The following is a 71,706-nucleotide window of genomic DNA, read 5'->3' as shown; positions in this document are numbered from 1 at the left end:
TAGTGAAAATGGTCATACTTTCAAAACTGCTATATAGATTTGATGCAATCCCAATTGAAATCCCAGCAGCATACTTCATGGACCTTGAGAAAACAATCCAAAAATTCATTTGGAACAAGAGACCCAGAATAGCAAAAGCAATTCTAGGTAACAGACATGGCAGGGGGTATCACAATCCCCAACTTGAAACTACACTACAAAGCTACTGTGATAAAAACAGCATGGTGGGCCAGGGATTTAGCTCAATGGTTCCACCATCTGCCTCGTAAGCGCAAGGACCAGAGTTCGATCCCCAGTAAAAAAAAAACAAAAAAAACAGCATGGTACTGGCAAAGAAACAGACCTGAGGACCATTAAAACAGATTAGAAGATGCAGAAACAACTCAGCCACCTCATCTTCTACAAAGAAGCCAAACACCCTCACTGGAGGAAAGATACCCTCTGTAATAAATGGTGCTGGAAAAATTGGGTTTCAACTTGCCAAAGACTACAACTAGACCTATATCTCTCACCATGCATTAAATTAAAATCTAAATGGATTAAAGATCTAAATATAAAAACACAAACACTAAACCGGCTGGAAGAGAGTTTAGGAAGAACTCTTAAAGACATTGATGTAGGAAAAGATTTTTATGAACAAAACCTCAGTAGCCCGTGAACTAGCACAAAGCATCGACAAGTGGGATCTCTTATTAAAAAGCTTCTGCACAGCACAAGAAACCACCAACAGTGTGAAGAGACAACCCCCAATGTGGGAAAAAATTTTCACCAGCTGTCCCTTAGACAAAGGTCTACTATCTAGAATCTATAAAGAACTTAAAAAAAAAAATCAGACCTCCCAAATTTAAAGACCCAATCCAAAATTGGGCATCTGAAATGAATAGACATTTCTCAGACAAAGAAGTAGAAATAGCAAATAAACATATGAAAAAATGTTCAACATCACTGGTCATTCAAGAGATCCAAATGAAAACAACACTGAGAATCCACCTCATCCCAGAAAGAATGGCTGCTATCATGAAATCAACCAATAACAAATGCTGGAGGGGCTGTGGGGAAAGAGGAACACTGCTCCACTGCTGGTGGGAGTGTACACTGGTGCAACCACTGGGAAAAAATCTTCACCTACTTTTCCTCAGACAAAGGTCTACTATCTCGAATCTATAAAGAACTTAAAAAGATCAGACCTCCCAAACTTAAAGACCCAATCTGAAAATGGGCATTTGAAATGAACAGACATTTCTCAGACAAAGAAGTAGAAATAGCAAATAAAAACATGAAAAAATGTTCAACATCAATGGTCATTCGAGAGATGCAAATGAAAACAATGCTGAGATTCCACCTCACCCCAGAAAGAATGGCTGTTATCAAGAAATCAACCAATAACAGGGAAGACACCGAATCACCCCACTGCAGACAGGCAGCCACCTGGTTCCACACTACAAAGACGCAGAGGACACCAGACCACCAGACCACAGTACTGAGTCCTGCCACTCCCGGCCCAAAGGTAGGGGCTTCTGAGCTGCCATCCCACTGCTCCTGGTCCAGAGGAAGGGGCTTCCCAGTCACCATCCCTCCCGCTGCTCCCAGCCCAGAGGAAAGGGCTTTTGGGCCACCTTCTGTCCCGCTGCTCCTGGTGCAGAGGAAGGGGCTTTCCGACCACCATCCCTCCCGCTGCTCCCAGCCCACAGGAAAGAGCTTTTGGGTCACCATCCCTACCGCTGCTCCCAGCCCCTGTCTCACCTCACCCAGCTCAGAGGAGGTAATCCGTGCAGGCACTAACAGCCCTCCGCCCCAGTCAAAATGAGAAAACATGTAAATAAGTCTCAAAACTAGACTTCCAGATCACCTACAGCAACCCCAAAGGGAAATGAGATGGAACACTCTGATACTCAACCACCTGGACCCACTCAACTGGCAACAAAAGGGGATCTGGAAAAAATGAAATCAGAAATGACTTCTCAGATAACAGGAGAAATTGTGCTCCTAGTGCAAGACATGATTAATAAATCTAGAGAGGAGCTCAGGAACATGATGGAATCCCAACATAGGAAACAAATGGAATCCATAAAACAGATGCAAATAGATTTCCAGGACATGAAAAACTCCACTGAAAGTCTACACGGCAGAATGAGCCAATGTGAGGACAGAATTTCAGATATAGAAGATAAGATTGCAATTAGTGACCAGGAAAAGAAAAATTGCTTCAAAATTATAAGGGAATATGAGAAATCAATCCAGCAGCTGCTAGATGATGCAAAGAAGAATAACATAAGACTGATTGGGCTCAATGAAGAAACAGGAGAGAGTGGAGATGACATAAAAAATCTCTTCACAGAAATAATGGCAGAAAACTTTCCAAGCAGGGGAAAAGAGCTTGACATACAGATAAGTGAGGCATATAGGACTCCAAATAGCCTTGATCAAAAAAAATCTACACATAGGCATATAATTGTTAAGATTTCAGAAACACAACAGAAGAACAAAGTTCTCCAAGCAGTCAGAGAAAAGAAACAAATCACATACAAAGGAAAGCCCATCAGAATCACAGCAGACTTCTCAACACAAACCATCAAGGCAAGAAGAGCTTGGAGTGACATATTCCAGGCCCTAAAAGAAAACAGCATCCAACCCAGAATGATGTACCTTGCCAAACTATCTTTCAAAATTGATGAAGAAATCAAAGAATAACAAATGCTGGTGGGGCTGTAGGGAAAGAGGAACACTGCTCCACTGCTGGAGGGAATGTACACTGGTGCAAGCACTGTGGAAATCAGTAAGGAGATACCTCATAGAACTAGGACTGGAAGTCCCATTTGACCCAGCTCTTCCCCTGCTGGGTATTCCCCAAAGAATTAAAAGAATCATACCACAGTGATATATGTGCATCCATGTTTATAGCAGCACAGTTTGTAATAACTAAAACTTGGAAGCAGCCCAAATGCCCATCAACTGGAGACTGGATAAAGAAAATGTGGGGTTTTTTTTTTATAAAACAGACTACTACTCAGCCATAAAAAATGACTAAGTAGAGACATTTATAGCTAAATGGATGCATATTGAGGCGATACTCTTCAGTGAAATAAATAGGACACACATGTAAATACCGAATAGTTTCTCTAGTGTGAGAAACTGAAAGTGTAAGTAAGGACTAAAAGGTATAATAGATAATGTGAAATAGGAAGAAAAGGGGCAAAGGGGGAGGGGAAGTGGGAGGGGTAGGAGAAAGGAAAGAAGGGAATGGAATTAATATGAGAAAATGAAAAAATGGAAACAAAGTCTTTGTAAATGGGGAGGGATGGAGGGGATGAAGGGAGGGCCGGCCAAGGGGGAAAAAGTAAGAACCAAGACAGACTATGTAAAGGTGCAAATTTCCAATGATGAATGTCATTATATTGTATACCTAAAATGTACCAATAAAATTAATTTTTAAAAAAAAGTGACCCACCAAACCATTGGATCATGTCTCTTGGGCCTTGTGTTAGGTTTGAGTCACTATGACAAGATACCTAAGAAAATCAACTTAAAGTAGGAAAGGTTTATTTGGGCTCAGGGTTTCAGTACATGGCCAGCTGGCTCCATTGCTTTTAGGCTTGAGATAAAGTGGAACCATCAAGACAGAAGGGGATGGCAGAGGAAAGATGCTCCCCACATGCAGTCAGGGAACTAGAGAGCAAGGGAAAGAGCGAGAGGGGAAGGACCTGTTCCCAGGCATAATCTCCAATGTCACACTGCCAAAATCCACTCCCTTCACCTATGACCCCTCCCAGAAATGCCATCAAATTATGATTTCACTGGTGGATTACCTCACTGATGAAGTTATGGCCTTGACAAGCCAATCACTTTCTTTCTTTGCTTTTTGTTTTTGTTTTTGAGCCAATCAGTGACCAAGCCTTCAACACTCTGAGCCCTTTGCGGGGATACTGGAGACCAACCATAACAGGCCTTTACAGAGACGAGACTGGACATGGTGTTACATGTCTATAATTCTATTCTTTTTTCTTTTTTTGTACCAGGGATCGAACTCAGGACCTTGCGCTTGCGAGGCAGGTGGCGGAACCACTGAGCTAAATCCCTGGTGAATGTCTATAATTCTAGGACTTAGGAGGCTGAGGCAGGAGTATCACTGCAAGTTCAAAGCCAGCCTGAACCATATAGCAAGACCCTGTCTCAAACTCCTCCAAAAAAATTTAAAATGAGATATAGAGAAACTCAAATTGCTGGGCATGGTGGTACATGCCTGTAATCCCAGCACTCAAAGGCTGAGGCAGGAGGATCGCCAGGAGTTCAAGGCCAGCCTGAGCTACATAGTGAGTTCAAGGACAGCCTGAACAAGGTAGTGAGACCCTGTCTCAAAAAACCAAGACAACAACAACAACAAAACCAAAATCAATACATAAAAATCAATAACATTCCTATACACTAATAATGAACTCACTGAGAAAGAAATTAGAAAAACAGTACCATTCACAGTAGCATCAAGAAAAATTAAATGCTTAGGAATTAACCCAACCAAGGAGCGAAAGACTTGTACCACAAAAATTACATCACTCGGAAAAAGGAGATTGACGAGGACATCAGAAAATGGAAAGATATACCATGTTCTAGGATAGGCAGAACCAATATAGTCAAAATAGCTATATAGTGCTACCTCAGTTCACAAACTTAATTTGTTCTACAATTTTGGAAAAGATGGCCACAGTCATGTTTGCCACCTGATACAGAGTTTGCAAACAAAGACAAAATTTTGTCAAACACTTCTGTTTGCAAACAAAAGCATTCATGAGGCTGGGGACTTAGCTCAGTGGTGCTGCTGCCTGCCTCGCAAGTACAAGGTCCTGAGTTTGATCTCCTGTTACCAAAAAACAAAAAGGGGCCAGGGACTTAGGTCAGTGGTTCCGCTGCCTGCCTTGTAAGCGCAAGGTTCCAAGTTCGATCCCCAGTACAAAAAAAAAAAAAATTAAAGCAATCCCAATCAAAATACCAACAGCATTCCACACAGATCTAGAGAAAACTATGCAAATATTTATATGGAATCAGAAGCAACCCAGAATAGCAAAAGCAATTCTGGGTAACAATTCAAAAGCAGAAGCATCACAATCCCAGACTTCAAGTCATATTACAAAGCTACAGTGATAAAAACAGCATGGTACTAGCACTAAAACAGACATGTGGGTCAATGGAACAGAACGGAGGATGCAGAAACAACCCCAGGCACATTCAGCTATCTTTGACAAAGGGGCCAAAAACATACACTGGTCAAAGACAGCCTCTTTAATAAGTGGGGTGGGAAAACCAGATATCACATGCAGAAGATTAAGTCTTCACACATATTATCTTACCATGTGCTAGACTAAAATCAAAATGGGAGCAAAGCTCTAAATGTTAAAACAGGCAAGGGATGGGGCCAGGGATTTAGCTTAGTGGTTCCACCACCTGCCTCGCAAGCGCAAGGTCCCAAGTCTGATCCTTGGTCCAAAAAAAAAAAAAACCAGGCCAGGGATGTAGCACAGGCTTAGGCTAGAACTTTGTGAACAGAATTTCAATGGCACAAAAAATAATACCAAGAATCAACAAATGGGAGCATATCAAATTAAAAAGGAAACAAGGTGAAGAGACAACCTACAGAGTAAGAAAAAAAAGTTTGCCACCTATTCCTTGGACAGAGAACTAACATCTAGAATAGATAGATAGATAGATAGATAGATAGATAGATAGATAGATAAAGAATTCCAAAAATTAGACACCTCAAAATAAAAGACCCAATCAAAAAATGGGCAACTGAAATGAATAGACACTTCTCAGAAGTTCAGATGGCCAATAAGTACATGAAAAAAAATTCAACATCTCTGGCCATTAGAGAAATGCAAATTAAAACAACAATGAGATACCATCTTAACCCAGAAAAAAGGGCTATTATCAAGATATTAAATACAGTAATAACAAATGCTGGGGAGGCTGCAGGGAATAAAGAACCCTTCTATACTGTTGGTGGGAATGTAAACTAGTTCAACTACTATGGAGATTTCTGAAAAAAACTAAAACTAGAAATTTCATTTGACTCAGCTATTCCCCTTCTAGGTATCTTCTCCAAAGAGTTAAAGCCATCATACTACACTGATACATGCATACTCATGTTTATAGCAGCACAACTCATAATAGCTAAATCATGGAAACAGCCTATATGTCCATCAACAGATGAATGGATAAAGAATATGTGGATTTATACACAATGGAGTACAATTCTGCCATAAAGAATAAACTTGAGGGCTGGGGATTTACTCAGTGGCTCTGCATGCAAGGTCCCAAGTTCGATCCCTGGTACCAAAAGAATAAACTTGAGGCATTTTTAGGTAAATGAATGCATCTTGAGAACATAATGTTAAGTGAAATACATCCGACACAGTTTAAATATTGCATGGTTTTTCTTATATGAGAAACCCAAAATATACATAAAGAGCAAAATAAAAGATAATATCAAGTAGGGAGATCTTTTTCCAATGGAAAAGGAAGTAAGGGAGGGAGGGGGTTATTGTAGTCAGGGTTTGCAAGGGAAATAGATTTAATACAGGTCACATAATTTAATAGGGTTATTTTGTAATATTCACCCAAAAAGTCAAATGCAGAGGAGTGCAAGAGATCTAACTGCACACTAGACATCCAAAGAATCCAGCCAAGGGCCTGAATCCCACAGCAATGTCCCGCCCAAGTCCAGCTGAAGGCCTAGAGCCCAAGGAAATGTCCTCCATGAGTCCAGCTAGTGGCCTAGAGCCCACAGCAATGTCTCATGCTTGTCCATATCAAGGATCTGCACTGGGAAGGCCCAAAGGCCAGTGGTGGAAGCCAGAAAGCCTTTGCCGGCAGGGTGAAGGATTTGTACCACCAGGCTGAATGCTCTGTAAGACAGCCAGGAAGTGACGCTCACGGTAAAGATCAGAGCTTCCCTGATAAGAACAGCAGCCATTCCCAGCAACAGCAAGGACCCAAGATCCTTTGACAAGGAAAACAGCAAAGTTTGCATCAGGAAAACCAACTAAAGCAAGCTTCTTGTAGAAAATCAACAGCCAACAATCTCTCCCTCCAGTTCTCTTTTTATGCAATTGGCAACAATGCTCAGGTGGGTCTTCCATACCCAGAACCATGCTGATTCAGTTCAGCTGGGCATTCCAAGTTGCCTATTAGTTAATCCACAGGGGAAAGGGAGAAGGGATGAAAAAAGAGAAATTAAAGAAAAAATGAAAAATAGAGCTTTTGCAAATGGGAAGAGGAAGAACAGTTGGAGCAAGCAGGAAGGGTTGGGAGCAGAAAAGGATGAAAAATGAATTAAGATGTATTATGTATAAGTACAAACTCCCCTAGAATAAATCTAATCATTATGTATTGCAAAAATGTACAAAAAAACCCAAATGTCAACCTAGACTTCCGTATCCTACAAAATTAGCCTTTAAAATTGACAGGGGTAAAGTTTTTCCACGACAAAGAAATTCTAAAGAAATACATGACCACTCAACTAGCATTGCAGAAAATAATCACCATAATCCTAGACAGAGACAAGGAAGCCAATAGCACCAAAGAACCCAAAGGAAAGTATTATGGTTTATTTCTAGATATCCCCCCCGAAACCTCATGTACTCATAGGTAGAGATTTTGGGAGGTGACTGGATCACAGGCGCACGATAATCATTAGTGGAACAGTCCTCCACTGTGCCAATAGCTGACTTCCTGATAGGAGGTGGGATCTGGTTGGAACAGGTAGGTCACTGGGGGCATGGCCTGGAAGGGCTTATCTCTTCCTTGAACCTCCCTTTGCTCTCTCTGCTTTCCTGCTGCTATTTTGTGAGCAGCTTCTCTGCTGTGCTGTCCTGCATTGGAGCCAGTGAATTATGGACTGAAACCTCTACAAACTGTGAGCAAAAATAAACGTTACCTGCTTTAAATTGTAGGTATTAGGTGTTTCCTTAAGGCATTGAGGGATGTGACTAAGACAGGCTTTGTACCAGAGAAGTGGGGTTGTGGCCACCTGACCATATGGTTTAAAAAGCCTTTGGGGGCTGGGGATGTAGCTCAGTGGTTTCACCACCTCCTGCACAAGCGCGAGGATACCAAAAAAAAAAAAAAAAAAAAAAGCCTTTGGAACTGGTTTGGGGGAAGAATTTGGAAAGGTTTGGAGATGCAACCTAAAGAAGTAGCCCTACAATGCTGTAAGCCAAGCTTGACAGGAGATTCTGATCAGAGCTCAAAAGGATAGAATGCTGACAGAAATGTAGACAGTAAAGACGAGCCTCAGGAGGTTTCTGTTGGGAACAAAGGCTCTACTGGCAGTTAAACTCCAGGCCACGTGTGTCATGCTCCAGCAGACTATTTGTCTACATTTTGCTCATGTCCTGAGACATACTGAGATTAAGGGTGGCAGCCTAATTAACCTGGTAGAGGAAATCTCAAGGCAGCTCAACATTCGGGCTGTGGTATGGGTACTGTTGGGGGGTATTTAACCAGCTTCATACTGCAAATCAAGAACAAACAGGGCCAGGGATTTAGCTCAGTGGTTCTGCCACCTGCCTTGCAAGTGCAAGGACCCGAGTTTGGTCCCTGGTACCAAAAACAAAAAAAAGAGCAAACAGCACAACTGAATAATTTTAAGTTTGAGTTTGGCCAGAAAAGAGGCTCTGGTAAAGATGGCACCTGCAAAGACTGAGCAGAGGAGAGACTGGAAGCTAAAAAGATTAGCATTAAAAAGAAGGCAAACCAGGGCCGGGGATTTAGCTTAGTGGTACTGTGCCTGCCTTGCAAGTGCAAGGTCCTGAGTTCGATCCCTGGTACCAAAAAAAAAAGAAGGCAAAACAGGTATTGTTGCACATGACTATAATCCCAACATTCGGGAAAAATCAAACATTGAAAAAAAGAAGCCAAGCACTTTACAACAGGACAATAGGAAAAATGGCTTAAGGACATGTGAGGAAAGAACAAAACTCTGAAAAAATGAAAGACTTTTCTTTGAGGGGAGAGCCCCAGGGCAATCTGTTGGAGAAGGGCTACCTAATAAAATTGATTCTCCAGATTCACTTCACCTGCTCATCCCTGTAGACACTTGGAGGTGGCCTCTGTCACCACCGGCAAGATGCAAAAGGGTCCCTCTATCTGGCAACAGACCTTGGTATCATCCACATTGTGCTGGTTTTAGGCACATGCAGAATGCAAAGAATTGTGGACTCAGGAAAACTTCCCCCCAGATCTCAGAGGGCAGCCTCTGGGCCAGGCCCCAGAGCGAGCAGTGTGTGAAGCTGTGAGTGTAAAGCTGAAAGTGCAGTGGAGACTTCGGGAAGTTGAAAGAGCCAGGGATGTGGATCATTTGAGGAAAACCACAAAGAGTGAACAAAACTAGCCCAAGAAAGAAACCATGAGGTCTACAACCAATGGCAACGCCGTAGGGGCAGGGCCACTCAAGCCACTTGGAGTTTACATCTCATCACAGTTTGCCCCAGGTGTTGGACTTGAAACTACAGGATTGAACGTTTGTCCTGCTGGGTTTCAGTCTTGCTTTGGTCCCATTCCTTCCTATTCCCCTATTCCTCCCTTTTGTAATGGGAATGGTTATTCTGTCCCATTGTATGTCAGCAGTATTTAACTTGCTTTTGATTTTTATAGGGGCTCAACAGGTAAGAGTTTGCTTTGAGTCTCAGAGGAGACTTTTGATTTGAATTTTTCAGCAATGCTGAAACTGTTAGGACTTTGGCAACTCTTAGAGATGGACTAAACTGATTTGCATAAAGGGATGTGCATGAGTCTTGGGGGCCAAGGGTGGAATGGTATGGTTTATATCTAGATATCTCCCTGCCCAAGCCTCATGTGCTCACTGGCAGGGATTTGAGATGATTGGATCATGGGGATGTGATAATCAACGGTGGAATAGTCCACTAATAGCTGACTTCCTGCTTATAGCTGACTTCCTCTTAGGAGGTGGGATCTGGTTGGAACTGGTAGGTCACTGGGGGCACAGCCTGGAAGGGTTTGTCTCTTCCTCATACTTCCCTCCACTATCTCTGCTTCCCCACCATTATTCTGTGAGCAGCTTCTCTGCTGTGTCCCTCTGCTATGTTGTCCTGCCTTAGAGCCAGTGGAGTATGGATTGAAACCTCTACAAACTATGATCCAAAATAAACCTTGCTTTCTTTAAATTGTGGGTGTCAGGTATTTTGTCGGGCATCAAGGAATATGACTGGGAGAGTTGTTAAAAGGAATCAGCACTGGGAAAATAATGCAATGACAGGACTTAGTAAATACCTTACTTACAATAATAACTATCAACATCAGTGGGGTTTTTTTTTTTTTTTTTTGGTACCAGGGATCGAACTCAGGACCTTGCACTTTCGTGGCAGGCGCCGTAACCACTGAGCTAAATCCCCAGCACTCAGTGGATTTAACTATGCAATCAAAAGATACAGACTGGCAGATTGGATCAAAAACAAAAATCCTGCTGAGCATGGTGGTGCACACCTGTAAACCCAGCACTCAGGAGGCTGAGGCAGGAGGATCCTCTCGAGTTTGAGGACAACCTGGGCTACATAGTGAGTTCCAGACCAGCCTGAACTACATAGCAAGACACTGTTTCCAGCAGGTGACACACCTTATACAAAAAAAAAAAAAAAAGCTCACAGACTAATGGTGAAAGGATAGAAAATGATACCCCATGAAACCAGAGTCTAAAAGCAATCAGGAATAACTTATTCTCAGACTTATCAGACTTCAAGCTAAAACTGATCAGCAGAGATAAAAATGGCCACTACATACAGAAAAGGGAACGATTCAACAGGAAGAGATAACAACTGTAAATATCTATGGATGGAATGCTGGTGGACCCAGCTTTATAAAACAAAACCAGCCGGGGATTTAGCTCAGTGGTTCCAGCGCCTGCCTCGCAAGCGCAAGGTCCAGAGTTCGATCCCCAGTACCAAAAAAAAAAAAAACAACAACAACAACAAAAACCACTGTACATAAAAGGATAGAAAGACACCAATACAATCATAGTGGGGGACTTCAACACTCTACTCTCAAGCTTACATCAACCAAATAAAAACTTAGCAAAGAAATATCAGAGTTAAACCATAATTGCACAAATGGACTTAAGAGACATCTACAGAGTGTTTCGTACAACAACAACAATAGAATACAAATTTTTCTCAGCAGCACACAGAATTTTTTTCCAAAACAAACCATATTTTAAAAGCATGCTTAAAGAAATAAAGAAATAACCCCTGGATACTATCAAATCATAGTGGAATGAAGCAAGAAATCATAGCAAAATAAACCACAGAAATTACACAAACACATGGATATTAAACACTACATCATCAAATAACCAATGGATCACAGAAAAACAAGGAAGAAATAAAAAAGTTCCTAGAATCAAATGACAATGGAAACACATTCCGCCAAAACCTATTGTACACAAGAAAAGCAGTTCTAAGACAGAAGGTTATAGCTGTGAATGCACTCATTTAAAGAACTGAGCAACCCCAAATGACCTAGTAATACATTTCAAGGACCCAGAAAAACAAGAGCAATCCAAATTAATAGAAAGAAAGATATCACAAAGGTCAGAGTGGATATTAATGAAATTGAGACTAAAAAACCATGAAGGATCAATGAACCAAAGAGCTACTTCTTAGAAAGAATAAACAAGATTAATAAACCCTTAGCCAAATATACCAAAAGAAAGAAAAAGCCTATATAATGTAATTAGCAATGAAAAAGGCAAAATCACAACTGACACTGCTAAAATCCAGAGGATTATAAGAAACCATTTTGAAAATGTGTATTTTAATAAATTGGAGAACTCAGAAGAAATGCAGAAATTCCTAGGCACAGGACCGGGGATTTAGCTCAGTGGCACTGCACCTGTCTTGCAAGTGCAAGGTCCTGAGTTCCATTCCCAGTACAGCAAAAAAAAAAAATCCTAGGCACATATGAATTACCAAAATTGAACCTAAAAGATATAAAAACTGACTAGACCAGTAACAGGCAATGAAATAAAGGCAGTAATAAAAGCTCTACCACCAGGGGCCGGGGATTTAGCTCAGTGGTTATGCCGCCTACCTTGCAAGCCAAAGGTTGAGTTCGAATCCCGGTACCAAAAAAAAAAACTCTACCACCAAAGAAAATCGATAGATTCACCACTGAATTCTACCAGAAAGAAAAGGAGTACTACCAAACTCATTCCTGGAAGCTAGCATAACCATAATACCAAAATCAGACAAAACTTAACAACAACAACAACAACAAAAATACAGGACAATCTCTTTAGTGAACACAGATGCAAAAGTCTTCAACAAGGCACAGGCAAACAATGTATCAAATCACTAAAAAAAACATATATCCCAACCAAGTTGGCTTCAGCCCAAAGACACAAGCATGGTTCAACATATGTAAATCAATAAACATCACATAAAGAAAAGACAAAAATCATGTGATCATCTCAATAGATGCAGAAAAAGCCTTTGACAAAATCCAACATCCATTCATGATTAAAAAAAAAAAAACCTGAAAAAATAGGTATAGAAGGATCTTATCTCAAATTGGTAAACCCACTGCCAACATCATACTAAATAGGGAAAAATCCCGAACAAAGGTGTCCACGCCCACCACTCCCATTCAATGTAGTACTTGAAACTTTAGCCAGAGCAATCAGGCAAGAGAAAGATATAAAAGGGATACAAAAGGGCCAGGGATTTAGCTCAGTGGTTCCGCCGCCTGCCTCACAAGTGCAAGGACCCAAATTCGATTCCCGATACCAAAAAAAAAAAAAAAAAAGGGATACACAGAGGAAATAAAGAAGTTAAACTATCCTTATTCACAGATGACATAATCCTTTACAAAGACCAAACAAAACCAAAACCAAAACCAAAAAGGGGCTTGGGATTTAGCTCAGTGGTTCCGCTGCCTGCCTCGAAAGCGCAAGGATCCGAGTTCGATCCCTGGTACCAAAAAAAAAAAAATCCACCAAAAGACTCCTAGAACCAATAAATTCAGCAGAGTAACAGGATATAAAATTACACACACACACACACACACACACACGGGAACCTATAGACTTCATCCATTCTATTCCCTGAGGAAATCATACACAGTAGAAAATGATAAAGGTCATGGGAAAGATACAATGCTACAGGGGTCAAGGGAGGGGAGAGAAAACTGATTGTGTATATCAGGAAGGTCTCCATAACCACTGGGGGATTTGACCTGGAACTTAGCACATAGTGCAACAATGCACTTGTCTTTTGCTTACATCAGAATTATTAACTTCCTTTCTAGTCACAGTCTGTTTGTCTCAAGTTCTACCACTCAACTTGAATTCTTATCCATTTGGCCTTGATTTCTCTTTCCAGTTCCCTTCATTTGCTTTGGTGCCCTGGCTCTGAAGGACATGGTTACCCATTTGCACTTGGTCTAATTCCTATCCAGCACTATCTTGACTAGGAAAAACCCAAATCTTAGTTTGTGGGATTACCTGGCTTCCCTGGAGATCTTTTGGGTATACAGAGATCAAAAGTCACAAACATAAATGACTTCAGATTTCAAAAACCTAACAAATGTGTGAAGTGCCTGGCTGTTACTTAACTCTGGAGACTGAACCCAAGGCCTTGAAGATGCTACTAAATTCCTTTTGTTTTTTTTTTTTTGGTACCGGGAATCGAACTCGGGTCCTTGGGCTTGCTCAGCAGGCGGCAAAACCACTGAGCTAAATCCCCTGCCCGTGCTGGTAAATTCTTAAAAACAGAAGCAAACATAAATACCTATATATGAGCTACTGTATTTGCTGCCCTTGTTAAAGTTTTCGAATCCTGGTTAGACAAAGGCCTCTGATGTATCCTGACAGGTTCAGGAAAACTCGTCTTTACTAACTGCATGGGGCCCAGGAGTTACAAGGCAACTTGCCCACCGCCCACTGCTGGGGTTCAGAAGCTCACGGACCTGTTTCATTAACTGTCGGGACATTCTGTGGATGGCAGAGTGCTGAAAGTGCCGCTGACAGAAACCTCACAAAGGAGGGGCTGACACGAGCTACAACCTGACTTCTTCCTCACGACGGCAAGTGGCAGTTCCTCTGAGCCTCAGGATTCTCTCTTTTCTGCAGGGCAACTCTTAGGCTTCCTGGCCTCACTGCCATGAAGGAGGAAAAGACATCCGGCTCCCACCTTCCTCTTGGACTCCATCGCCGACCGCACAACAAACCCGGCTGCTCAGAGAGCCGCTAAGCCGCTCGGGTTCACTCACTCACCCGCTTCCCTTCCTTTCCGATCCTGCCGGAGTCCTGCCTCCTCTCTAAACCGTGCCCAGCCATGGGCTGGGAGAGCTAGCCCTGCAGCGCCGGCGAACTGTCCGTGGCACCTGTTCGGTCCTTGGTCATGCCAGGTTTAGACGCGAAAGTAAACAGACGGGCAGTGCTAGACAGGGACCTCCTCCCTGGCAGCGGCGTGCGTTCGCGAAACGAATGAATGAGCGCTGATTCGCGACGCTGCCTTCGGGAGGAGAGCGCGCCCTCACGCAGCCCACCCCGCGCAGGTCCGCACCGCTCCAGCTCCGGGACCACGCCCCCTCTCACGACCCCTGCTCCCCCGAGTAGAGCCCAATGTAACCCACAACCCGGAAGGTGGGCGGAGAGAACCTAAGCAGATCCGGCCTTCCATAGGCCAAGAAGACCTAAGAGGCGGGCTCTTCTCCTACAAGCGGGCTGCGTACGGTGGAGCCTCTGCACTAAGGGCGGGGATTGGCCTTGCCGCGCAGGCGCCTTACGCGTGAAAGGGGCGGGGCAAAGGGCTTGGCCGGCGCCCGGTCCCGCCCCAAACGTTCGGGGCTTCGTGGGGAGGGTCCCGGTCGCCGCCTGGGATCACCTAGCTCGGGGCGTTGTATGGGGCTGTTGGGGCGGAGCGGGACGTGCGAAGATTCGAGGTACTGTCGGTAGGACGTGGTGGGCGCGCGTGTCGAGGTGTCCGGCGCTGGGCCCCTGGGGAGTCTTCGCGCGCGCGGCCCGGCCCTTTCCACCCCGCGCTCTCTCCTGGTTGTGTGCAAGGCCCGGGGCGTACGGGCCGGGGGGCGCACAAAGGCTTCATGGGGGCGGGGGCGCCTGGTGCCCGGCCTTCATCTTGTAGGCGGGACCGGGCCGCGGGCGGCGGGCTGGAGGAAACCCGGTGCTGCGGGTCCTGAGGCGCGCGTGTCGGCCCCGGCTGGCCGCTGTGGAGCGGGTTCCCACACTGCCTCCCCGGGGCGGGACTATTCTCCTCCTCCCGGTCGGGGCGAGCGCAGCCCAGGCTCATTCCCTCTGGGAGAATCCCACACCTAACGGTGTCATCCTGTCGCTGTGAGCACGGCGGAGGGGAAAACAACATGTCTCACTTTTTAATTTTTTTCGCCTTTGTAACTGACATCATTAGAATGGTTTTCAGCAGCCCAGGGGCGCATGCCCAAAACCTGTTTCCAGGCCCTTTAGAATTATTAGGCTAGGTTCAGTGTATTGTTTTGTTTTGTTTTGTTTTATTAAATTCTTTTATTGGTACATTGTAGGTATACAACACAATTATATTTCTCATTGGGAATTGTACCTTTACATAATGCATCTTGGTTCTTATTTTTTCCCCCTTCCTAGCCCTCCCTTCACCCCCTCCACCCTTCCCTATTTACAAAGACTTTATTTCCATTTTTTCCATTTCTCATCATTTTTCCTTTCCCTTCTTTCCTTTCCCCTGCCCCTCCCACTACCCCTACCCCTTTGGACCTTTTCTTCCTATTTTACATTTTCGATTATTCATTCTAATCATTGGTACATTTTAGGTATACAATATAATGACATTCATCATTGGAAATTTGCACCTTTACATAGTCTCTCTTGGTTCTTATTTTTCACCCTTGCCTAGCCCTCCCTTCAACCCCTCCATTCCTCCCTATTTACAAAGATTGTGTTCCTATTTTTCCATTTTCTCATATTAATCCCATTCCCTTCTATCCTTTCCTCTAGTGCATTGTTTGTAATAAGAACTAACGGAAACCTGCCGGTGCCAGGGTAGATCGGACCTCACTGGGAATTCCTGGCACGGGGGCACAGAGGATGGTAGCACTGTATATAGTGCACAGTGCCCCAGCAGTGCCCTGATCTAGGTGTGAAGGATGTTAAAGAGCGGGACTAGGCTGTTGGGTCAGTTTGCCTTGGGCAGGCTTAAAAGAAATACAAGTCATCATTTCTCACGTTGTTCCCTCAGTGCCTTTTCCCACTATCTTACGTACAGTAAATTCTGGACCACTGAGTACAGAAAAGAGCAGGGAACTTGGTTTCACCTCTTCTTAAAGGTTTTGAAAGCTCTCCTCCCACCCAACACGGGTAATCGGGTCCTCCTTTGGGATCCCTCCTGTGGCCTCTCATTACACATCACATAATATTGTGGTTTCCCCATCCCTAGCATAATCACAGTGATGAAAGCCAAAAAAAAAAAAAAAAAAAAAAAAACAAAGAACAGAAAGAACCCAAGCTTTTTAGTCAGAAGTTGACAAAACAGGGATGTTTACTCTTTTAACTGGGTCCAATAATTCTTACAGGTTAGGGAGGCAGTTGAGCTCAGACTAAGTCAAATGAGACTTCAGCTTGCCATGTTATTAACTCGTTTTTCTTGGGGGTTTTTTGTTGTTGTTGTTGTTATTGTTTTTGGTAGTGAGGATCGAGCTCAGGACCTTGCACTTTGAAGGCAGGTGGCAGCACCACTGAGCTAAATCCCCAGCCCTAACTCTTGGTAGGTTACTCTGTACCTCAGTTTCCTTACCTGTAAAATGGGCTTAGTAATGGTATCTACTCTGCAAGTTGTGAGGAGTAAATAAAATACTGATATAAAATGCTTATAAAGTTCCTGGCACAAAGAACATGCTGGGTAACTTAGTTTTTTAAACAGGTACTCGAACAAACTCACCAGTACTAATACCAGCACAGTACTTGACCCTTCAAGGTCTTGCTTTCAGAATTTTCTGATTCTTCATTTTTGGAAAATCCCTTAAGCTTTCCTGATTCTCTTCCCACAGCTAAGGTGTTCATAGATTATCTGTTTATGTTTCTAGAGTTAACACCTGCTAGAAATAAATTAGATGTCAAATAATGCCTTGGCCAGGTATTACAGTCAGTTGATATACTTTTAATGTGGTCTGTTACTCACAATGGTCATGTAACAGCAGAGAAGTGAAATACATAGATGGAGGCTGATGTGACGTGACTCAGAAAATCTTTAAAGAGAGGCAAGCTTGTGGAAGTGATCTTTGGCTTCTCTGTAAATCAATCTGTTCTCATGGAGAAATGGTCTCCTACCTTTAAAGTTGCTCACAGACATTATGAAAAGTCGTCTTCCTATTGGCTTTAGACTTATTTGGCAGACCTACAGGTGTCAGATACAACCCCTGGGGGATACTGCTTCACTTCCTGGTTTTCCTGTGCCACTCCTCACAGGAAACGGGCTGAAATGTGTATTTCCTTTCAGCTGTATCCTCCTTTGGGATGTTTCTCTTTTTAAAAAAAATTTTTTTTGTTGTTTTTGTTTTTGTTTTCTGTTTGTTTTCTCTTGTTTTTTGACCCAGGGTCTCACTATGTATGTCAGGCTGGCCTTGAACTCACCATGTTGCCCAGGCTGGCCTCAAACTTGTGATGATCTTCCTGCCTCAGCTTCCCAAGTGCAGAGGCTACAGGCATGCGCAGCCACTCCCAGCTTCTTTAAATTATTTGGCGTCTCCAAAACAAAGTCCTTTCTCCTCCACACTTGTAACTCAAGAAAAATTCAAGTATGTGATCTATTTTTAGTATAGTCACAGAGATCTTGAATCCTTTCTAGAGAGTACTGTTTTTTCTGGGGATTCCCTTTTAGCTGCGACATCTACAAATAACCGTTAAAAACCTGCCACATGCCAGGAATTTAGCTCAGTGGTTCCACCGCCTGCCTCACAAGTGCAAGGTCCCAAGTTCGATCCCTGGTACCAAAAAAAAACACCTGCCACAGATGTGAGCTTTTTCAAATGTGCTGTTGCAGAGACCTGAAGACAAGAACATGAATTTTCTTCTGTATGCCAGGCATAAGATATGTGCTCAGTGAATGGTCATAAAGCCATGGTAGTTGTTCCTTAATAGAATGCTGAAAGAGGGCCAGGGATTTAGCTCAGTGGTGCTGCTGCCTGCCTCACAAGCAAAAGGTCCCGAATTGGATACCCGGTACCAACAACAACAACAACAAAATTAGAATACTGAAACAATCCTGACTTACCAGCCTGGCATTTCTGAAGCATCAGCGTGCTTCACAAGTCATCTAGAGATACTGCTAAAATGTAGATTCTGATTCCAAGGCCCTGGGCAGGTCCTAAAAACTCTACATTGCCAACCAGCTTTGCAGTGACCTGGACGCTGCTGGTCCTGGATCACACATTTCACACACTTGTGAGTTGTAAAATGCTAACCTAAGTTTCTGTATTTCTTTTTGTTTGTTTGTGTAAAGAATTTTTTTTTTGAGAACTGTTTTCTAGTTGATCATTCCTTTGAATTAATTGAGGGTGAACCCATCACCCTTCCCCACAATTCCCAGTCCTCCATGCTGAACGGAGTGGGAGGAGGCCCCAGCAGCTGTGTATGGTAGGACTACCCCCATATCCAGGGAGATATGCCAGATACCAGGAAGGGTTGGATGTCCAGGCTTGAGGAGTTAGTGTTACCACATGCATGATGCTGGACATATTTTTCAATGTAGGGCAAGAGTAAGCCAAGCCTACATCACTCCTAATTTTATCTGGTGAGCATAGTGCCTTTGCCAGTCTTGGAAACTAATGAAGGATTTTTTTTTTTTCTTTTCGTGGTGCTGAGGATGGAATCCAGGGCCTCATGCATGCTAGGAAAGCACTCTGCTACTGAACTACCTCCCAGCCCTGCTAATAGAGGATGGTGAATTCCATTTGGTCTTTAGAAGATTCTGAAACTTACGTGTCCTGTCTCCTTGTCTGGACAAGGACAGGGCAGTAGTGATATGTACAGACCTTTTTCAGAGGAGAGAATGAAATTTGTTCATTTTCTGTGCTCTGATTCCAACTCCCTGGTACTTCCTTGTAGCAAAGAAGATCACCTGAGGCCTCTATTCATCATGGAACTGCTCGAATCCTGGAACACTGACAAAGGTGTGGCCTGAGAAGGCAGAGGGCCCACATTCATAGGTGGCTTAGAGCTAATGACTGGGACACAGTGCTGATCAGTGTAGCAACTAATGCATTTCGGTGTGAACAGTCTTTTGGCTGTTTTGACAGGGGCATGCTCTCATGGGAAGGGTCCCAGCAGAATCCCCACCCCTGCTGTCACAGGGGTAGAGGAATGGGCTAGCATCTGTAGCGGTTAGGACCAGAATTTGATGCAGTGGTACAACATGCGCCCCAACACCACCAAATGCTGACAGGATTGAGCCTAGGAACCCAAAATGTGCATTCATCATAGCACTGGGTTTCTTCAGCACAACTTAAGTTTTAAGTCTGTGCAAGTTACTACTTTAGGGACTTAAAAGTACTGTACCATTTCCACAAAAACTGCCAAATTTCAGATGTCTTTGACTGGTTGCTGAGGGGCCCCTGGCCAGTTAGCTTAGTGTAGGTTTGTGTTATTGTGAGTTACTTAGGAATATTTCCTGGACAGTTAATAGCCACGGTAGTTCTACACACTCTCCTCCCCAGGATACATTAATACCTTTTTTTTGGATAACAAGGTCCAGAAGAGACAAATAAAAAAATGCATTGTCAGAAGAGGGCCGGGGATTTAGCTCAGTGGTTTCACTGCCTGCTGCGCAAGCCCACGGACCAGAGTTCAATCCCCAGTACCAAAAAAAAAAAGAAAGTGTTTGCATACAGGAGGCTGAGGCAAGAAGATCACTGAGACTTTGAAGCCAGCCTGAGCTACATAGTGAGTTTAAGGTCAGCTTGAACTACATTGTGAGACCCTGTTTCAAACCTCTCCCCCTCAAAAGAAAAAAAAAAAGTGTTTGCGCCTCTCTTGCCCCAGTTACATCTTATTTCAGCATCCTGTCTCAAGACCCCAGCTGTGAGGATGTAAAGGAGCTCTGGCCATTGAGTTTTTAGAAATGGAGCAAGAGGTAGCAATAGGGAGTTGTAGGCTAGATTCCATTCACCTTAATTTCTCCAGCACATGGCTCACTTATTCCCATATTTGGGGGAACACAATTTGCCCATAAGTCTTCATGTGTGGTTTCTTGAAACGCAACAAGGTGAGGATGTGGCTTCATGAAAATCTATTTTGGTCACTCTTCTGTTTGTCCCTCCACTCGCTAGTCTTCTTCCTCATCTGCTTTGTGAGCTTTTCTCTTTTGTCGCTTGTTCCATGGTTGGTTCATAAAGGGCTTGGATTCTAAAGTCACATGGGCTGGACTCCTGACCTGGGGTTTCCCTGTGTGGGAACGGGATACCAGCGCATGCTGGTGGGAACGCAGACCAGTACCACCTAGAGGCCACTAGCAGCATGTGTCACAAAGCATGCATGCAGGTCCCGTTCACCTCAATGGTTCTGCTTCTAGCTCATGGTACTGTGGATGTGCCGGCATACATGCAAATGATGTGTTATCACAGCACTGTTTGTACTAGTGAAAGATAGGAAATAACCTGAACGCAAGTATGTATTGATAAAAGGACTGGTAAACTAGAATGCATCCATACATCACTGTACACTGAGAAGAAAGCAAATGCTTTCTGTGTGTTGCTAAGTAACGATTTCCAAGATACTTTGTTTAAAAAGAACAGGTAAGAGCCAGGTGTGGTGATGCATGCCTGTAATCCCAACATTTGGGAGGCTGTGGCAGGATTGCTGTCAGTTCAAGGCCACCCTGGGCTACATAATGACTTGAAGGCCAGTCTGAACTACATAGCAAGATCCTGTCTCAGAAAAGAGGATGGGGTGGGAGAGAAGATCTTAGAAGTGTCCTGTAGTACTTGTTACCATTGGGTGAAAAGGGGAGGGAGAAGGATGAAAATTAGTATTTGTGTTTGCATGTACATCTTGAGACTTAATTTGTACCCCGAAACAAACTTGCCTATATTTGTAGGGACATGTAGTATAACTTTTGTGTTTGATTTATATGAATGGTTGGCTGCTGTTTCTCCAGTTTGGCTCCTTTGTTCCTTCCTTGTAAAGTGACCTGTTCACAAGAATTCTGTCAGAGCCCCGGTGTCACTAATGACAGTGGTTGACAGTACATATGTCATGGCACTGTTGTAAATGCTCTGCATACCCTGGATCATTTTAGTGCAGGAATGGGAGCAAGAGCAGAGGCAGACGTAAACCTCTTAACATTATATTTTATATTTGAGCCATATATTGCCAGTCAAAAATTATTTTTCTGCCTAGCTCCTTCTCTATCTGGTGGTTGTGAGAATTGAATGAAAGTACATGGAAAGTGCATGCTCTTCTCTCTGGTCACCTCTGAAGTGGGCTGGAGTCTCATGTGTCCAGGCAGCACATAGGACTCTTTTCCAGCACATAGCAGTGTCGGGTCTTGGGGTATGTGCAGTGCCCACCCAGGATGCATTTCCTGGCACATAAGCCAGGCAGAGTGAGCCCCCTGTCAGGCTCCCCTGCTGCCACCAGCACCTCCTCTCTCATACTTCACCTCCATCTCTAAGGAAACAAGACTATTTCTGTCCCAGGGTTGAGCTTTGAGGTTGGCCCAAGTGCATTGCAGGTGGCTGCTGATATCCTAAGCTCACAGTTCCCTCACCTCCCCTTCTAAGCCCTCCTGGAGTTGGTCTTCCTCCTCTCGATTTTCAGTTCAGCCCCCTCCCATCATGCCCAGCAGGAGCCCTCTAGGGCCAGGGGTAGTCTCCCTCTGCTGTCCTGGAGCTCTTCTGTTTATAGATCCCACTCCAGTTCTTTCCCTTCTTGCCTGAGTGTTCACCTTCTGCTCCCTCCCCTGCCTGCCTCAGTCTGTTGTCCGTTCTCACCCTGTGGGGCCACTCCCACAGTTACCCACCTGGCTTCCCATATAGCTGCTGAGGTTGGCATAAACCATACTCGCCTGAGAGTAGTTAACCTCTCTTTGCTCACCCTGAACAAGAAGCCCCACCTGGGCCTGGGGATTTAGCTCAGTGGTTCTGCTGCCTGCCTCGAAAGTGCAAGGACCAGAGTTCAATCCCGGTACCAAAAAAAAAAAAAAACTCCACCTGGTCCCACTACCTCTGGTTCTATGCTCTTAGAGGTCCTGCACTTTCACCGGGCAGAGGCATGTATCATGGAAAGCACCCTTCCTGGGCCTAGTGGAAGCCCAACATGCCCTGACTTGCTATCCTCTTGGGTAGGAGGATGAGAGCCAGGCCCAAGCCACCTGCCAACAGACCTTGTGACAACAGAACCACTGCAGGATTGTGCAGAGGGAGGGCCCAGCTGGCCTCTCACCCAGTGAGAAAGTCAGGCTTCTTCTCCTGGACCAATGGGGAAAAGGTGACTAGACAGGATCTAAGCCTTTGCTCTGATTTGGACCAGTAAAGCCAAGCCCTGAGACCAGCGCTCCTGCCCTGCTTGCCATTTAACCTCACTGTCCTTGTCATCATCCACAGTAATCAGGTGAAGGCTGTTTCCTCATTACCATGAGTTTAGGGATCTGCAAGAGGGCCTGCCCCTCTAGCCTCCCATTGTGTCACATCAGGAACTGCACTAGGGAACACGAATTAGACAGGAACAGCCCAAGGAAGTCATGATCTTTATTCTTGAGATTTGCAGAACTGAAAAGCATCTCCTTTTTTTTTTTGGTACCAGGGATCGAACTTGGGACCTTGTGCTTGTGAGGCAGGCGGCAGAACCTCTGAGCTAAATCCCCAGCCCCTTAAAAAGCATCTCTTGACTAGGCAGTTAAGATCAGATTTGTGTCACTTGGCCACAAACTCCATTTGAAAAAAAACACCCACTAGTTTGCCACCACTGTCTCCTGTATAAACTACCCCTGTATCAGCCTCCCAGAAAGATGCCCTTTAGGATGAGATGGTCCTCTGTCTTCCATTCAGCAGTTTATAGTAATAAAAGTTCTTTCTGTACCACTGCCTTGCCACTGAACATGCAGCCGGCCAGCCAAGCCTTGTGCACAGTAATTGTGTACCTGTGATGACCCTCCTGGATGCCTGCTGTTGGGGATGGTACCAGCCACAATAAAAAAGAGGACAAAATTATATGCATCTTTTGCATCCCCTTTGGAAAGGTCCAGGGCAGAAGAAAAGCGTGACCTTCCCTGAGGAAGTATAGTCACCATTTGTTACCTGTTTTCCTTTGACCAGTGAGGGAAAAATGCCTTACCCATTAAAAACCAAGGTTTCCTGGATACTGATGTAGAGAATCTATATTTTTCTTTCCTTCTTCCCTCCCCCTGTTTTGTAGGGAGCTTGAAGGATTCAGGGGAGCCCTGACCCAGGCACGGCTCAATGGCCCTGGGTGAAGAAAAGGCAGAGCTGGAAGCACCTGTGGACACGAAGTCCCAGTCCTTCAGGAGGTGGAGCCTCAAGGAGCAAGAGAAGGGCCCTGAGCCAGAGCAGCCTCCATGCCAGGAAGCTGAAGGAGGGCCTGCCTCTCCTGTGTGCAGGACAGAGGGGCAACCTGCCCTTTCCTGCTGGGCTGGGGCTGACCCTAGCAACGCCTCTGGAATTTACCTGCCACAGGCCAGTGTGGCCAGGAGAGCAGTGGTAGCAAATGGGCCTAGGCCTGCCCTTGGTGTCCTGCTTCCTCCTGCCATCACAGGGACCGGAGACCTTTTGCATCCTGTGGGAAGCCAGGTGGGTATTAAAGCAAATGGGGCTGTGGGTTGAGCTAGTGTTGTCCTTTGGGAGTACACGCCAGCATTTCCTCCACCATCTTACATCTTTCCCCAGCTGCCATGCAGTCTGGGGAGTTGGGGACGCTGGTGTATGAAGATTTCTGTTTCATGGGTTCTTGTGGAGGGGTGGGCCTCAGGGCCAAGAGGATCCTCTGTCAGTGTCTCCTAGTCCTCACAGGTATGACTGGGCACCTTTTGAGGACCTCGATGGCATGGCCAAGAGCCTACTGCCTAGAAGACTAGAGCAGGGGGCTCTGGCAAGGGGAGCCCTGTCCTGTTTCAGACTTGGTGGTGTGAAGGCTTTAGGGGTACCCTGGGGATACTTGGGAAAGGATGGCTATGGGCTCCTGAGGGCTCTGAGACAAATCCTCTCGGGGCTTTGTTAGAGACTTGAAGTCCCTGTAGGGGGCAGCACTATCCTTGGCTAAGGAGAACTCTTGGGCCTCCCAAACTGCAAAGTAGCTTGCCCTGTGGTAGTCGCATCCCCCTAAATTGTGAGACTGTGGGCTAGTCACTGAATCTTTCAAGCTCTCGTAATTGGAGGGTGACCCAAATGATTTGTGCCTCCTGGTCCAGACATCCAGTTATGTTCTGCTTACCAAAGCCTTTCCTGGGAACAGCTTTGGTCTTCTCTGTGTCCTTGTTGCCTTGGCTGCTGTGTGCTTCCCTCGTGGAGCCTCATTCAGTTAGGAGACTCAGCATGACTGCGAGAAACTAAGGATGGGCCCCACCTGGCTTTGAACAAGGGGTGCTGGGAGGTGCTGGCACTCAGGAAGAAGATCCCTAAACACTGAAGTGAGCCATTTTGACTGGATGCCTGGGGCACACCTATAATCCCAGCACTTTGGGAGGCTGAGGCAGGATTGAGTCTAGCTTAGGCAATTTAACGAGAATAAAAATTCAAAAAGGGGACTGGGGATATAGCTCAATGTGAAGACCATGGCTTCAGTTCCTAGTACCACACACACAAAGTGAGCCATTTCATGAGAGTGAGTCTGTACTTTTTGTTGACACATCTGTTAGTGTCAGGCTCATTCTGTGTCTTTGCACATGTGAGCTCCACAAATCCTTACACCTTTAGGAGGCATCAGTGTTACGATCTCCACTCTATAAGACAGAGAAGTGGAACTCACTGGGAAGGTGGCAGTTAGGAGTTGACATCAGATCTGCCTGTTCCTTAATTATTCTGATGTCCCACCTCCCTGAAGTGGGAGGAGTTCTTTAAACCGATTAAAAATTCAAAATGAAGAAGCTGAGATGAGTAACTCGTCCTGCCAGCATTCAGTTCCCACTGGCATTCAAGCTGAGCAGACTGTGACCTGGTGGGGTTGCTGGGTTTGGATCTCCTGTCAGTCATGGTGATCAAGGCTTTCACCTGCCCAGGACATACTGCCCAGAGGCTATGCAGTGTTTTTCAGCTTTAGCACGGTAAAATGGTCTCAGTTCTGCTTGCTCACAAACATTACCATAGAGGAAGAACTTTTGAAAAAAGACCAGGGATGGGGATCAGTTGGGAACGACTTCCAGGTAGAGGCTGTTTGGGGGCTGCACTAGCAGCACATCCTTCTTTGCCTGATTTGTTTTGTTTTGTTGGGGTTTGTTTTGGTTTTTTTTGAGACATGGCTTCACTATAGAGTTGAGGCTGGCCTTCAACTCACCAGGCTGGTCTCAATCTCACGGTGATCTTCCTGCCTCAGCCTCCCAAGTAGGATCACAGGCTCTTTTGTCTGATTTTTGTCTCAGAGGTCACAGAGTTTTCATTTTGATATCTTCCCTGGATATCATTGGGGTCCACAACAAAACTCTGGGTTGTCATCTGAGAAGAAAGTAGGTTCAATTATTTACCCCTGAGTACCTTGTCTTCCCTCTTATTACAGATGGAGGAGACGAAGCTTTCTGCCTCTCGGGGGCTACCTCAAACTGTTAACACCCCCAGAACTACAGCCCTTTGCTCAGGACACAATGCTGATACTGAAGATGACCCCTCCCCAGTTGATTCACCCCAGGTGCCAGGCCTCAGCCAGCAGCCTCCCATCTCAGGTGCCCCTTTCCCGTCACAGCGGAGGTCCATGGTGAGCTCAGGTGCTGCTGCTCCTCGGCTCTGCAGCCCTAGTGTCTCTGCCTCGCCCACGGGCAGCAGTCTCCAGGGTTACCAAGAGAAGGGAGAGCCTCTGAGTGGCTCCCTTGCCAAGGTCTCCTCCTCCCTGGAGCTGGCTGTCTCCCAGGAGCCCCACACTGTGGGGGCAGCAGGGCCTCGGCTGCAGTGGTCCCCACACCCTGTGGCCTCTGGGGGTGACACTGCTGGCCCAGGCAGGAGGCACCTCTCCTTCCAGACAGAGTATTGGGCCTGTGTGCTGCCCAATTCCCTGCCTCCTTCTCCCGACCGCCACTCCCCGCTCTGGAACCCAAATAAAGAGTATGAAGACCTCCTTGACTATACTTACCCACTGAGGCCTGGGCCTCGGCTCCCGAAGCAACTTGACAGCCACATGGTGGCTGACCCTGTCCTGCAGGACTCAGGTATAGACCTGGATAGCTTCTCTGTCTCCCCAGCAAGCACCCTCAAGTCACCCATTAATGTCTCCCCCAATTGTCCACTAGCAGAGGCTCCCACTTTACCATTTTCTGGGCCCAGAGAACCAGGCCTTAAGCAGTGGCCCTCTAGGATACCCCAGAAGTGGGGCAGCATGGGCCTGGCACCTTGGAGCCAGCTTTCATCAACGCCTAAAGGCCCAGGCCATGGGGATGCTCCTTGGAAGGGTAGAGAGACAGCTCTGAGGGGCGTGAAGGATTGGCCACCTATGAGCAAGCACCCCAAGGTGCCCTCACTTCCCCAAGTGAGGACAAGAGACAGAGGGTGGCCCTCACCCAGGACAGAGAGGGACAAGAGGGCCAGCCAGAGTGTCTTTCACCCTACCTGCATGGAGTCTGGATGGAAATTGGAAGAGGTGGAGGAAAGTGACGAGTATCTTGCCCTGCCCACTCGGCTGACACAAGTTTCTAGTTTAGTTTCGTATCTAGGCACCCTACCCACTGGGGCTGCTGAGGGACAGAGCTCTTTTGAAGTGTCGGACAGTAATGGGCCAGCTTCCTTCCCATCAGATTCCAGCCAAAGCCAGCTTCCTTCTGGGGCTGCCTTCCAGAGGTCTGGGGCCTCTGAAGGCCAGAACCTGCACAACTTTGTGTGTGCCCAGGACTCTGCAGGAGAAGACAGTCTGGTGAACAACCAGGCCCTGAGGGTCTCCTCTGGACTGCTAAAATCACACCCCTCACCAACTGTGTTGGACAAGTGGCCCTTCTCAGACCCAGATGCTGAAGGGCATCTTCTCAGGAAAGCAGAAGAACAGAGGAAAGACTCGTTGGTCCAGTGTGTGCAGGTAAAGACGCAAAGCATGGAGAGGCTTTGTCTTGTCCCTCCGTCCCTCACACCATAAAATTCCTGGTGTTGACCATGAACTCTTCATGTGCCAGGCACTCTGCTGTATCTTATCTTTAGTCTCACAGGTTTTACCAGATAATTACTGTTCTCGTCTCACCGTTTAGAGAAAAAGGTAACTTGCCCACTTCCAACTACCTGAACTCAGAGCCAGGCAGATGTGTCTGCAAAGCCTGAGCTTTTAACCACTCTCCCCGCTGCTTCCCACTTCAGAGGTGTTGTGCATAGAAAGGGTTGCTGTGCACAAGTCTTTAGGAAACACTGGGCTTTACAAACTCAGAGGCTGTCTTGCCTACAGGACTTCTCTGAGCTTCATTTTCCACCGAGTGACTCTGCAAAGTTAGGAGCATCAGATGTCCTGTGTCCTGACTTCTTGGCCACTGAACCTTCTTTTTGGGGGCACCTATTAGCATCTGGAGATGTAGTTAATTGTGAATGGAATAGGATTGTTAGGGCCAGGCAGATCTGGATTTGAATCAAGGCACTGCCTCCTCCAGAATTTTGTCTTGCATGCTTTATAAAATGTGGAGTGCTGCTTCTTCAGGATATTGTGTTCATTAAATAATTCCTGTCAGAGCTTTACTCGGTGCTTTGACACAGGATGAAGGTTCAGAAGCTTGCCCTTCCCCACTCTTCAAGCAACCCGATGTCTGAGAGGCAGGAATGAGCACTGTCCACACTGCAGCGGGTGCACTGCAGTGTGGCAGGTGCCCTGCTGGCCCTTACGAGCCCACACTACCAACATGTCCTGACAGTTCAGTTAATCTGCCCACAAGTCATGTGGGTTATTTGTCCTGTGAAGAAGGTAGGACCAGTGTTACTGTTTACTCTTCTTTGTGATAAAAGATTGATATACCATGAGCTAAAGTTGTTTTCAACTGTGGCTTCAGGTTAGTCATGATTTAGTTACTTATTTTGCATTTAGTTTTCCTCAGAGAAGCAGTTTAGTGGTTAGTAATTGCGTTGATCCAAGAATTGCTTTCTGTGGCAGACCTGCCTCTTTTGGACTGTTCTGTCCCTTTTCTTTCACAGCTCCACTCCGACCTACAGGGCTGGGTTTTCTCAGCTTGTCATTTTTGTGGTCACATCTGGCTGAGGGCAGACAGAGCAAATAGGGCTTCTCGTTTCCCTGGCAGAAGGTCTAGCCCTCATTCTGGGAACAGGTGAGGCAGGAAGAGGGAGGAGACTGTTGACTGAGGGAAAGCCCTGGAAAGGTACACAGGTGGTCTCCCAGAGTCATCATATTTTTAGCCTTTGGATAGTGTAAACAGCAGTTCTGTCAGTAATACTCAGTGTTCTTTTATTTGCCTCTGCAGACATTTTGCTGTCAGCTAGAAGAGTTGATCCACTGGCTGTATAATGTCACAGATGTCACTGACCTTGGGACTCCGCCCCAGTCCAGTCTTACAGGTCTCAAGTCTTCTCTGCAATTTTACCGGGTAATACATGCTCCTAGTTTCTGGTGGTTCATTCACAAGAGTGGTGACAAAATTATTAAACAATAAAATAACTGATGCCTGGTGTGTTGTAGCTCAGTTGCCTGTTTTACCAGAAATTAATCAGAGACCTTTTTCAAATTCTAAGTGCAGAAAACTGAAATGAATGAGTTACCTCCCAGGCCAAATAGAGTTTAGAGAATATACATTAAATTTATTTGTTTGTTTTTTGTCCTGTTTTTTGGTTTTTTAAGACAGAGTATCACTACAAAGTTTGGGCTGGTCTTGAACTCAATATGTAGCCCAAGCTGGCCTCAAGCTCCCAGTTATCCTCTTGCCTCAGCCTCCCGAGTGTTGAAGCACCACCATGCCTGGCTAGATTTATTTTGAAAAAAAAAAAAAACTTCTGGGAGGCTGAGGATTTAGCTCAGCAACACTCCACCTGCCTGGCAAGTGCAAGGTCCTGAGTTCCATCACCAGTACCAAAGGAAAAAAAAAAACAACTTCAGGGTTTAGGCATGGTGGTGCATTCCTATAATCTCAGCTGTTTGGGAGGCTAACGCAGAATCATAAGTTGGAGAATAGGCTGGGAAGTTTAATAAGATATGTGAAAAGTGAACAGTAATATAGCTCAGTGCTTCCTGGGTTCCCTCCACAGTGCTACAAAAAAGGCTAAGGGTTGTAGCTTAGTGGTAGAGTGCTCACCTAGCATTCCCACAGCCCTAAATTAGATCCCTAGTACCAATTCCCCAAAACATTTAAAGAAAAAATGTTTTAGGGTGTTTTGCATTGTAACTTCCCAAATATCTCAGGTATTAATAGACATGTAGAACCATTACTCAAATATAGCAATTTAAATAAAATTAAAGGTTCAGATTTTTTTAAGTTGCCACTCCCTACACTCCAAGTGCTCAGTTGCTACATCTGGCTAGTGGATGCCACACTGAACAGCGTAGGTACAGAACCCTTGGTCATCACAGAATGTTGTACTGGACTATGCCGGTATTTAAGGATCTGAGTTGAAATTATCTTGACTCCAGAATATACACAGGGCATTTTGATGGAGCAATTGTACACAAAATGTTTAAGCTCAAGTTTGAATTTAATTTTTCATTTTTTAATTAGTGTCCTGTTATTTTAAAAATATCTCTGAGTTTTATTTAACATGACTATATTAAGTGTATCAAAGAATAAATCATAGTTGTTTCTTCTGAACATACAGTTAACATTGGCTGATTGTCAGCATGTCCGACTGGCCAAGCCTCTAACTTCTCCATGAAGGACCATGGGTGGTATCTGCGGTCTGAGCTTGATGCTTGTTTAGAAGGGGTTTATTGAGTTTCTCACCCAGCCCTATCTGAAGAGGCTGTGATTTATATGTGCCTGAGCCAGGGCTGCACCAGCCTGTGCTAAGCTGATTCCAGCCCACTGAACCACACCCCAGCTGGAGGGAGGGCCTTTGTTTTCTGTTTTGGAGCCAGCTGAAATCTTGCCTGAGCTTGGGCCGGCAGGCTTAACTGCTCCACCGTATAAGGAATGCTATTTGCTGCGGTGTGGAGCTGTTGCCATGAGTTCCTCAGCCAGAGTGAGCATAGGAATGGAAAGCAGAGCCCAAGAGTCCTTTGTGTGCAGACCCCCATGCGAGCACACAAACACACACACCCCTTTGCAGGACCCCCACCCCAGCTGCAGGGCCAGCACCTCTGTAAGGAGAGAAATCACCCTGCTAGATACCTCAGTAGCCTTTGCTTCTCTGTCAGGACAGGGACAAAGGGACTAACTCCATTCCCTACATTTGATCCCTCACACCCTTCTGTTACCTTCCAGGCCAGCCAGAAGCAGCTGTCTGTGTGGATACAGCTGAGATCTGAGGCAGGAGTTGCTCCTGCAAGCCATCAAGGCTTAGGCCTGTGAGACTGTATTGTCGGCCCCTTCCCACACAGTAGTGCATGGCCCATGCTTAGGTATGAGCTATCCTGGCTTCTGCTTATATCAAGACCTAGTGTAAGCGTATGTCTGTTCACATTTTAATATGTGACTCATTTGTACTTTGTCTTAACATGGTGGGGTAAAGCAGCATCTAAACTATACATAGTACCAGAGAATAAGTATAGGTATCAGAGTAAAGGAAGACTAACAAAAAAACCTGCAAATCCAACAGTAAAATTATCACTTCAAAATGTTAACCACCAAGTTTTGCCCCAGACTAGTGATCATGAGTATGACCTTACACTTTTCAGCAGCTAAAGGTCACAGCCAGCCAGCCACAGGCCTAGTAGCCACGAGTAGCCCTGATGCAGAGGCAGTTCCAGAGGCCTATGGAGAGAAGTCACCGAGGTAGACGCAACAGCTCCTGGGGGCTCTCCATAATGGCAGACTGCTTGTGGTTCTTACTTAGAACGTCCATTCAGATACAGTACAATTGATTTTGGGAATCCCATTACTTCCATGAGTGAAAGCACAATTGAAGCACAAAAAGGAATCTCTGACTCCAAGCTATTCAGGAGCCAGCCTCTACCAGGAGAAAACTTCTGTCAAACTAAACAGAACAAAACTACTGACTCTGTTTCCCCTGGGCTCAAAGAAGATGAAGTTAAACCACTCATTGCTTAAAGTATTTTGTAGACTAGGCAGTCTATATTTTCCAGCTACCTTGCCTGGCATTTGTTTTGAACAACTTTTATAAAATAATAGTAATGAAGCTTTTTTTTTCTTTTCCTGATACATCTGAAGCAATTTAAGAGAGATATACATGAGCATCAGTCCTTGACAGAGAGTGTCCTAGAGAAGGGGGAGACACTTCTTCAGTGCCTGCTGGACAGTACCCCAGGTGAGAAGCTCCAGCAACTTTTCTCTCTTATTTATTTTGGACTGGCATATAATTGCACAAATCTATGGGGTGCAGTGTGTCATTTCAGTACATGTGTACAGTGTGTAATGATAGGTGTATTCATTAGCTCAAACATTTATTGTTAGCATTTTCTCATGTTAGGACCATTCCAATCTATTGGAATGGACCATTCCAAATCTATTTTGAAATACACAATTAATTGTTGTCATGTATAGTTACCCTTCTGTGCTATAAAACATTAGAAATGGGTCAAGGGATAAAACTCATGGGCATATACAAGGCCCAGTGCTTGATGCTTGGCACTACCCCCCACCCAAATGTTACTCCTTTTTCTGTCCCAACTGCATACCTGTTGTTTACCCATTAACTGTCTTCTCTCCATTCTCTCTCCACACCCTTCTGTAAGATCTACCTTTTAGCTTCCATGTGAGTCCACATAAGAACATACAGTATGTCTTCTCTGTGCCTGATTTCACTTAACATGTTCTTCAGTTCTATCCATGTTGTTGCTAATGAATATCATTCTTTTTATGGCTGAGTAATATTCTATTGTGTATATAATCCATGTTTTTCAATCCATCCATCAGTGGACACCTAGATTGATGTCTATTGCAAATGTCTTTGTTATACTGATTTCATTTCCTTTAAATATATTCCCAGTTGTGGAACTGGTAGATCATGTGGCAGTTTTATTTCTAGTGTTATGAGGAATTTCCATAGTGGCTGTACTGATTTAACTCGCACCGACAGTTTTTTTTTTTGGTATTGGGGATGGAACTCAGGTCCTTAGGCTTTTGAAGCAGGCGGCAGAACCACTGAGCTAAATCCCCAGCCCAAGCATTGTCTTTTTAATAATAGCTGTTCTAACTGGAGATTACATCTCATTGTGGTTTTCATTTGCATTTCCCTCACCATTTGTTATAGTGAGCGATTTTTCATATATTTTTGGTCATTTGTGTATCTTTTGAGAAATCTCTATTCAGGTTATTATTAACTCATTAAAAAAATTTTTTGTTTGAATTCTTTGTATATTCTGGGATTTAGTCCCTTGTTAGATCAACAGTTCAAATACATTTTCCCCTTTCTGTAGGTTGTCTCTTCGCTGTTGTTTGCTTTGCTGTGCAGAAGCTTTCTAGTTTGATGTCATTCTGTTTATCAGTTCTGTTGCACCTATGCTTTTGGGGTTATACCAAAAAAAAACTTTGCCCAGACCAATGTCCTGCAACATATTTTCTTCTAGTAGTTTCAGTTTCAGGAGTTACATTTAAGTCTTTGATCCATTTTGGGTTGGTTTTTATATAAGGTGAGGGATGGGAATCAAGTTTAAATCTTCTGCAAAGAAAATGGTGCGGGGCCGGGGATTTAGCTCAATGGTTCCACCACCTGCCTCGCAAGCGCAAGGACCCGAGTTCAATCCCCAGTACCAAAAAAGAAAATGGTGCAAACTTCATTTATTGAAGAAACTTTCACTTTTCTGTGTCTTGCTCCCTTTGTATAAAAAAAAAATCAATTGGCTCTAGATGTGTGGATTTATTTCTGGGTTCTCCATTCTGTTTCATTGGTCTGTGTATGTTTTTACGTGCTTGAGGTTTTTTTCCATAGCTAGCACTTAATCCTTTCAGCAGCAAGCCCAGGGACCTACACTGTGCTTGGTAAAGAGCCAGTATTGCAAGAACACACCCTTCCCCACTGCCATGAACCACGCGTAGAGTTCCGTGATGATGGTCTGTGGGTTCTTTGCATCATTGCTGCCCCTGGAGACCCATGGTGGGACATTTACAGTCATAAAAGTAAGCCTATCAGAAATTAGGTAACAAGCCTGCAAAAACAGCACTCTTGCTTTTGCTTTTGTTTGCCTGGTGGTATTCTGGGTAAGAATTCTGGTTTTAACCCGGCAGCCCTTAGTTGTGGCTGGGTTATTCAGTAGGCAGCCCTCTCATCTTACACAGCTCAGGTGGAACTCTTGTTTATCTGCTTTGGTCAAGGATTTGTTCCAGGAAAACAATGTATTGAAAACAGTCTATTCTCAAGGAATGAAGGAAGTTTACTGACAAGAAGGAGCGGGATGGTTGTGGCATGCAAGCCAAGTTCTAACCCATTTTGCAGGATGGAGTCTACTTTAGGAAACTGTAAAAATCAAAAACATTAAGAGTACTTCTAAGTGGGTCTAGTACCAAGAATTTATGGTCTTCCTTGTCCCCTGGGGGAGAAGCTATGATATGAACCATCAGTCAAAATGCTAGGTTGAGCCAGGGATGTAGCCAGTGGTTCTGGCGCCTGCCTCGAAAGCGGAAGGACCTGAGTTCAATCCCCAGTACCAAAAAAAACCCAAACAAACAAAATGCTAGGTTGAAGTACTGGACTTAGGAGCCCCCAAAAGCATTCCCTAATTTCATGTAAGACTACCAGCAAGGACTTACACAGCCCATCTATATTATGCTTCAGTTGTAGAGTGAGGTGGGATTTATACTGGCATCAAATAGCATAAGCAAAGCTGGGCAGGGCCCAGGGGTCAGGAGGAAGTGAGAGGCACTTCGCTTAACGAGAGCAGTGGGCAGTGGGGAGAGGGAGTTCTCAGCACTTGCCCACTGGCATACGGGCCTCCAGCATTCTTTGTAGGGAAGCTTCCTGTGCATTGCAGAATGGTTAGCACCCCTACTGGGTGCCAGTCAGCCATCTCCGAGTTACAACCACCCGAAGCATTTCCAGACCATTCCACTTGGATTCTGGGAAGATCTGTGAATAGGCAGAGGCGTTTTGATGGACAGTGACCACTGAAGGGTTTTCAGCACAGAAGTGTCTGTCCAGTATGAATTGTGAGCTCTTTGCAATCCTTTGTCCTCGTAAGGTCTCTGTTTTAGTTCTTCCCATGTTCTCTTGCACTAGGATCTTTAGGTTTACGTTGGGCAGAAACTCAGTATGCTAGCTCCTTTGATGCGCTTGTAATTACACTAGCATTTTACTGAACACTTAGCATAGACTGAAGCAGTTGGCATTATCTTTTTTTTTTTTTCATTTAATCACAGCTTTATAAGATAGAAACTGCTATCATCCTTACCTTAAGAGCTGTGAAAATCCCTCAGGCAGCTGCTGTGCACTAACTCCAGCTGTCAGATTGTCTGGAGGGGCAGGAGCCTGAGCCAGAAGGGAAAGCACTCAAATACAGGAACTTCCTCTTCTTCATGGAGGCCACTCATAAAAAGTAGGTCTCTTCAAAGTTACCATTTTGATCTTCACTTGAAAGTCAATTCAGAAATAGTTTTCAGTGCCTATCCTGTAGTAATAAGAACAGCCCACTTTGCCCTGCTCTCACAAGCGACCTAGGGGAATTTACTGGCCAGAAGTAGACTTCAGTTTTCTGTAGTTCTCACATATGTATGTGGGCTCTTTCGGATTGGTATACTGGCTCTCCCATCCTGTCTGGAATAATCAGAACACTTAAGGGTTTTGTGAAAATCACAAGTTCCTCTTGACACTTCACACTTTCTTCCTGGGATTAGTGGAGCTAGCACACATCTCCCCTGAGAGCACCACATTTTCTTACTTAGCTACAAGTGTAACTTTAATGATGTGATGCCAAAGTTTATGTGCCCCTCCAGGAAGTCCTGAAATAGGCGTCCCTATTTTTGCTCTCCATTTTTACCCAGGTACTTAAGAGCAGCTGGCAGTTGTCTCACACCCTGGTTCCTTATTATAATGAGTTAATGACTGTTGTCATTAAGCCAAATGAGATCCCTATGTATTTGTACGTAATTAAAACACAAAAGTAGCTGGGTACAATGGCACACACTTGTAATCCTAGCACTGAGGGAGACTGAGGCAAGAGGATCACAAATTCAAGTCCTGCATAGACAACTTAGTGAGACCCTGTGTCAAAATGAAAAATAAGGGCTAAAAATGTAGTTTAGTAATAGCTCTTGTGTACAATCTCCGGTAACAAAGTGGGAGGAAACACTTAAGAGTCACAGTGGGAAAAATTTCTGTTTTATTCCCCTTCCTGACTTCTCTTTTCTTTGGCCCCTACCATCTAAAAGGTCAAACAAAAAGATTCCCTGAATTCTACTGGCAATACACAAGGAGACTGAACACAGGTCTGATGAAGGAGAGAGCACAGGCTGCCACCCTTACAGCCAGGTGTCACCTAGCTGTATTCCTCTACTAGGACAGCACTTTGCCCTGATGAAAGGGCACTGATGTGGCCTACCCAGGGCTGATCTCAACAGTTCCTTCTCCTTCCCGCCATCTAGTCTGCATCATCTGCAGATACGCAGTTTCCTCTTTCCCCTCTGTGGGCACACATTGCACTGTAGCAGGAAACAAGGGAGCTTATAACACAGCTGATAAAGGCACCGGAAGCTAAGGCAGTCTTTGTGTTTAACAAAAATATTTTTTTAAAGAGAAAAAAAAGCCCTGCTGTGTGTGATCCACTGACCCCAGCCCATCCCTTCCTCATTCCAACACTGCAGGAGTGAAGCTTGGCCTTGCTAACAGATCTTTAAGTCTGTTCACTTAGGACCCACAGAAGGGTTCACAAGCATTCCCAAATAACTCTGAAGACCATCTGTGTGAAATGTCAGTTCTCCCAGCTAACAGAAGTTGATAGGAGCTGGTAGCGGGCCAGCATCCTAATCTAGGCATGCTGTTTTATTTCATTTTTAAACTTTATGCCCAAAAGGATGTGAGTGTGCCCTATCTCATCTCCTCAGACAGATAATACCAGTCACCAGAAAACCACATCTGCGCACCCTGTTGTAATTATGTTAATTCTAAAGTGGAACCAGCAAATTCTCTTAGCTTTAACCAGAAGTTAACATAGATTCTCCAGTGCAGCATAAGCCTAGGAACATCACTGTTTAAAGGGAGGAGGGAAGGTGAGCTATTGCCACAGTCTTTGAGCAAAATGGTATACCTTTTTTTTATATGCCTTATTGTTAGTTTTAAAGGATGTCCTTGGGAGGATCTCGAAGCAGTCTGGTGAACTGGAAAGCCACGCAGATCGGCTTTATGACTCTATCCTAGCCTCTATGGACATGCTGGCTGGCTGCAGCCTCATCCCTGACAATAAGCCAGTGGCAGCCACGGAGCCCCCACATGCAGGGGTTTAACCAGGTAAGTAGAGGAAACAAAGAAGTCTGCCCTCCAGCCCCAGTGCTGATTAGGGCACAGAGCTCCTGCTTTGACAGTTGACTGTCACTTAGAAGCATGCTGAGCTTATTTAAACAAATGAGATGGCTGGAGGAAGGTCACCAGTGGTATAGAAAAGGAGTCGTTACCTTCCTTTACTTTGTTTCATCCCTGCTGCCTGCTAAGAATGAGCACCTCCACGCTTGTCATCCAAAGACAGCAGCAGCTTTAACTGTACTTCATTTCTGCACATGTACACATGTACACTTCCAGTATGGATTAGGCCGCCCCACCTGGAGGGTCTTCTCACCCAGCTAATTTGGTGCCCCATCTCCAAGCGTCTCTGCAGCACTTTCTGTCCACAGACACCCAGTTACTGCTGATGCTCCCTTCCCACAGAAGAACTCTGCGTATTTCCTACACCACTCATTTGAAAAAAAGGCTAGGAGACACATGAGTTTTACACACCTTGGAGACTTAAGTAATACAACTTTCCCCTCAGAAATTCAAACAGGGAATAATAGGAAAGAAGGGCTAAGAGTAGTTGCCACTGCCCAACACTTAATATTCCACAATTGTACTGTTCTTTCTCTGGAATTCTATAACTCAATGTTCATAAGCTCAACCAGATTTTCTAGGTAAGAATTCACTGTCGCAGCCATATGTGGTGGCATGTGCTTATAATCCTAGCACTGAGGAGGCGAAGGCAGGAGGTTCACAACTTACAGGGTAGCCTGGCTGAGACCCTGTCAAAAAAAGAAAACCCTAAGATATTTCAAGAATGAAGAGTTCCTATAGTTTCATTACAGCAATTTAAGTAGTCATCTTAGGCTTGTTTTTTTTTTTTCCTCCTCCAGTATTGGGGGTCAAACTCAGGACTTTGGGCTTGCCAGGCAGGCGTGGCGACACTGAGCTAAATCCCTGACCCCCATCTTGGTTTTTAAATGAATGCAGGTGATTGCTGCTGTTTCTTCAACATTTTGCACTTTCTTTCAGGCATCTTCTTCAGCAAAACTGCAGTCGCCAGCCAAAGGTTGTTCTTGGGAAGAAAATGTTCTCAAGTCCTGGCAAGAGTCACTTAACAGTTAAATTAAGGAGGAAATTTTAATATACTAGCTTTAAAATGCCTTTCTCTTGTAGAAGTAAGGGCTGTTGAAGTTACTGGTTTGTTTTTTTTTTGGTACTGGGGATCAAACTCGGGTCCTTGCACTTTCAAGGCAGGCCACGGAACCACTGAGCTAAATCCCCCGGCCCTGAAGTTACTGTTTCTATTTACAATGAGTCCTTCCAGACTTAAGGTTTTCCTTTTGGTGCTTCTCTGTAAAAAGCATGTGGCTTTGCAATTTTTGATAAAATAGTAAAATTTACAGGTCTTCTCTGTTCAGTTAAAAAAAAATTGCGGACAAAGCTCCTAACTCTTCTACCTGTTGAGGTCATGGAGAAGACGGCTTTGAGAAAGAAGATTCCAGGCCCAGGGATTTAGCTCCGTGGTGTGGCACCTGCCTTACAAGCAAAAGTCCTGAGTTTGATCCTCAGTACCAGGAAAAAAAAAGATTCCAAATACAGTACTTGGTATTCCCAGGCATAGAAGGGGACTCATGAGACTGAAAAAGCAGTTGATTGACCAAAAGCCTTGGGTCTTTTCAGAAAGTTAGGCTCAGGTTTTAAATTTCCTCTTTAAAGACTTTTTTAAAAGCGATTTTAGCCACTGATCTGTAGAAGGAAACTGGTAAGCGAGTAGAACCTCTACAGACTACTTTGAGCACAGGTGATAACACTTTGCTGTGTTCTGTGGCTGACGTCTCCACCTTCCTGCCTAACTGATTCCTTAAAAGAAAGCCGGGGATGTAGCTCAGTGGCACACCTTCGTGGAAAGTGCAGGGTCCTGAATTCAATCCCGAATAAGGGGAAGGGAATGTGTCAGGGCATCAGAAAACTACTGTTGTACTTCAGCTTTGTTATGGAGCTTATTAACAAGCTTAAGGGTGATTCTTGGAGAACTCAACTGTCCCTTCTGTTCTCCCTTGGAAGACTACAGAAACTAAACCTGTCGGGAGTAAAATCTTGGTCTTTTGGGAGTAGATGTTAAGTACCTTGTCAAAAGAAAGAAAAAAAGTGTGTGGATCAATCATTTAAAACATCGATTCGCTAAGTGGTTTTTTTTTTGGTACTGGGGATCAAACTCGGGTTGTTGCGCTTTCGAGGCAGGCCGCGGAACCACTGAGCTAAATCCTCAGCCCTCACTAAGTGTTTTGAAGCAAAGCAGTTATTGCTAGTAACTGCAGATTCCACGCACCAAAAAGAGCACTTTAAAAAGTTCTACTTGGGCTTTGAATACCAAATGGAAGCAAAATACATTAACAGTATGTAAAGTTTTATTAAATGTGATTTTTCTGCTCCAAATTTCTTAGACTTTAGACACTGGAAATAGCTGTTAATTCTAATATTTAATTGGCTATTTAGGAGTAGCTACACATAAAATGCAGTATTTCAAATGCCTGTAGCATAATGTGGATTAACCATAAATTTAAGAGCACATTCAGAATTAAACTTTTATGATTCTGCCATCATATTTATCTTGATTCTATAAATGTTGAGATTTTTAAAGACCAAAAAAAATCTCCCTGGCAAATAATTATCAATTATGTGTGCATATATATGCATATTATATTCACACATAATAACTATATTATTTCTTTAAAGCCTAGAATTGGTTTAAAAGGCAGGTATGTGTGATGGCCTCTACTCTCAAATTGATACATTTGATGTAGGTGTAAACTGGAACATGCCTTTCCAGAGTATGTTAGAGCAGCCCTTACAAATTAAACCCATTTGACAAGCATGAATATGTCACTTTGGGGCCAGGATTTAGCTCAGCAGCATAGCACCTGCCTGGCAAGCATGAGGTCCCCAGTTTGATCCCCAGTTTGGTATCGGGGATCGAACTCGGGACCTTGCGCTTAGGCTTTCGAGGCAGGCGCTTAGAACCAACTGAGCTAAATCCCGAGCCCGAAATTGGCATTTTTGAAGGTGATAACCTTATGGAAACAAGCTGACTAATATTACACCAGTTGAATGTAGAATATGGTATTCTTATTCCCACTCACTGCAATAATAATCAGCTTCAAGTGACAGGGATTTTCAATTTTATTTTGGAATACTGTTTTTCCCAAGAAACTGCTACCTTATCTAGAGATGATCTAAGATATTTTTGTTCATCTTGTTTGAAATAAGATGTGACTAAAGAGTACTCTCTGAAGCTGGATGTAAATGCCACCAGAGTATTAACACGACTGTTAATTACATCTTCAGCTATGCACAGTTTGAAACCTCTCTTAAAACTCAAGCTGAAATTATTTCACCCTAGGAAGATGCTGCCAGTAGTATTCCCATCACCAAACACTGCCAGGTTAGATTTAAGTAGCCAAGCAGGTTGGCACCTTGTGGTGCCATATTAAATAAAATTTCTTAGTAATCCCTTAAAATAAATGGAATTTGTCTAGAGGAAAGTGGCAAAAACTAAAGGTGAGCAATTTCAAGACAGGGTTCTTGGGCCGGGGATTTAGCTCACTGGTGCCACCGTCTGCCACACAAGTGCGAGGTCCCAAGTTCGATCTCCAGTACCAAAAAAAAAAGACTGGGTTCTTGTTATAAACACCTGGCTAAGCTCCAGCAAATAGGAGACTTACAATACAGGGCAGTTTTGAAGTTTATGTGGGAACCCAAAGGTTGATGTAAGATATCGTGGAATGGCAATGTATATGCTAAAAAGAAATTTCTATCCAAGGTCAGAGAACAGGAAGTTAGTGGTCAGACCATTATGGGTTTCCTTCTATAAGGATTTCCCAGTTTGCCCCTGCTTTGAACATTCATTATGTAAACTAAATTATGGCAGCCTCTTATATTTAAAACATGACAAGTGATAATTCCTTTCTATGTGAACTAGTTAAAGACCACGGCAGCCTTGAAATGTTTATACTTGAAAATGGGGTTAGAAGCAGGAATATATTTTTTCAAAAATGGATTTATTGGCATATAAATAAAAGCAAATAGTGAAGTATGCTGAAATGCTGTGGTAAGTCCTAATTTTGACTGCCACAAGGAAAAGAACATTGATTTTCCAAACTAAGTATGTAAATATGCTCATATATCAAAATAAATTCATGTAATATTTTCTGATAACTTGCCAAGAATAAGCTGACAGTTTGAACAACTTTTGCTATATAATTCTAAAATGCACAGCATCCCATTTAATAGCCCATCTGATATTTGTTTCATGTCATTTAGCTACTTTAGAAAATAGTTTGTGAATTATTTTCCCCCTTTATATACTGTATTGATAAAGGGAAAAAAAAATTTTAAGCATTAAAAGAAAAAAACCACAAATAGCTATTGGTAACTTCAGGAATTTGTCATTTGCCTTATATAAGGATGAATAGATCCAACAAGCACGTCTATAATACAAAGTAAACTATGATTTTATTGTGAAATTCTCATAGATGGAAAATTAAATTGAATATTTATTCTGTTCATTTCATTTTACAATAATCTTACCACTTATTTTTGTACCATGTATCTCATTTGCCTGTTTAGTGAAAAATAAAGAAAACTATAATTTTTGGCTTGTTTTTAACTTAAATTTTCTCATTAAAGACCCCACAATAAAATGTTTTGCTAACAGCCATATCTCAGGCACCCATGTCAAGAATATTTTGGCTGCTACTTCAACCTAAGGAAATAATCTTTGACCTCTGGCACTTTTAAATGCCAGTGTCAGCAACAGGTTAAGTTTCCCACAATAAAACAAAAACAAACCCTAGGATCCTGACAGGTTTTTTAAACAAAATTTTCACATACATGCAAGAATTTTGCCAAAATATTGATCTTTCATTTATAATTCCCACCTAGCATTCATGTTTCAGTTCATTTTCAGGGATATAATGTCTAAAATTGGGGCAATAGGGCCGGGAATTTAGCTCAGTGGTTCCTCTACCTGCCTCGAAGGTGCAATGACCTGAGTTCAATCCCCAGTACCCCCCCCAAAAAAAAATAAAATTGGGGCAATAAAGTTTCCTATCTTGTATTCTGGGGACCCAAGGCTCTGCCACATGTCCGGCAGGCCCTCTACCACTGAGCTATATCCCCAGCCCCAAGTTTCCTGCTTTCTACTTTAATGCATGAACTCTCCTCCAACATAAATTCTACCCTTGTGAAGGATGAAACAGCTGATATCTTGACTCAGAGCACAGAAGAACTATCAGCGTATTTTATATGACCGCTTGCCAGTTAAGGTATACTCTCCACCTCTACCACAGATGAATTAATAAAATGTTGACCACTGAGGCCATTTCAAATGGTTTTAGAGAAAAATAATATGCTAGAAGTACACATTCTAAACTTGATTTCCATACAATTTGAGCTCACTGAACTACTGAAGTTGGTTAAATCCCTAACAGCAGATGCCTCCCTAGGTCATTTATCAGGTCTGTTAGCTAGAAATACTGGATAATGCACAATTGGTCTACTGTTCCCTGGCTGCACACACAAATGGCTGTTTTGAGTATAATGCAAGGCTCTATTTCCCTTTAACCGTAATAATTAAAACAATACTTATCACCATACAGTTTGATATTACTTCCAATAAGTACAATATTTATTAAACATATCTTCAGTTGTTTTGTTACATAGTGTGCAACAAATTACAATATTCTGCAGCCACAAATTATATGCAGAGTATGAAGAAACTATTAATCAGATAGTGTACTCTTTCCATTTATAACTCTACAAGGAAGAACTAGCAAATCAGATCTTACATGTAACATCTCACTAAACTTTATGCATGGAAAGTGACAGACACTGGTTGTGCTGTTTGATACAAAATGGCTGAACTTCATCTTCAGAAGACTAAACCTGACATCTAAACATGCCAATATAAACATCAAAACAAAATATATTCTACCCAACCACGGGAAACAGTCTGGTATCAGGAAAGCAACAAGGATTACACACATTATTTTATAAACCAGCACACAAAGGTTTAAAACAGTTCTGAAAATGAAGTTAGCTGTCTTGAGTCAAGGGAATAAAAAAAAAGTCAGTATTGACCATTTACAATCTCTGACCTTTGTGGAGACGGTAAGAATCTGTTGTAGTGCAGCTACATACAGTACAATTCAGGCAATTTCGTTTTTCACTTGGGTTCAGATTGCAAATTCATTGCTGAGAAAAGGATGGAGGCAAATTTTAGCAGCAGCCTCCACCTGACTGCTTGACTGGAGTGCTCTGAATTTTAACATTGGACTTCTCTGCGCCACCAGCTGTTGCTCCAGGGCCCATTCGTTTTTTAATCTCAGCTGCCATCGTCATGAAAGACTGTTCAACATTTGTTGCATTCTTAGCACTGGTTTCCAAAAATGGAATTCCAAGGGAATCAGCAAATTCCTAAGGGAATAATAAAGCATGATAAACATTGTAAAATCTTTTTCAGGTAGTCTGTTTCTACCATCTGAAATAGGGATGAGGAAGGACTAGCACTGGAGCCAAACATACTACATGAATTGTCATTGTCAAAGTATTCTAGTACACATCTTTTTAGGTTAAGGTGGTTGTGGCCATCACAAGATTCCATGCCCATTCAAAATTAAGGGCCGGGGATTTACCTCAGTGGCATTGTGCCTGCCTCACAAGCGCAAGGTCCCGAGTTCAATCCCCGGTACCAAAAAAAAAAGAATCATATATAGTAAAATTAGAATTCAACACCTTCAAATTCAGTTTGGAAAAAAAAAAGCAAACTTGCAAACAACTATACCTTTGCTGTTGTGTAGTCTACTACTTTCTTTGTAGTCAAATCACATTTGTTCCCTACCAACAACTTGTTGACGTTTTCACTGGCATAACGATCTATTTCCTGCAGCCACTGTTTGACATTGTTGAAGGACTCCTAAAAGACAAGATATTTTTACAAATAATAATACTGGACACAACTGCTGTAATGATCAAGTGATACACAGAAGCACAAAAACAGCCAATGAGAAGACTGACTACAAAATGTACAACACGAGGAAAGGAGTGACTGACTGAGCTAGAACTTTAAGATGAAATGTGAAGAATGAAGATGAAAATGCTGTATTTGAAAGGAAAATGCACCTATTTTTGTTTAGGTTTGGTTTTCTGTGAAACAGGGTCTCTCTATGTAGTCTAGGCTGACCTAAAACCTTCCTATCCTCGTCCCCTTAGCCTCCCAAGTGCTGAGATTACAGGAGTACACCACCAAGCCTGGTGCACTTTTGGCAGTTCTGATAGGAAAACACTAATGACCAGACAAATTCTTGTTAATGCTTAAAACAGAACACACACACAAGAACACAGCTATGATTAGTTATTTAATTGATAAAAAGATAACCAGTCCCTTGATCAAATGTAAACCCCATTACTAAATTTTCTCTTTACTAAAGGAAAATTTTTCTTATATGATTCATAGCTGTATTTGGAGGTAGACAAGTTTTCTGGCATAAAAATATTGATGGTAGGGCCAGGGATTTAGCTTAGTGGTTTCACCGCCTGCTGCACAAGCGCAAGGACCTGAATTCAATCCCCGGTATCAAAAAAAAAAAAAAAATTGATGGTTTATATGAAAGTGAAAATCCCAGGACTCAAGAGGTTGGGGCAGAAAGGCAAGTTTGAACCTATCCTCAGTGATTCAGTAGTACCCCGCCTCAAAATAAAAAGCTCAGTGTCAATGTCTTGGGTTTGATCCCCAGTACTAGAAGGAAAGGTGAGTGGGCAGAGATTAGAAAGAATGAATCTGACATTTTTTTTTTTTTGTACTGGGGACTGAACTAGGGACCCTGCGCTTGCGAGGCAGGTAGCAGAACCCCTGAGCTAAATCCCTGGCCCTGAATCTGACATTTTGACTTCTCTTGTCACTTTAACAATCTTCTCTTGGAACTTACCTGATCTGTTACATCATACACAACTATGATGCCATGAGCTCCTCTGTAATAACTGGAGGTGATTGTTCGAAATCTTTCTTGGCCTGCTGTGTCCCACTATTGGAAAACAATCAAGAAAACCAAACAATTCATTAAACCAGAGTTGGAGCAAAGTGCTGAAAAAAATTGTTTAGTTTCATAGTTGTGGAGATTATCAAGATTTGATACAGAAATGGCCCTTAATGCTCACAATACTGAACTGCACGGTAAGTGCCAAATACCTAAAAGTCAAAAAAAGCTAATGCCTACTTAATATTTATTTGGTTGGTTTTTTTTTTTTTTTTGGTACCAGAGTTCGAACTCGGGACCTTGCACTTGCAAGGCAGGCACCGGAACCACTGAGCTGAATCCTCCAAAATTATAAGCTCTTTTGAGAGCAGAACCATGCCATGCTTTTCACATTCCCTACCTACAGCACTTAACATCATGCTAGGCATTCAGTGTGAATGCACTAACAGATCGTCTTGATTAGGGAAGTTACTAGACTAGCCTACAGCTCCATGAACAGAGTACATTCCCACAGAACAACTCACTGGCTAGCACATCTTGGAAAGCAATGAAAGGATCTAACTTGGGTTGCAGCACTTTAACCACCTCAAATGGGTATTATCTTGATTGTAGGGAAAAGAACAAAAGGAGGATGATCCCAAACCTTTATAAAACTTACTTTAAGAACAACTTACCATACTTCAACCTTTAGGATCCAACACCCAAAACAAGTGCTTCTGTTAGTACATGTTATGATTGGGAACCAATGTCCCCCTCAAAGGCTGTGTGCTAGGCATGGTCACTGATGAGCTTTTTCAAAGTGACTGGATCACAAGGCTCTAACTTCAGTGGATTATGAGAAGGTAATCTGATGGGATTATTGAAAGGTGAAGGAAACAAGAAGTGGATAGTGGGGAAATGACCTTGGAGACTATATCTGGTTCCCAGTCCCTTCTTTTCAGGCTCTTTAAGCCACTTCATTGTTGCAGGTACAAAGTTACTTTCCTTCCAAACCATGTTTCTGCCGCACCACAAAACTAAAGCAATGGCGCCATCGACCATGGACTGAAATACCATGAGCCATAACAAATCTTTCCTCTAGGCTGTTTTTCTCAGGTATTTTGCTAACTAACTACATTAATGCTCTAAGTTTAAAAAAAAAAAAATCTAATTATTAGCAGATGTGATAGCATATGCCTGCAACCCCAGCATTGAGAGGTGAGGCAATAGGACAGCGTTCAAGGCCAACCTGAGGCTACCATCAGAGCCTATCTCTAAACAAATATATAAAAGGATTGCTAAAAATACTAAGAATCAAACTCACTTTTTAGATTGAAAAATGTGTTGATTTTAACAACGACAATGAGAATTTTGTTTAAATTCCTGCTAAACAATGGTATCTTCTTAAAAGAACATTAATTAGAATAGTTACTGCCCCATTAAAAGATACTAAGGGTGGGAATGTAGCTCATTGGTACAGTGCTTGCCTAGTATAACGCAAGGCCCTGGATTCAATCCTCAGTACCACAAAAACAAGAAGCAGTGCCGGGGATTTAGCTCAGTGGTTTCACCCCCTGCTGCACAAGCGCAAGGACTCAAGCTCGATCCCAGGTACCAAAAAAAAAAAAAAACAAACAAGAAACAGCCTGGTGTGGTGGCCCAGGTATATAATCACAGCATTCATACTGAGGCAGGAGACTGAGTCTAAGGCCAGCTTAGGCTACACAGTGAGCTCAAGTCCAGCCTGAACTACACAGTAAGACTCTATCTCAAAATAAAACAAAAAGCCAGACATGGTGGTGCACACTTGTAATCCTAGCACTCTGGGACGCTGAGGCAGGAGAATGACTGTGAATTCAACAGCAGCCTGGACTACATAGTAAGTTCAAGGCCAGCCTAAACTACATAGCTAGAACCTGTCTCAAAAAACCAAAACCAAACCAACAAACAAAAAAAACCACAAAAAGGTAAAACAAAAAAGGGTTCAAGGTATACCTCAGTGCTCCCTGGATTCAATCCCCACTATAAAAAAAAAAAAGGCATAGATGCGCTCTGTTTATAAAAGTCATAACATTTGTAAAGTAGCATACTCTACTCCAGAGGGAAAAAAGATATAATGAAGCAAATAATCTAAAAGATTGACAATCACCTAAAAAATAAAAATGTAAGTCACCACAGGCATCGTTTCTTTTTTTCTGTGTAAATTACTGAGCTTGAGGCTGAACCTGAGAGCTTAGAGGACTTTTAGATCTACTGTTATCACTGAGGAACCTTAGTCTTTCATGATATCCTAGAAGCAAGTCCTCTGGACACAAGCCAACCTAACTTCAAAAGGTCAGAGATTTCATTCTTCCTGCTTATTTAACACCAGGGAATTGCCTACCAGTGTCTTCAGCTGAAAAATCATACACAACTTACTTTATACAACTATTCGGGAGGTTTAAATTAATGTTTGTGAAATACCTAGCAGTGCCTGACTATGAAAGCTGCTCAATAAAATGTTAATTTCCTTCCCTGACCAAGAACTTTCATTTCAAAAACAGCATAAGAAAAAATTCTTTCTTTTGTGACTAAAAGTTAACATTTAGGGGCTGGAGATTTAGCTCAGTGACACTGCACCTGCCTCACAAGCTCAAGGTCCTGAGTTTGGTCCCTGCTACCACACACACAAAAAAGTAAGGGCCGGGGATTTAGCTCAGTGGTTTCACTGCCTGGTGCACAAGTGCAGGGACCTGAGTTTGATCCCCAGTACCAAAAAAAAAAAAAGTTAACATTTAGCTAACTAAAGCTAAGAAACACCTTCTAAAGAGTAAAATTTCTCACATTCCTTTGGCACTCTTGAAAACTTTCCTGACTTAATATCCCAGCAATAGTATTAGTACTCTCCCTCGTAACTGGGTCATCCTTTATTTATAATCTCAATTCTATCTGTGTCCCTGGTGTAATGTAGGCATTTCTATAAATGTTTCGTGAAGAAAGAACAATCACAGAAAGGGGCCTTTCATTGTATACCACTGGACTCTGAATCTGCCCTACCTTCTTGAGTGTTTCATAATCACTAACTGTGATAAACATTCAAATATCACAATTGAACAGAAAACTGAAAGGAAAACATAATTAAAATACAAATCTACAAAATCAAAACTGTGAAGGACCTAGAATACTTAGAGGGCAACTGAAGCCACGAAGATGACATGTGATAGGGTTACAGGTAAAATTTCCATTTAGATTTCTAAAACACCAATCACTGAAATGTAAGATAAGACCTCTATTTTTTTAAATTAAAAACAACTAAATCAGGCCAGGGATTTAGCTCAGTGGTTTTGCCTCCTGCCCTGCAAGCGCAAGGCCCTGAGTTTGATCCCCGGTACCCCCCCAAAAAAAAACCAAATCAAAATCAGAAGACCCAGACTACTACATAATATGGTTACTAGGTAACATGGCTATTGAGACAGCAAATGTAAACTCAAGTTTTAATATCCTCTGGTGGGTTAATGATTGAGAAGAGGCATTGAGCCCCTGGAGCTGAGATAATTTTTGGTTTTGTATTTTTGAGACAGGGTCTCTCACTGTGTAGTTTAAGTTGGCCTTGAACTCACTATGTAGTTGAAACTGGCCTTGCACTCCCAGCAATCCTCCTGCCTCAGCCTCCCCAAGTGCTGGGAATACAGGTATGTGCCACCACATCTGGCTCAATTTTAAAAAGAAAATAATTTAGAGGTAAAATTGAGAGGATTTACCTCGTTTTTGTTGTTATTGTTTTTTGAATCAGGGTCTTGCTAGACAGCTCAAGATGGCCTTGAACTCACTATTTAACCCAGGTTGGCCTCAAACTCATGCTAATCTTCCTGACTCAGCCTCCCCAGCGCTGGGATAACAGGTGTGCACCACCTCGCCCACTCAACCCCATGTACTGTATATCATATTTGATTTTAGAAATCACATTTTAACAAAATGTACTTATAAAATGCAACAGAGTAACCCAAATTGCAAAAGTTTTCCAAAAACATCCTTCAGGAGACCAAGCTCAGATGCAGAAGAAAGGTAATGAGAGCAGGTAGTCCGTAGAAGAGGAATTTATCTGACTTTAGCTCAGTATGAAGAATAAAATACCTAGAAGCCAGGCATGGTGGCGCATGGGTTTCTCATATAATGTCATATACATATACAGAACTATTTATTACATTTGATTCTCATAACTATCATATAAATTAGTAAATCAGGTGTCATCACACTTTACAGGGAAACTGTGTCCTCGGGGAAAAGGTTAGTATGTGTAAGTTAAATTCATAATTCTACCTTTTTTTTCATAATTCTCTTCACAAGTAAACACCAGAACTAAATCTAAGTCACTGACTCCAAATTCAAGACTCCTCCCAGTTCAGTGTGGTGTCAGCTCCACAAAAAGAGCAGTTACTGGTTTCCTATGTTATCGCCTACTTATAGCCCACTCTAAAACCTACTGAGAGGCAGGCACAATGGCACGCACCTGTAACGCCAGCTACTCAAGAGGATAAGGAGGGGAGGGCTGCAGTTTGAGGCCATCCTGGCAATATAATGAAAACCCATCTCAATCTCAGTAATTGCTGTTTTTCTTTTTTTCTTTGAGAAGCACTATCAACTACACCGACTGCTTGGGCTGGCACTGAACTCAATCCTCTCACCTCTGTTTTTTTTTTTTTCTTTTGGTTTGGGGGGATGGGTTAAGACAAGTTCTTGCTATGTAGTTTAGGCTGGCCTTGTTACTAGCCCAGGCTGCTCTTGAACTCATCACAATCCTCCTGCCTCAGCCTCCTAGGTGCTAGGATTACAGAAGTATACTACCATGTCTTACTTTTTTTTACTTTATTTTTGAGACAGTCTTCCTAAGTTGCCCAGGTTGGGCTCACACTTAGCATTTTCCTGCCTTAGTCTTCTATACAGCTGGGATTATAGGTATGTGCCATCGTGCCCAGTTGAGATTTTTAAAAAAACAAAAAAACCCCACAAATATGACCACACCTGGCAGAACTCATAGTCATATTAATAGTCATATTAAAGAGATACAACTAAACTATTACAACTTACAATTGCCTATATTTAATTAGGGGTTGGAGATATAAGGATGGATAAAGAGGTAGGATAGCACAGGGACACAACATACTAAAGACAGAGAGCTATGGGTCACTTGGTTTTGCCAGTAACTTTAGCCAAATCACTAAATTTCTGAGTGAAATGACTATGTTGAAAAAAAAAAAGGTAAGTCCTCCCCAGAAAATTCTGTCTTTAAAGATTTCGGAAGTAGTATCTAAAAAAACTGTTTAAAAGACCTGAAAAAAATGTGTATTCTTCAAGTAAGGCACATAGGAAGAGCCTCTCTTCAGTTACTTCTAATGCTCCACAGCAATCAGCACATTAAAAGACAGAAAATGCTCAATAACCCTTTAAGGCAAACTTGAACTCAGAGAACTACTGATTTTTAAAAAAGAATAGGACCAAGTTTGACTTAATACATGACTATGTCTGCTTTAAGAAGAAATTTCGATGAGATACAGTTCAGAGATAAAGTGCAAGCTTAACATGAGAGGTCCTGGGTTCAACATCCAGCACAGTCCAATTAATAGGGAGAGACGAAGAGAACGAAAAAACGGAGGAAAGAAAAATTTTCAGCAAGAAAAGTAATCCTAGGAAATTACTTTTAGTCTAAACAGTTAATTCTTTTTGGGGGGGTGGGAACCGGGGATCGAACTCAGGACCTTGCGCTTGCGAGGCAGGCAGCGGCACCACTGAGCTAAATCCCCAGCACCCTCTAAACAGTTATTCTATGTTCCATCATAGATGCCTGATTCTTCTGTTTTGCTTTGTTTTTGAGACAAGGTTTCACTATGTAGTTTTCAGGCTGTCCTTGAACTCACTTAATGTAGCCAGGCTGGCCCCGAAGTTGTGACCCTCCTGCCTCAGTCTCCCAAGTGTTGGGATTACAGGCATACATCACACCTGGCAGATGCCTGATTTTTAAGAACCTTTATATTCAATTTTTGTTAGCATTTTACATACATACAAATAATACATTCTAAGTTTATCAAAAAAATTTCCACCAAAATCCACTTACGATTTGTAGCTTGATTGTTTTCCCATCTAACTCTATAGTTCTTATTTTGAAATCCACACCAATGGTGCTGATGTAGCTTTCTGTATATGTATCATCCTGAAGAAAAAAAGTTGAAAATAAAAATCAATGTTCAATTGAGTAACATTTACTTTTTCTTTTTTCTTTTTTTTTTTTTTGGTACCAGAGATAGAACTCGGGACCTTGTATTTGCAAGGCAGGCAGCAGAACCACTGAGCTAAACCCCCAGCCCAGTGTAACATTTACTTTTATCTACAATTTATAAGACAAATTTTTATATAAAGTACAGCATGTTGATAGCCATTTAATCCTATTCTAGTACTCAATTCATATTCTGATTACAAAGCACTAACAGTTTCTTTTTTCATTAAGATCTGTTCTAATATTTTTTTAAAATTTCTTTTCAGATAGCAACTTATTAGTCCAGCCTAACCTTGAATCTATGTAGCCTGGCTTGTCTACAAGTCTTGAACCTTTTGCCTCAACTACACCAAGTGTGGGGATTATAGGAGTGCTCTACCACGCCTAGTTTCTTGGCACATTCTTTTACATACATCATATAGAAAAAAAAGGTTTTAATTTCAGTGATTACAATGATTTCCTTTTGAGATGGAATCTCTATTGCCCAAATTGCTCCTGATTTCCTGGGTTCAAGTGACCTTCTCATCACTGCCCTGAGTTACTGGGACATTAATGATATTTTTTTTTTTGTACCAGGGATCGAACTTGGGACCTTGCACTTGCAAGGCAGGCGCTGGAACCACTGAGCTAAATCCCCAGCATTAATGATATTTTTTAATGCTAAGCAGTAAACTTACTACTAGCCACCCATCCAATTTATTCATCACAAAACAATGGCCATTATACTCTCTTCTTATGAACATTTTTTTAAAAAGTCAAGTGTATTTCCTAGTTGCTGGTTTTTAAATTCAGATATAATGCACATAACATTCACCCTTCTAGGGGCTGGGGATTTAGCTCAGTGGTTCCGCTGCCTGCCTCAATAGGGCAAGGTTCCCCAGTATGAAAAAAGAAGAGATTCACCCTTCTAGCTGACATATGGCCATGAACCCAGAATTCTGCAAGGCTAATGCATATTAAAGTCAAGCCTGGGTGACTTAGCAAGACCTTGTCTCAAAATTAAGGGCTTGCCAGGGATTTAGCTCAGTGGTACCCTGCCTGCCTTGAAAATGCAAGGTCCTGATTTTTTTTTTTTTTTTTTTTGGTACCTGGGATCAAACTTGGGTCCTTGCACTTGCGCAGCAGGAGGCGGTGAAACCACTGAGCTAAATCCCCTGACCTTTTTTTTTTTTTTTTTTTTCCGCGCAAGGTCCTGTTTTTGATCCCCAGTACTGGGATAAAAAACAAAGGGCTGGAGATTTAGCTTAGTATAAAGGCTTTGGGTTCAATCTCAATCTTCAGTACTGAAAATAAAATCCACCATTCTATGCACTTTTTTTCCTTGGTACTTGGGAATGAACCCATGCCCTCACACATGCTAGATTCACCATTCTGAGGTAAACAACTCAGTGGGATTTTAGTATATGCACAAGGTTGTGCAACTACTGTAACTATTCCGTAACATTACATGAAAAAGGAACCTTATATAGTGGCACCTTGGTTCATGAACTTAATTTGTTCTACGATTTTGGATAAGATGGCCATTGTGTTTGTGTAGGAAAGATGGCCACAGTCACATTCCCCGCCCAATGCAGAGCTTGCAAACAAAAAATTTTGCCAAACGCCTTCTGCTTGTGAACCAAATTGTTTGCAAACAAAAGCATTCGTGAACCAAGGTACCACTGTACTCTAAGTCAGCACCCCTTCTCCATTTCCCTTTCTCATTCAGACCCTGGTAATCACTAATCTACTTTTTTTTTTTTGAGACATAGTTTCGCTGTCTAGTTCAGGCTGACCTTGAACTCACTTTGTAGCCCAGGCTGGCCTATAACTCAAAGCAATCCTCCTGCCTCAACCTCCCAAGTACTGGGATTACAGGCATGCTCCACCATGCTGGGCTATTAATCTATCTGTCTATGGATATCTTGCCTATTACCAAGATATCATATAAATGAAATCACACAGTATGTGGCCTTTTGTGTCTGGCTTTCACTTAGCATGTTTTCAAAGTTCATCTACACTGTAACATGTATCATTACTCAAATCCTTTTTATGACTCAATAATAATCCTTTGGAAGGGCTGTGGATGTAGCTCAATGGAGCCACCCCTCCCTGGCAAACGCAAGGTCCTGAGTTCGATTCCCATACCCCCCCCCCAAATAATAATAATCCATTGTATAGATATATACTTTTTTTGTTGTTACTGGTTTTGGGGGGTTTTTTGGGGGTTTTTTTTGGTACTGGGGATTGAATTCGGGACCTTGTGCTTTCGAGGCAGGCAGCGGAACCACTGAGCTAAATCCCCCGGCCCTGTTGTAACTATTTTTTGAGACAGGGTCACACTATGTAATTCAGACTGGCCTTGAACTCACTATGTAGCCTAGAGGCTGACCTCAAACTCAAAATGATCCTCCTGCCTCAGCAATATAAGTGCTGGGATTACAGGAATGTGCCGCCACATCTGGCCCATATACATTTTTTTAAACTATTCACCAACTGACAGACACTTGGGTTGCATCAGCTTTTAGGTTATTATGGATAATGCTTCTGTAAAAATACGTGTACAAGTTCTGATGTGAGCATGTTTCTTGTCAATTTTTTAACCGAATGTTGAACTTTTAACACATTCCCACCAGCTTGAACCACCAGTGGTACATGCATGAATGTCCCATCAGGCTGATGTACAACCCGGTGGGACTGTCCCATGCCACCCAAGGGAGCAGTCATGCATTTATCACCATAGTTCAGAGGTGCCCATCAGTGAGACATGAATTACAGCCCTGTCAAGAACATGTTAAAATTCTACAATTCTACCTTTTCTCAAATATTCTTCATAACCTTTAATTCAAAGAGGAAACAAAACTCTTCTGGTTTTGTTGTTGGGGGGGGGGGTGGTACCAGGGATTGAACTCGGGACCTTGTTCTGTTTTTGAGACTGGGTCTCACTTTGTAGTTCAGATTGGCCCTTGAACGCACAGTAATCCTCCTGCCTCAGCCTCCTGAAGTGCTAGGATTACAAGCATGTGCCACCATGTCTGGCCAAAACTGTTTTCATAAAGTGAAAATCTTGTGCAAAATATAGGAGTGGAGAGACCAGGCTGCCATCACCTGAACCCCAAAGTATCAGCTAGGAAGTATTCTGCCAACAAAAACAGACCTAACCCGGCAGAAGGAACCGCGCAGAGCAGGGACCGCGGCCGAGCAGGTGGGCTCGTCCCAGTCGGTGCTAGCCTGGCTCCCCACCGGCCTGGAGAAGGCTGCGGTGCGGCCCGGGGAAGACGGGAGCCGAGGCCGCGGCACCCCCACAAGCCCCCAGCCCGCTGCCGGAGCCCACCTCTGCTGAGACAAAGGTGACCAAGTATTGAGCAAACACTAGGAAAACAGAGGACACAAGCCTGGATGTGAAATAGCATCTTCTGCATGGAATATCAAAGATATGCTATATTACACAAGCTAGTGGGGCGAGTCATTGGGCCCTTCCTTGCTTGGAACAGTGTACACTAGTCTGTGCAGCTGGAACCGAGAAAAAAAATTATTCAATTCTAAAATTTTCAGAGAAATAATCTCAGTCAATTTGCCTCTTTATCTTCTCCCTTTCTACTTAAAAGTGGAGCTTTATGACCCTCCTTTTCGTCTTGGGGAATGAAGGCTGGAAAGAGGCTCTGCATTGAAAGGGCGGCCATATTTGTGCTTTTTCCCATGTGCCGAGGTAAGCAACGTATTGATCCTTGTGGAATTTTACAAAATGGCATCCCTGAACTGACTTCTTTAGAAGCCAGGGAACTTCCCAGGCTCTTTGTGTGTCCAAGGGCTTGGCTGTTTCCATCAGTGTTGACATTGGAGGGTCCCATAATATCTTTAAACACTTTACCAAAGTGTTTAAAGGCGAGAGAGAGAGAGAGAGAGAGAGAGAGAGAGAGAGAGAGAGAGAGACTGACTGAGAATATAAGCTTGTTGCCACAATACTTGTATGTGTACAGATCTGAGCCAATTAGGAAGGCATCTTGTGTGTCCCTTACTGTAGTTTATCAGGTGGAGATACCATGATGGGGATGGGGATGTCCAGCCACTGTAAGAGGTGGTTGAATATGTTTGAGATATGTAACACTTCCAAATCTTAAAACGCAAATCTATGCTTTTTCCAAACTACTAAAGGAAATATATATCTACATTCTACAACCAAAAAAAACCAGACCTAACCCTAATCAAAATAGCCCCATGTGCCTTATAAAATGAACCAAAACTTAATAAAAATAAATGGCCACATAGAGCCAAACAGCCACTATATGGGCACCAGAGTTCCAGGGTGTACTTACAATTACAATAAAATAGACAAAAGATAAATTGAAAGAGACACAAAAAAGCAAAAATGACAACTCTTAAGACTACTGGATGATATACAGAAGAATTGCCTCAGTTTGTAGTCAACATGAAAAAGAAAGAGTAAAGTGTAAAAACTAAAAAAAACCTAATAAGCAAGCAGAGTGTGATGTGCACACCTGTAATCCCAGCTACCTGCAAAGCTGAAGCATGAAGATCACAAGTTTGAGGGCAGCCTGAACAATGTAGTAGCTCTTTTAAAAAGAGATGGAGAGGGCCAGGGATTTAGCTCAGTGGTTCCGGCGCCTGCCTCACAAGTACAAGATCTTGATTTCAATCCCCAGTACCAAAAAAACAAAAACTCATGTAGGCAAGTCTTCATAATGCTAAATCTAACTTATACATAAGATTAAAATTTAACAGTATCTCTAAAGAAAACTGTAAAATGTGATTCAAGAGTTTCAAGTGGCTAGAGATAGCCAGGCATGGTTGTGCATGTCTATAACCCCAGCATTCCTGGAGGCTGAGGCAGGAAGATCACAAGTTCAAGACCAGTCTAGGCAACAAAGTAAGACACTGTCTTCTCAAAAACAAAAAAGATATTACATGAAAAAAAGAAACCACCTAGTTCAGCTTCCAATTCAAACCATTCAAGTAGTTTTCTGAGACAACCAACACACTCCAGTATTTAGTACATGTGCTTTATGAATACATACTGTGTTATGCATTTCTTCCCACAAAATATTTTTAAATATTCAAGGATCAAGTTTTGGTTGTTTTTTTTTTTGTACTGGGGTTCGAACTTGGGACCTTGCGCTTGGCGAGGCAGGCGCCAGAACCACTGAGCTAAATCCCCGGCCCCAAGGATCAAGTTTTTTAATTAAAAATTTTCTCTGTTTGTCAAGGATATTGTTTCTTTGCAGTAATAGGGATTAAACCCAAGCTTTCACACTGAGCTATTCACAGTCCCTTCCAGGCAGTCTTACTAAGTTGCTAAATTGTATAGGCTGGGCTCAACCTTGTGATCCTCCTGCCTCAGACACCCAGAATGCTAGGATTATAGACATGTGCCACCATGACTGGCTGAAATAGCTTTTTGGTCCATCTGAGTGCATGAGTTCTAATGTAATAACTACGAGTACACTCTGGGAGGCTGAGGAAAGAGAATCTAACACTGCCTTAACATGTACTAAGGCACTAGCAGCATTGCTTTTGAACCACCAGAGCAAATAACAGTGAAAAGGACAGATGTTTTTTGTCTTAGTTTTATTCCTAATTAAATATTTATTTTGGGACTAGGGTTAAGTGCCAGTAAATGCCCAGCTTGGGTGACGCCCTGGACTCGATCCATAGTATTTACTTTTAAACAGTAATATATTAATATGATGATGATATAAGACTTCTGACCTAAGAGAGTCCCTGAGAGGGTCTTGGCAACCTCCCCTGAGTCTTTGGTCCATGTTCTGAGAATCTAGAACAAATGGAAATATGCTAAATTTGAAGGCAGGTAATAAAGACTATGAAGGAAACTGGATTCTATTATGCCAAAAGTCATTTATCTTTGTCAGTTTCTATATACACAACACTGGGGCTAGGGATTTAGCTCAGTGGTTCCACTGCCTGCCTCGAAAGCACAAGGTCCCAAGTTTCATTCCTGTACCAAAAAAAACTATCCTCAAGATTTCTTTACTGGCATAAACAGTGCTTTTTTGTTGTTGTTTTGTTTTGTTTTTAGTTAACGTGTTTATGCCAAAGACTGAAATTTTTTGTTTTTCCATGAAATTCATGTTACCTAGAAAATTCAAGGAATAAGAATTTGAAGAGAATACATTTCATTATGTTCCACTGTCATGGGCATTGAAGTGTAAAGTGCAACAGGTTAAACTTTTCTTTCTTTTTAGAGGGAGATTTGAGACAGGGTCTCACTCTGCAATTCAGGCTAGCCTGGAACTCACAGCAATCCTCCTGCCTCAGGCTTCTGAGTGCTGAAATTACATGCATGTGAGTGCTGAACTTAAACTGTTTTTAAACAAACTATAGAATTCTTCCCTTCATGCATTCTCAGCAGAGCCACTGCATCAATGAAAGTTCAAGACCCTTCCATACTTAAACACAATTTGCAACATTCTGTTCATTTTTTTGTTTAGAATGCTAAAATGTTTTTGAAATTAAGTAAACAGCACTACATTTTAAAAGCATTTAAAATGTCACTCTCAACAAAGGTCAACTATTACCCCCTTAGCTCACTGCCTTTAATCAGAATGAACCACTAAAATATTAGGCACTCTAATAATCAGACTTTGCTAAATTTTTATTTTCCTTTGGTTTTTTGAGAGACAGGATCTCACTATGTAGTTCAGGCTGGCCTTGAACTCACTATGGAATTACAGGCATGCACCACCAAGCCCAGCTGAATGTCTTTTAAGAGTAACATTTAGGGCCGGAGATTTAGCTCAGTGGCACTGCGCCTGCCTCACAAGCACAAGGTCCTGAATTCAATCCCTGGTACCAAAAAAAAAAAAAGTAACATTTAATAGTCCATCCAAGTATGGTGGCACACACCTGTGACCCCAGCACTTGGGAAGGTGAGACAGGAGGATCAATCAGCATGAGTTCAAGGCTAGCCTGAACTGCATAGCGAGACCCTGTTTCAAAACACACACACACACACACACACACACACACACACACACTCTTAACATCTAAGATACTACTGCCTATATATATTTTTTTCTGGGAATATATAGCGGGAGGCTTTATATATATTTGGAAGTAATTTATTCTGAATAAAAGTGTTTATTTTGTCTACCTAGAAAACACAAAGCATTACAACATTAATTGTATCACTAACCATGCCATTAATTTTTAAAGCATTTCAATTTCAACTTACTGCAAACCTAAGAAGGAGGCAAGATTTTCCAACCCCAGAGTCTCCAATCAGAAGTAACTTGAATAAATAATCACTGCAAAAAGAAAACAAAAAAAAAATCACATTAATAAAATGTACACTACATTCTAAATTCTACAACAAAAACATGGCTAAGAATAACAGCCTACTGCAAAGACTACAAATCCTGACAAGCCCATGCATCATTTACCAGATGTCAAACTAAACCCACAGCACCCCTTTGATGAATCACTGAACTTGACAGAATTTAAAGACAGCCAATACCAACCACGATCTCTAAGATGAGTGAACTTCCAAGGAAAAATGAAAGAAAAATAAAGTGATATGCATTCTTAGAGACCCCAGACCTATGCTAAAAAGGAAAAAAAAAAAAAATTTCTCACTCCTCTATAAAAAATAAACTTTCCAGGCTGGGGATTTAGTTCAGTGGTTCCGCTGCCTGCCTCACAAGCACAAGGTCCTAAATTCAATCCCTGGTACCAAGAAAAAAAAAAATCTTTCCATTGTTCTAGCCAACAAATTCAGTCTCTCCTTCAAATCTGAAGACCAATTTTTTTTTTGAATCAGAGTCTTACCAAGTAATTCAGGCTGGCCTTAAACTCAACTACGGAGCCCAGGCTAGCCTCATAGCTTCAAACTCGCAGCAATCCTTCTGCCTCAGTCTCTGGATTATGGGCGTGTTGCACCACACTTTGCTAAATCATTATTTCATAGTAATCCTCTAAAGAAGGGTCTTTTATGAGCCTTCCCTAGTATCCAGATAGAATTTCCCCTTCAAAAACATATCATTTTGCTAAGTCCAAGGGTGCACACATGTAATCCCAGTTAAAGGGGAGGCTGAGGCAGGAGGTCTGCAGGTTGACAGCCAGCCTGGGAAACTTACAGAGAGCCTTTTTCAAAATAAAATAAGATGGGATACAGATGTCACACAGTTATAAGAGTAACTTAGGTTCAATCCCAAGCACAGGAGTGGGGAATGTCACTTAACTTCTGAAGCCTGTATTACAAATAATTCACACTGGAAATATGATGAAATCATAAGTTATTTATAAAAGCACTGAACTTCACCAGCATTCTAAGCTTGTAGTAAAGTACTTCAGAAATACTGAGATCTAGACTCTGATTACATACATCTATCATTGCCAAGCCTAATTCAAAAACAATCCTAGAGCTAGGGACACAACTTAGTGGAAGACCCCTTAACTGGCATGCTCAAGGCAGAGTTTGATCCTCTGATCCTCAGCACTGTAAAAAAAAAAATTTTTTTAAATCCCCAGGGATTTCCTTCACAGACCTGAACACAACAGATTGCCCACGATTTCCAGAGGAATCCCTCCTAGATCCTTCCTTATAATGACCAATTTCCAAACGTTCTTTTAAGCAATTTCAAAGGACTTAAAAAAAAAAAAATCAAATTACATGTTGTTGTTGTGGGGTTTTTGTCTGATTGCTTGCTTTTGTTATTTTGAGACAGTCTTTATTTAGCTCAGGCTGGCTTTGAACTCTCTATGCAGTCTAGAATGGCCTCATACTCACCATCCTCCTGCCTCAGCCACCCAAGGTCTGGGTTTACAACCTGTGCAACCACATTCAAATAATTCACATTATCTTTTTTTATAGTAGCAAAGTTTTATTTTGGAAAAATAAAAGGCAAGAAAAGAAATAGGCTCTGCACAGTGAGTTTGAGCCAAATAAAAGTAGGAAAAGAAGTACACCCTACAGCAGTGGTGGCAAACCTATGGCACAAGTGCTGCAGTGGGCACAGAACCCTCTCTGTCACCACACGAGCCAAGAGTATGAGCTGCTTTTTCTAAACTAAAACCTCAGTATTCAAGTTTAATTGCAGTATTGAAACATTTTCAATAAGTAAGTGGGTTTGGGGTTGCAGTTTGGGTACTTGGCCTCTAAAAGGTTTCCCATCACTCCCCTACAGCATGAATGTGGACCACCATGCAAGACTGAACACAGTGGCCTCACACTATCTTTAAAGGGGATTTTTTTTTTTCTCTGTGGTACTAGGGATTGAACCCAAGGCTTTCACACTATCCAGCATTTGTAATTTTTTTTTTTTTTTGAGACAAGGTCTCCTTACGTTGTCCTGCTGAGAAGGTATATATGATTTTCAATTCTAATTTCCTTCTTTGTGGTTTAGTTTCAAAAAATGCTATCTAGCTATCATGGCTTTACTCAGGATAACCCGCCCTGCATCCTCCAGGGCTTTTTCCTTTCCTTGGTTTTTCTTGCTTTTCCTTGCTGTTTCCTTTCACTTGGCCCAAGCTGGCTCTGCAGAACCAGTTTCACTCTCACTCTTCTTTTTCTTTTTTTTTTTTTTGGTACCGGGGATCTAACTAAGGACCTTGCACTTTCAAGGCAGATGGCAGAATCACTGAGCTAAATCCCCAGCCCCTTCACCCTCACTCCTTTTACTTTTTCAAATAAACTTTGTCACTGTTTTTAAAAAATGCTGTCTACTTAAAGGTGAAACATAAAATGTTTCTCAATTAATTTAAATTTAGATTACAATAGCATTATTTACATTTAAGGAAGAGGTAAAACTTTTAGCAGCCAGGAATGGTGGCACATGGCTAATCTTGGCTCTCTGGCTCTGGGAGAGGATAGTAGGTGGGAGGAGCTCAAATTTAAGCACAGCTGGGCCTGGGCGTGGTAGCACACACCTGTAATTCTAGCACTCAGGAGGCTGAGGCAGGAGGATTGCCATGAGTTTAAGGCCAGCCTGGGCTACATTGGAAGTTCATGACCAGCCTGAACTACAAAATGAGACCCTGTCTCAAAAGAAAAGTACAACTGGGCAACTTAGTGATTTTAGCAAGACTGTCTCAAAACAGAAAAAAAAAATGCTGGCTGTGGTGGCTCAGGCCTATAATCCCTACACTCTGGAGGCTGAGACACAAGGATTACAAATTCAAACCCAGCTTGGGCAATCTAGCAATTTAGCAAAACCCTGTTTCAAAATAAAAAATAAAAAAGGGCTGGGGATGTAACCCAATGCAAAGGACCTTGGTTGAATCTCCACTACCACCAAAAAAAAAAAAAAAGTAACCACTACCCTAAATTATCCTATTATATCTTATACTCTATTTGAAATTCAGAACTTCCTCTAGCTTTTTTCTCATTTCTGATTTACAGTGACAATTCATACTTTCTATACCTGAGAAAACTACTATTTTTTTTTTTTGGTACCAGGGATCGTAACTCGGAACCTCGCGCTTGTGAGGCAGGCGCCAGAACCACTGAGCTAAATCCCCAGCTGAGAAAACTACTACTGAACTACATCCCCGACCTCAAAAAAAAAAAAAAAAAAATCTTCCTTATAAGTTTCCCATAATACATAATGGCTTTCCCATAAACCTTACAGGTTTTTCCATATCTTGTTTTTAAGTTTCACCCACTAATTGTAGCATTCATTAGATCCTTTCCTACAACTATTATTAATGTGGTAATCTTACTTCTATTATTTCTTATATATGTATTATGGGAAACTTGTAAGATTTTGGTTTTTGTCTTTTGAGACATGGTCTTAAGAATTACTGTAGTAGGGCCGGGGATTTAGCTCAGTGGTTCCACTGCTTGCCTCGCAAGCGGAAGGACCCGAGTTCGATCCCGGTACCAAAAAAGAAAAGAATTACTGTAGTAGGTGGGCGTAGTGGTGCACATCTATAGTCCCAGCACTCAGGAGGCTGAGCCAGGAGAACTGCCGTGAATTCTAAACTAGCCTGGGCTACATAGTGAGACTCCGCCTCAAAAATACACACAAAAAAGGGTCAAGGATTTAGCTCTGTGGTCCTGGCCCCCAAGCGCAGGCAAGGTTCTGAGTTTGATCCCCAGTACCAAAAAAAAGAAATCCTGCCTCAAAATTTTAAAGGGAGGAGGGAACAGCTGGGAAGTAACTCAGTATAAAGGCCCTGGATTTAATCCCCAGTACAAGAAAAAAAATTTTTTTCCCTGTTTCATTTTTAAAGCTCTTTAATTTGAGGTGGAGATTGCATAAAATGCCCTACGAAAACACCCTAAGCCAAGTATATGGCGCACAGAATAATAGTAAGCACTTGTTAAGACAGTAGCTATTAGTAAAAGCGTTTCCCCTTGTGAGCAGGCAAACACATGCATATGTAATGCTAGTAGTCAGAACTAAGCAGAACAGCCAAGTGTGGGGGTGCACATCTATGGTCCCAGCACTAGGGAGGCTGAGGCAGGAGGATCACCTCAAGTTCAAGGCCAGCCTGGGCTACATAGTGAGTTCAGGGCCAGCCTGAACTACAAAAGGAGACCCTGCCTCAAAAAACAAACAAACAAACAAAGAACTGAACAGAACAGAGTAAATTTAACTGGAGCCTTGGATTTAATAAAACAGGATGTACTGCCCCACTAAGCAAACACCAGCCAAATGAATCAACTGGAAACAAAAGTACCAAGAAAAACTATTTACTTCCTCTGTAAGCTGTTTCTCCTAACTCAGCTAACATTTAACGTTCTTTGGCTCCTTGGGGCCAGGATTTTTTTCTTTTTTTCCCTTTTCTAAATATCCTTTCATCACTGTCCTTTTATAATTTTTTTTTTTGTACTGGGGATCGAACTTGGGACCTTAGGCTTGCAAGGCAGGTGGTGGAACCACTGAGCTGAATCCCAAACCCTGTCCTCTTATAATTTGAAACACTTATAAGGGTGGTTCCACAGAAAATCCAAGACCTAGGTTTTTTTCCCTAAATTCTATTCCAGACATCAAAGCATCAATCTCAGTCACACCTACTACAGGAAAACAGAGGAAAAGTCTGACTGCTCCCCTATCCCTCTAAAGGGGAAATAAATCTGGGCATTCTGCCCAAATCTCTTACTAAAACTCCAAAGTATGGTTCAGACAAAGAATGGTAAAAAGCTGATAAGCTACAAATCTAAAGTACCACAGGCACTGGCATCATACACCCATTTTTAGTTTTTCTTTATCAAACACAATGTTGATTCTTTAACAAAAACTCAAAACACTGGGGGGGGGGCAGGGATTTAGCTCAGTGGCGCGGTACCTGCCTTGCAAGCACAAGGTCCTGAGTTCAATCCCCGGTACCAAAAAAAACCCCTCAAAACATTAAAAAGTATCTTATTTTACTCAGAACATCTTCATATATTAGAGGCCAGAGTAGATACCATTAGCAAAAGGAAGCTATTCTTTTTTTGGTTGTTTTGTTTAAAATAGGGTCTCACAGGGCCAGGGATTCAGTGGTTTCGCCACCTGCTGCGCAAGCGCAAGGATCCGCGTACGATCCCTGGTACCAAAAATAAATAAATAAATAAAATAGGGTCTCACTATATAGTTCTAGCTGGCCTTGAACTCACAGCAATCCTCCTGCCTCAGCCTCCCAAATGCTGGCATGTACCACCATGCCCAGGTGGTAAGCTATTCTTTGCTATCAAATTTAAGAGTACAGAAATGTAGCTCAAAGGGGGTTTGAGGGGAGTAATGGGATAACATTTTTAAAATTTTTATTAAAAAAAAAAAAAGTGTAGCTCAGTAACAGAGCACTTGCCTACCATGTGCAAAGCGCTAGGTTCCATCCCCACCACCAAAATAATATAATAATAACAACAATAAATATTAATAATAGCAATAATACTATTATAACTACAAACAGTAAAATCAGCACATAAGTACAGTCAAACTGCCAAGGAGAACATACACATAGCTGACTACAAATAAAGGATATGAACACAAGATGTTAGCACACATCTTAAAAAAAAGATGTTTGTAAATTATTCTTCCTGAGATTGAAAAAAAAGACATTATCCAGGAAATTACTCAAAAAGCAAAATTCTCTTTAAAAACTAGAGAGTTGTTAAGAGAACACTTTGATTTTTGAACCTCTTCTATCTAGTGATACACGACTTTTCATCATGCCCAGCCTTTTTTTTTTGGTACCGGGGATGGAACTCGGGTCCTTGCGCTTGCTCAGCAGGCAGCAAAACTACTGAGCTAAATCCCCGGGCCCCAATGCCCAGCTTTAAAACCAGTTTTTTAAAAGACTGGGATGTCGGTTATAATTTAGTGGTTGAATGGTCCAGGCCTTGGGCTCAATCTGCCTAATAAATAAAAGTTATACCAAAACAAAATAAACACCACCTAAATAAACAAAAGTTAATGTAAGAAAATGTCAATGTCTATTCAACTATAGTGAGAAGAAAGAGGAAGTTTTAACATGCAAAATTTAACTTATCTTTAAATGATGCTACAAATTGGGCATGGTGACACATGCCTGTAATGGTAGCACTCAGGAGGTTGAAGCAAGAGGATCATCACAGGTTCCAAGCCCGCCTGGGCTACACAGTGAGTTCAAGGCCAGCCTGAACTAGCACACAGCAAAACCTTGTCTCAAACACTCACACACACACACACACACACACATGAATTAGAAAAAAAAAGACAAGACCATCCCATTCACATAAAAATTCTCTTCAAATGGACTTTTGTGGAGATTCTACGCAGCTACTGAAATTTAAATGATCCAAAGAATTACAGAGGCAATCCTCCATATTTAAAAATCATATTCTGAGGGCCAGGGATTTAGCTCAGTGGCACATCACCTGCCTCACAAGCACAAGGTCCGGAGTTTGATCCACGGTACCTCCCCAAAAAAATTCAGGCCCAAAGCCAAGCAGGTGGTGCATGCCTGTAATCCTCCCACTCCAGAGGCTGAGGCAGAAGGACTGCCATGAGTTTGAGGCCAGCCTGGGCTACATAGTGAGTTCAAGACCAGGCCGAACTACGTAGTGAGACCCTGCCCCCATCCCAAAAAAAGTTCAGGCTTGACTGGGCACCTTAGTGATTTAGCAAGACCCTGTCTCAAAATAAAAAATAAAAAGGCTGGGGAATGTAGCTCAATGTGAAGAGCCTGGGCTCAATCCCCAGTGATGCAAAATAAAACAAACAAAAACTAGAGTAGATCCAAGTAGACTGCTGTATTATTTTCTACTGTAATGCACTGGTACATTAAGGATAGGTACACAAGGCTTATTTTTAATACATTCCTTGAAATAGCCAAAATTATTGTGACACTAAGAAAAATTCACAAGCAAGTAATTATGAAAAATATTTCTAAAATATAAAAAAAGAAAAAATAATATTTCTAGTATGAAAATAATGTTAAGTATTTCTACGGGCCATGGATGTAGCTCTGACTGGCAAGCACAAAGCCTCGAGTTCAATTTCTGGTACTAAAAACAAAAACAAAAGTATTTCTTAACTGGTGGCCTGAGATAACCACTGACAGAACTCTACCACTTCTTTCCTCAAAAATAAAAATCTTTCATCAGATCTTCAAAAAAAGGAAAACTATGCCCAATTTCATCTACTTTCACATTAAGACTAAACTTTCAATTGCTTTGTTTGTAGTTGAAAGTTGGTATCTTTTTTTTTTTTTGGTACCGGACTTGGGTCCCTGCGCTTATGCAGCAGGAGGCAAACCACTGAGCTAAATCTCCCGCCCCAGTATCTTTAATTTCACATTAAAGATAACCTTGGTTTGTCAACCCTCCCAAATTAGCATAAGAACAAGGAAAGCAGACCACGGGACAGATTAAAATTCAATCATTAAGCAGGAAGTGGTGGTGCAGGTCTGTAATCCCAGCACTGGCAAGGCTGAGGCCAAAGGATCACCTTGAGTTAGATGCCAACCTGGGCTGTAAGTGAGACCTTGTCTCAAAAAAACAAAATTACATTTGAAAAAAAAGTGAAAGTCAATCATTATTGATATATTTTTCTCCTCACCCCTAAAGCAAATGTTTAAAACATATAGATGATAAAGTAAAGCATTTCAGGTAGAGCAGTATGTTAAAGAAAATGGATTTTTATCTGGGTAATAAGATTTTAAGAACAACTTTATTATTTTTCTTTATTTTCCAAATTTCCTCTAATTACTTTGAGTTATAATTGCATTTAAGACAAGAAGAGCCAGGCCTGCAATCTCAGCACTCCTGGAGGCTGAAACAGGAAGACTGCATATTCAAAACTTGAGCAACTTAGCCTAATACTTAGTAAGACCCTGTCTCAAAATATTTTAAAAGGAGTGGGGCTGGGTGTGGTGACACACACCCATAATCCCAGCACTGGAGACTCAGAGGCAGGAGGACCACTGTGAGTTCCAGGACAGCTTAGGCTACATAAGTGAGTTTAAAGCCAGCCTGATACATACATAGCAAGACCCAGTTCTCAAAAACAAAAAAGGGACCTGGGGTTTAGCTCAGTGGCACTGCACCTGCCTTGCAAGCACAAGATCCTGAGTTCTGAGTTCAATCCTGAGGTGGGGGGTAGGGGGCAGTTTGTAGAAATGCAGCTCAGAGCAAAGGCCCTGGATTCAATTCCCAGTACCACACACACACACACACACACACACACACACACACCCCAAAAAAAGACCAGAAGAAACTGCTAAATTCCGATTACTAAAACCTGAGTGTGCTTGTGATCTATCTTAATAAAATATTAATCACTTCATCTCACCTTAAAAATTTTCACTTGTCTGGCAGAGTAGTGTACCACCCCTCTAATCCCATCATTCGGGAGGCTGAGGCCAGAGGATTGTTGAGTTGAGGCCAGCCTGGGCTACATAGTAAGTTCAGGGCCAGCCTGAACTACATAGTGAGACTGTCTCAAAAAAAGAAAGAAAAGGGCTGGGGATTTGACTCAGTGGTTCTGCCACCTCCCTTGCAAGCACAAGGACCCGAGTTCGATCCCCAGTATCAAAAAAAAAGAAAGAAAGAAAGAAAAGGGCTGGGGATTTAGCTCAGTGGTTCCACCGCCTGCCTCACAAGTCCAAGGTCCCAAGTTCGATCCCCGATACCCAAAAAAAAAGAAAAGAAAAACCCCAAAATTTTCACTAAACTGGGGGACATTATTTATACTAAGTCAAATAAAGCACACATAAGAAGAAAAGGACGAGCGAGGCATGGTGGTACACGCCTGTAATCCCAGCACTCAGGAGGCTGAAGCAGGATTGTTGTGACTTCAAGGCCAGCCTGAACTACATAGTGAGTTCAAAGCCAGACTAAACTACATAGTCTCAACATCCCCCCCAATAGTATATATATCTTTAGGGTAAACATACTATCTGATGTACAACACTGGAACTAAAGTTAATTAAAATTATATTGTATTAGAGATTTTTATTAAAAAAATAAATGTAGCTACTCTTGTCACACAAAAAGGTTAACTGTAAGATAATAGATGTTAATCTTCACTATAATAACCATTTTACTATTCATATGTATCCATAATACTATATTGTAAATTTCAAATAAACACAATATAATTCATTTAAAAAAAAATTTTTTTACTAACAATTTTGCAAAATGGATTATTTTATTAGGCTACAATACCATTATTTGATACCAGAATAAACATAAAAATGATTTCTGGATTTGATTCTGTTGAGATCATTAGAGTCCTCAAAAGAAAGGATGACTTAAAAAAAGAAAGGATGACTTGACATGGCCTTAAGAATTACTGTCATACCCGGGCATGGTGGCACATGCCTGTGATCCCCGCACTTCGGAGGCTGAGGCAGGAGAAATCACTGCAAGTTCAAGACCTGCCTAAACTACATAGTAAGGCCATGTTTCCAAACAAAACAAAATAAATAAATATAATCCCATCACTCTGACAGCCTGAGGCAGAAGGATCCCAAACTGGATCCCAAGTTGGAGCCCAGCCTGGGCAATTTAGTAACTTAGTAAAATAAAAAATAAAAAGGATAGGGGCCGGGGATTTAGCTCAGTGGTTCTGCCGCCTGCCTCGAAAACGCAAGGTCCTGAGTTCGATCCCCAGTACCTAAAAATAAAATAAAATAAAATAAAAAGGATAAGGATGTAGCTCAGAGTGAAAGCCAAAAAGGCTGGGGATACAGCTCAGTCAGTATGAAGGCCCTGGGTTCAATTCCCAGTACCAAAAATAAAAAATAAAAAAAATAAACTTGTCCTTGCCACCTATTAGGCATTCCTTTCTTCTGTCTCTTGAAATAAACCTCCTCACCCCCTTCTACTCCTTCAAATCTAGTTAGTAATAATTCTCTTACAGGTGTCTTTTCTAACAATAGCCAACCATAACCCACCACCTCCTCCAAATTCTTACTGCTCTGATTCATGCTGAACATCTGGAACTTGCTTATTGGACTGTTTTAAGCTGGGCATGGTGGTGCACGCCTATAGTCCCAGCACTCAGGAGGCTGAGGCAGGAGGATCACTGTGAGTTCAAGGCCAGACTGGACTACACAGTGAGTTCAAGGCAGCTAGAACTACACAGAGAAACCCTGGCTCAAAAAGACAAAACAAAATCTATTTTCCATATTGCATTAAGAATTTTTTGAGTTTAAGGATTATATTCCTAAATCCTTGTACTACTAGAATGTCTCATATGAAAATGATTTGTAACACGTAAATGATTCTTTTAGTTTTCCAAATGTTTACATACTTCTGAATCCTACCACTACATAACAGGATTAACTCTCATTATATCACAAAAAGCCAAATTTAGAGACTGTAACTTATCAAACTTATGTTCAACTAATAAATCTTTAAGATTTACAGTACTAAATACATGTAGCAAATATAGGAAACTTCCTGAACTAAGGAAAGGAAAACTAATACTGTAATTAGGAACCTCAAGTTCCACTCTGCTCAACTATGCAAAACCCACCTTACCCTTGGAGCCCTTGATAACAAAAGAAAAAACTCCCAACACAACAAATAGGTCACTAAAGAACACTATCCTCATACTTCTAAAAGTATATAAAATTCTAACAAATATCATGGCTTCTATTTAGTAAGGAAAGGGCACATTTCAGCATCAAACCATAGTATTACAAAACTTGAAATCAGAACGAATTTTGCAAGAGCCATGTGACATACACATGCCAGTCAGCTAAACTGATGGGCGGATCTTTTAGGGGAAAATGTTTAGCAGTAATTGACCAAAGCAGCAAATAAATACAACCTTTATGACAAACACTAATTTTTGCTTATAAAAAAGTTCCATCTCCCCTAGACTTCTGACACTAAAGAATATCATTTAAATCTCCTGTTTACTCATTTACAGATTTGTAAACTATGATTTTTTTAAAGGCTACTGAGGAGAGCCCATCAAAGTCTTCCCAAGGAAAATGAACACTAGTTCCCACGAAAGGCGCCAGGTGTGTCACATCTGCTGTGGGGACTTCCTGAGTAAGCAAGAAAAAGGAATGCATTAACTTTTCATGACACGTCATGGAACCTCACTCCTTATCAGTAAGCATTGAAGCAGGTAATCCAAAACCTACAGATCTTTATTTATTGGTCCCACTCGTTTCTAAAATTGACAGAAAACTCTTCCTTTAATCTGCTAGTGTCTGAAACACATTCCTTGGTTTTAGCTCTTGTTGCTGATGACCTAGAGAAGCCAAAATGACCCTTAGGTCCTCTTTAAACACACACACACACACACACACACACACACGCACGCACACTCGCACACACACAAATGTCTAGGTTTTTAGGAGAGCAATGGACCGGCGAGTTCTTCAAGAACTCTTCCAGGAGGCAATTCAAAAAAAAACCTAAAAATTTAAATCTCTTCTCACCATCTACTCATTGCCCTCAACCCCACGCAGTCCCGAGAAGCATCCATATTACCTGAGACCTGGCGGGGAGGGTGGAAGGAGCGAGCCAAGAAGCTCAGGATTTACAAGTAAGCCTAGTTTCCGCCCTGACGTTCCTGACAGCTCCGTAGAGTGCGGGCGCTGGGTCTGACGGTGCTCTCCTCCGCTTACAAACAAGTCCTGCCTCAGCAGTCGCGCCCTCCGGGGAGCTGGGTTTTACACCGGCCCCAGGTAACCCCCGAGGCCTCACCCCTCCCGGACAGCCCCTCCGCTGCCAGACAATGGGGCCCGACCCGGCTGCCGCCAGTCACCTCGCCGCCAGTCACCTCGCCTCGCCGGCCTACGCGCCCACTCCCGCCCCGTCCCCCTCGCCCCCGCAAGCGTCGCCCAGCCGGCCCACAGACCCTGCGCCCAGCGCTCTCCTGCACTCACTATTCGGGATTCATGCTGGACATGTCACTGCAGCTGCCGCCGCCGCCGCCGCCACCGCCGCCCTTGCTGCCGCAGCCGCCTTCCCGACTCTCCGCGCCACGGGCAGTCGAAGGAAAGGAATGAGATAGGCTGTTCCAGGAGAGCAGACGTCTTTCCCCACTCCGTCCCTTTAGAACACAATCAGCAGCCGCCGCCACTCAGCTATCGCTTCCACCCAAGATGGCCGCCGTCGAACCAGGAAATAGGGAAGCCCTAGACCGAGGTCCTTTCCACGGCTCAGAAGGCGGCCACGCCGCGGGGCATGCCGGGAAGAAGAGTCACTAGCTAGGCCGTGTCCGCTGAGGACCCACGGGGCGTTGCGCCGTCCTGCACTCAGCTTCCCGCCAAGCCCCGCGCCTCTGGTGCACGCGCACTTGCGGGTTTGTCGCCCGCCCCATTTCCCACTCCCTCACCCCCAGCCTCCGCCCCTCTCAACTCCCCTCCCCTCTGACTCGCTGGCGAGGACTTCGCTCGGACTCCCCCTAGCGGATTGGCTAAGGCCGAGCTGCCCTGGTGATGTCATCAGTGAGACGTGGCAGCCGGGCGAGTCAGCGGCCCAAGAAGGAGGGGAAGGGGGAGGGAGGGGCGGAGGGCAAGGGGGGGAGGGGCGGAGGGCGGTGCCCGCTGTGACTTGCTGTGGGGGTGGGGAGAGAAGTGGGGTGGGGAGAGAAGTGGGGAGGGAGGAGAGGGGAGAGACGGGGCCAGACCCTGGAGGACTGGAGTGTTGGGTGGGAAGGGAAAGGGCGCGGCCCTCGCGGCCTGGTCCTACCCCCCACTACACTACAGCCTCTGCTGGATGACCTGCGTGGGCCCTCCGTCTCCCGGCTGGGCTGGGGACATCCCTCTAAGGACGGGAGGAAAGTCGAGGAGCCTGAGCCGCAGACCGGCTCTTTGGTTAGCACTAAGCTATTCTTTCAGTTCTTCACTTGCCCAGCCACTCCTGGGTTGGATTATTATACAATTTAGGCCGCTCGTGCTACCATTTTCTTTTTTGATTTCCTAGCGTTCCTGTTCCAGCACTTACACGGCTGTAGCCTCCAAATGGACTGCTCCTCTAGCTGTTCTCTGCCCAGCCCATTTGTACACAGAGCTAGATTTACGGAAAACACACCTCCATCGTGACCCCACAACCTTCAGTTGCTCCACATTCTGTGGATGAGACGCCGTCCAGAGTAAAATTCAAGCCTTCCCTTCAAATTGAATTGTACTGTCTTTTTTATTAGTTATTTAATTCTGAGTCGTTCTGCAAGATTAGGAAGAGAAGATTAAAACATGCAGTTCATCACTATATAATGCCTACTGACTCCTGGACTAACACTTTAACCTTAGAGTCTTAACTCTAATCAGCTCAGGAATTTAAATCTCCACTAAATTTTAACTCATTATCTTGGGTTATTTAATTACAAAGGGCATAGTATAATACATTGTCCAAAGTTTACCTTCAACTTCTTCCAAGAACCAAGAAAA

At 42.8% G+C, this 71,706-nt stretch overlaps 2 protein-coding genes across 4 annotated transcripts; one reads left to right on the top strand and one right to left on the bottom strand.

Annotated features, from left to right (window-relative positions):
* Positions 1-14,788: 14,788 nt before the first annotated feature.
* Cep68 (centrosomal protein 68) lies at positions 14,789-41,319 on the top strand. Of its 3 annotated transcripts, none has more exons than XM_004849962.4 (7): positions 14,789-14,946; positions 23,420-23,811; positions 25,730-27,229; positions 28,605-28,727; positions 31,458-31,554; positions 36,511-36,684; positions 37,696-41,319. In XM_004849962.4, exons 2-6 carry the CDS (start codon positions 23,464-23,466, stop codon positions 36,678-36,680), a joined length of 2,238 nt encoding a protein of 745 aa, XP_004850019.1. In that variant the 5' UTR covers positions 14,789-14,946; positions 23,420-23,463; the 3' UTR covers positions 36,681-36,684; positions 37,696-41,319. The 3 variants fall into 3 exon arrangements, with proteins under 3 accessions (XP_004850019.1, XP_087072420.1, XP_087072419.1); XM_087216293.1 differs by lacking the exon at positions 14,789-14,946 and adding an exon at positions 15,897-19,179; XM_087216294.1 differs by lacking the exon at positions 37,696-41,319 and having other exon boundaries at positions 34,602-36,683.
* Positions 41,155-70,643, bottom strand: Rab1a (RAB1A, member RAS oncogene family). Its single transcript, XM_004849961.4, has 6 exons — positions 70,201-70,643; positions 58,118-58,190; positions 50,770-50,865; positions 44,652-44,747; positions 43,508-43,639; positions 41,155-43,140 (listed from the first exon to the last, which is right to left on the bottom strand). Exons 1-6 carry the CDS (start codon positions 70,221-70,223, stop codon positions 42,943-42,945), a joined length of 618 nt encoding a protein of 205 aa, XP_004850018.1. The 5' UTR covers positions 70,224-70,643; the 3' UTR covers positions 41,155-42,942.
* Positions 70,644-71,706: the final 1,063 nt, after the last annotated feature.

Source organism: Heterocephalus glaber, unplaced genomic scaffold, assembly GCF_053883595.1.
Source record: "Heterocephalus glaber isolate CG9 unplaced genomic scaffold, H.glaber_assembly_v1.0 deba00001457, whole genome shotgun sequence".
In the NCBI taxonomy this organism is placed as follows: Eukaryota; Metazoa; Chordata; class Mammalia; order Rodentia; family Bathyergidae; genus Heterocephalus; species Heterocephalus glaber.
This window is presented reverse-complemented; position numbering and strand designations above follow the sequence as displayed.

Excerpts from the sequence above, each read along its gene's own strand:
- Cep68 (XM_004849962.4), top strand. The coding sequence starts at position 23,464 with ATGGCCCTGGGTGAAGAAAAGGCAGAGCTGGAAGCACCTGTGGACACG. Across the intron at positions 23,812-25,729 it reads TGCATCCTGTGGGAAGCCAG|ATGGAGGAGACGAAGCTTTC; the intron begins GTGGGTATTAAA and ends CTCTTATTACAG. Across the intron at positions 27,230-28,604 it reads CGTTGGTCCAGTGTGTGCAG|ACATTTTGCTGTCAGCTAGA; the intron begins GTAAAGACGCAA and ends TTGCCTCTGCAG.
- Rab1a (XM_004849961.4), bottom strand. The coding sequence starts at position 70,223 with ATGTCCAGCATGAATCCCGAATA. Across the intron at positions 58,191-70,200 it reads TCCAGCATGAATCCCGAATA|TGATTATTTATTCAAGTTAC; the intron begins GTGAGTGCAGGA and ends TTCTTTTTGCAG. Across the intron at positions 43,141-43,507 it reads TAGACTACACAACAGCAAAG|GAATTTGCTGATTCCCTTGG; the intron begins GTATAGTTGTTT and ends TTATTCCCTTAG.